Source organism: Symphalangus syndactylus, chromosome 6 (genome assembly GCF_028878055.3).
Source record: "Symphalangus syndactylus isolate Jambi chromosome 6, NHGRI_mSymSyn1-v2.1_pri, whole genome shotgun sequence".
Classification (NCBI taxonomy): domain Eukaryota; kingdom Metazoa; phylum Chordata; class Mammalia; order Primates; family Hylobatidae; genus Symphalangus; species Symphalangus syndactylus.
The window spans coordinates 135,323,252-135,395,340 of NC_072428.2; the positions used below are offsets into that span (position 1 = coordinate 135,323,252).

Consider the following 72,089-nt stretch of genomic DNA (forward strand, 5'->3'; position numbering starts at 1 on the left):
AAATGAAAGCAAATTTAATATAATAAATGAGTGATTAAATTTGGAAAGGAGCATATCAACGATGAATTCTGGAATATGATCTAGGTGAAATATCCACCACACCACAAGAAACTGACACTCACACATTTTCCAGAATCACTTTGGTAATAGAAGCTTATTTCAGGCATGCAGGGGAATATGAGATAGAAAATAGTACTCTTTCTAGCCATCCAAGTGGGTTTGTGTGCTTGTGGTGTTCTGAGAACTTCATGGAAAAACCAACATAATAATACCACATCTTCTACAATATAACTTAAAATTCTTTTAGTTTTAGACAGTTTTAACATGAAGTTAATGAAGCTTAATCTTCACTGTTTCTCAGTTAAACTGTCCCTTTAATGAGCCCTGCACATACTTTTGGGTTTACAAATTCACATATTCAAATATATTTTACAAATTCATTTACAAATCTACATATTCTCTTAAAGATCCCCACAGATTGTATCAGTTTTAGAACCACCAAAACCTGAGGTTTTACAGCACAAGTGATAGGAATTAATGCAGAAAATATTTTTCTATTTCATCAAAAGTATCAAGGGACATAGCAAGTGCTTGCAGAATTAAAGACTTCTGCATCCTGTCTAGTATAGATGATTAAGATAATGATTTAAATGTGGAAATTCAGTGACTGGGTTTGGTGGTGCATTAGTTTTGATTGATTTATTTTGACATGGAGAATGTAAGAAGATAGGCTCCATATGTCAAAGGGTAATAACCTACAGAAACACAAGAGAAAGGCCAGGACAGCTCATCTATGTACTGCTGTGCTTGGCTTGTGTTCAGAACTGTCTATATAAGTGATTGGTCATTTAAGCATCTTCTGATTTGAAAGAGACATCCTGATAAAGACAGGCACTAGGTTAGCATATGATCTTAAATAGAATCTTAAAAAAAACTTGACTTAATTTTGCTCATTAAAATTTTTCACTTGAATTTGGAACTTGAATTCTGGAACCTCTAGGGCTTTCGTTATCCCAGAAGAGTTTACTGAGAAGCCTGGTTAAAGGAGTATCTTTGATATTTCTGAGAGACAGTCTCCAAGGGGAGCAGTATTCCCTTTTATTAAAAAAAAGAATCCTTCCATCTGTGCTCTTCAGCTTACACCCTTCCATTCCCATGAGGATATTATTAACATTGGTGCTCTCACCAATGTATTTAACTTTTTTTCTTGCTGGTGACTTCTTAATAAAGCATTTAAGGATCTCAACATCTTTCCTACATATAAAAAATTACCTCTGTTGTCTAGTTGTTCCCATGACTACTTTCTCATCTATCACCTCTCCTACTTCATTAAATCCTTCCTCATTTTTATGTCAGAACCTCAAAGAAAGAGTCAGTAGTTGCCACCTGTTTCTGCACCTCTTACTGTTATATTCCCATGAACTGCCTTCACACATAAGCCTCTACCACTGCACTGGGATCACACTGACCAGTGCCATTGATGACCTCATTATTTAGTCCATCCAGTAGAGTCTTTCCAGGTCTCTATTTTTTATATCTGCATTGTTCGACAACATTGAAAATATTTTTTTTCTTAAATACTATTTATTCTGTTGGTTTTCATTGATTTCACGCAGCTGTTCTCTTCTGGTTCATTCTTTACAGTGTTTTTGTAAGTCATTCACTCTCTGTCTTCTCTTATAGGTTGTGGTCTTCAAAATTATTTTCATTTTAATATTTGTCTTGCTCTCCATACCTACTTGAAGTGGGCAATGATATTCAACACAATGCATTTTATTGTAAAACTCTAAATGGCTACCTTGCCACTTTTTATCCTGTGTATTGACCTCACATGAGCTTGATCTCTTCTTGTCCTTCATCTCAAATCCAAAAATATCCACTTGATCGTTAAGGTTTTTAAAATTTATTCCCAAAATATTTTACCAGTGGTTTTTGTCTCCTTTCCTACATCACCATTTCATTATCACCACTGTAAAATAAGTCCCTGTCAGATCTCCTAGCCTTTCCTGACTTAATCTTTTAATCTGCCCTCTATATTGTAGCCATGTTTATAAGCCTAAATATAATACCTTACCCCTGTGCTTAAAAGGCTTTTATATCTGTCCCCACCATTTACAGAACATATCTTTAGTGTGACCCAGTGGGTAATACTCTTCACAATTTAATCCTAATCTAAAATTTCAACGCATATTTGTGTGTGTGTGTGTGTGCATGTGTGAAAACATAAATATAATACCCTCAACACACGTGGCCATTAATGCAATTTTGTTGATGTTAAGAATCCTGAGAGGATGGATTCACAGAATCATAAAATCATAGAAAATTAGTCCTAATATAATCCAGACAAAAATTAATACTCAGAGAACTAATCAGAGTTGTTTAAGTGCATAAAATTTGTTATTGACAGAACAAGAACAAAAGCCATAGTCTAACACATTTGGAGCCATTAGTCTCCTTCTCTGCAATGCAAATACATTCTACAAATCTACAGAATTAGGGCATCAATACATTGGTAAACTGAAACTACCAACTGGTTATATTTATTCAATTGTTGCTTGGTAATTGTCAACCCCTTGTTTTGTACATCTGGCTACCATCCAAATTCCAACTGGGAATCTTCACAGGTAGCTTATCAATTTTTTTGTTATTTGACTTTCAATCAAAGATGAGTTGTTGTCTGATTGTTATTTTATACTGAGGTACTAGATATTTATCAATATTAACTTCTTAAGGACCAGTAATAGGGAAATTCATGCTAATTGTAAAACATTTTAATATTAAGAATTATAGTGAGAAAAAAAGAACTATTATTTCTTTCTTCTCACCATTCTCTTCTAGCAAATGACATTATCTCTTCAAGATAGAATCACCATAAATTTTCATATATTTTCAAAATATCTTTACTTTTGTTCCATTTATTAATAGTTAAGGATAATTTGGTTGTGTTGACATGGAAAACCAAAACTTGATTAAGTCTGTTAATTATAAGAAATATTAGAGATTTGTTTTCATCATTCATTTTTATAATAATAGGAAGAAGTATAACTAAAAGATTTGTTATAACTTTGTGAATGACTTCTTATGGTAATCAGGTTTAGAGAAGGTAATCTCCTTATTTCCTTGGCATGGGAAATGGCATATGGCTGATACAATTTCCTAGTCTTATTTGAAACAATAGAATACCATTTTTAAAGTTGCCCATGAAATAGGCTGGAGGGACACATCCTGTCGTCAGAGATTTAAATGAATTTTTAAAAATAGTGTTATTGAACCACATAGTTTCTTTTAAAACATTTCACAAAAAGTAATTGACTTTTTCTTTCCCTACTTGCTTATTAGGGAGTTGATAGATGTCAGAATGACTGTGCTTTGAATACTGGCATATATTATGAAATTTGGTTAACAAAGCTTTGATTGTTAAAGGGTCATTCTTCTGAAACAGTTAATAACTGATGGGCATAGTCCTCAAAGTTTTCCTTGCATGGATTATGCATTTTGGAACTCATTGCTTTTTAATTTAGAATTTGAAATTAACTCGTATCATAGCCATTATTGCAGGAAATGACCACCTGCCATCCCCATATGTGGGCTTTAATTATGAATATATCCTCCATTCTATAGAAGATCAAACAAGGAGGACCAACATTTTATGGAACATCTTTAAGCAAATAATATCTTATTATGAGGAGCTTCACAGCAAATAAATAAATAGATAAGATGACTTGTGAAAAAAGTAATGTTAGAGACATAGCAGATGGTTCATAGTAAGAGATTTGTTAAGTTAGTTACATGAAGCTATGAGAATGCAAAGGCATAAGAGTGATACATTGGATTCTGAGGACTCGGGAAATAGTGGGAGGGGGTGAGGATAAAGACTACACATTGGGTACAGTGTACACTGCTCAGGTGATAGGTCACCAAAATCTCAGAAATCACCACTAAAGAGCTTATTCATGTAACCAAAAAAACTCACTTAAAAAAATCTTTCACAACTCGTAATGCTTTATAATAATTTTTTAAGATCCTGCTCATAGCACAGTAGTTCTAGTATATATTTTCATCGGTAGTTGCTTGATTTGATGGTAATACTTTTTCTCCCCTCTGTCTGCCTCCCTTTCCATTTTTTCTCCTTTCTTCCTTCCTTCTTGCTTTGCAATTTACATCAAGCAACAATCAGCATTAAATAAAAGTTAACTTTAGACAACATTTCTAAGAAAATTTTATAATCCCCATCTGACCGTTTGGTTCCTTATTAGCAGCTCTCGTTTTCCTTTTGGCTTATTCTACAGCAAGCATTAGTATGTTCTTTTTTATGTTCCAGATACTTTATAGTTTCTGGAGGTACAAATAATGTTAGAACATGGTCCTTTCATTCAATGACCTCTCAATGAAAGGCTGGGAACAGCCCTGTCCATATAAGGTTAAGTGTCAAAATCGGGGCACAAACAAGCAATACAGCGACTCCTCTAGTGTGTAGAACTTACCTCCCTGGAAAGCTCAGGCAAGTAAATTTACTGGAAATAACAGTAAATAATTTTGATGTTGATAAAGTATGGGCAACAACGTGAAAGATGCTTGAGAATTTTCTAAGAAGAGTCATCCTCATGGAGATGGTGGGGGTGATTAAACAAATGTGAATTTCCCAAGGTTGACAGTTGTTCTCCTGGGTAACTAACCTCTGTCTCATTTGTAGGAAATCACTGTCATTATTCTCAATCTATATGTTAGCTGAGAATCCTTTCTTAATCTTCCATAGTGTATTTTTATTTACAATGTCTCTCTGAAAACTAAAAGTTTTCTTATACAAGAAAAAGTGTTTCCAGGGTTGTAGAAAACAACATTTTAAAAACTGACTGAAGGCTAAGTATTTTGTTTATGCAATTTTATCAAATCCTTTCTACCATATTATTAATATCAGGGAGATTTGTTACAAATGAGTGAACTGAGAGTTAGGTCAAGTAAGTCACATAGCGAGTAAGAGATTATTCAGAATTTGAAATTAAATTCTATACTCAGCTTCCCTAGAATGAGGAAGATAGTGGAGTACAATCTTTGACTCTTTGCTTTTTTTGTTCTTTCATTCTTATTAGAATTCAACTGAAACTCCTAGTTCCCATTTTTATTTATGGTATTCTCCCATCTCTGTCACTCAAATTCTAACCAATACTTCCAGACTCAGATCAAATGCATTTTCTCTAAGAAATCTTTTCTGATTACTTATGACAAAATATTTTTCCTCCTCTGAGTTTCTCAATGATTTGCCTCATTTGCCTAGTAACAATTATCAGGGCTCTGATTAAATGAATACCTCAGTGAATTATAATCTCAAAAATTAAAAAAAGAAAAAATACCCACTAAATTTCTATCTGCCTTTCATCAGTGTCTCTTGGGTACACCAAGCATAGCATTCCTTCCCTCATAGAGCTACAGAAGCCCAATAATATAAAGACGCAGCTTTTATCTCCAGGAAGTGAGACAGATCTGGCTCCTTTATGACAGACCCTGCTTCAAAATAGCACTTTGCTGCAAGTGTTTGTGAAAACACCCAGTCATAGCGATGATCTTTGTTGCTGTTTGTAACACTAATGTAGACATCTCCACTTTCTCATATTTCAGCTTGACAAACATATCTTTATTCCAGTCCCTGAAACTAAAATATTATCTTACTTGTACTAAGTATATCCTGCCACATCTGAGATTTTACTTGTCTGAATATGTTTCCATAGTATAACTTCACGTGGAGTTGAAAATTGCAGAATTTCCGTTGTTGGCTATCTAGTCTAAATAGCTTCAACCTATTAAGCAACATTAAATATTTATAGTGAAAAATAAATGTCATATAATGGAACCGTAGAGTACATAGCCTTTTGTGTTTAACTTCTTTAACACCATTTAATGTTTTTGAGATTTATCCATGTATTTGTTCTTTTTTATTGCTGAATAAAGCCTTTTGTGTTTAACTTCTTTAACATCATTTAATGTTTTTGAGATTTATCCATGTATTTGTTCTTTTTTATTGCTGAATATTATCTCATTTAATAACTATTACACAATTTTTTTATTTATTCAGTATTTGAAGGATATTTGCAGTCACCATTTCTAGTTTTTCCAATTACAAACAAAATTGGCGTAAACATTTGTACCCAGATCAGTGCATGGAAGCACACGGAGTCTTTTGAATAAATTTCTAGGAACAAATTAGCTGTGGTAGTACGTATAGTAGCATATGGTAGAATATATTTCTATAAGAAACTGCTGCTTTCTTTTTCAAAGTGACCATACCATTCTGAATTTCTATCAGTGATGTATGAAAGCTTCAATTACTCCACGTTCTTGCCAGCACATGATACTGTCAATCCTTTTACTTTTAGCTATTATAGTCTGTGTGAAGTACAATCTTACTATTGTTTCAATTTGCATTGCTGTGGTGATTAATGATGTTAAGCATTTTCCATGTATTTATTTGTCATTTATATGCTTTTTTTGGTAAAGTGTCTGTAAAATATTTTTATCCATTGATTACATTGGTCTGTTTCTTTTATTAAATTTAAAGGTTATTTATATTTTGGAAACAGGCACTTTATAAGAAATATCATTTGTAAATCTGTCCTCCCAGTTTCAATTTTTTATTTTTAATATTTAATTGTAAATATTGGTGAGTACATAGTAGGTGTATATATATTTACATGGGGTATGTGAGATATTTTGATACAGACATGCAATATGTAATAATCACATCATGGAAAATGGAGGGTCCATCCCCTTAAGCATTGATCCTTTGTATTGCAAACAGTCCAATTATACTTTCAGTTACTTTAAAATGTACAATTAAATTATTTTGACTATTGTCACCCTGTTGTGCAATCAAACGCTAGGTATTATTCATTCTTTCAAACTATTTTTTTACCTCATTAACCATCCTCACTTTCCCTGGCCATACACCCCACTACTCTTCTCAGCCTCTGATAACCATCCTTCTACTCTCTATCACCATGTGTTCAATTATTCGATTTTTCCATCCCACAGATAAGTGAGAACATGCAATGTTTGTTTTGCTGTTCCTGGCTTGTTTCACTTAACACAGTGACCTCCAGTTGAATATTGTCTTATTAACTTAAGCATGATTTTCATACAACAGAGCCTTAAAATTAGGATATAGTTCAGTTTTCATTGTTTCCTTTTATGTTTTATGCCTTTTTGTAACTTATAAAATGTCTTTGCTTAACTGATGATTATAAAGCTTTTTCCTGCAGTTCTTTCTAGCTTTATAATTTCAGTTCTTACATTTAGCTCTATGATCAATTTCATCTTATTTTTTATATATGGTACAAGGTAGGATCCTTGCTCACATATATGCTCATCTATGTTTACATCATACATTTCCTGCTTGGGATTTCAAAGATTCTTGCCTCTGTGGCATATTGTCATTTGTTAATTAAGAAAGAAAAAATATTGTTTATAAACTCTTCAAATATTCTTCTCCTATTCCCTTTTCCTTTACCCTCTGGGACTCTAATTGCATAGAATTAGATTTTAGATACTTTGAAATTCTTCCATAGCTCTAAAATGCTTTATTCGATACTCAGTCATGTTCAGTCTGCTGATAAAGTGCATCAAAGGAGTTTTTAACCTCAGATAAATTTTTTAAACTGCTAACATAGCTGACTTTTAAATAGTTTTAATCACTCCTATAAAATTTCCTATCTCTTTATTTATGGCCCCTACCTTTTACTCTATAGCCTATAAGTATTAATCATAGTTATTTATAATCCCAGTTTAATACTTGCAACATTTGGGTCATTTCTGGTTCTAGTTCTGTGAACTCCTTTATCTCTTGACTGTAGTCATCAGAACCAGAACTAAAGTTGTATTGCTTTTTTTTCTCACTTTTCTGTGTTTTGTAATTTTTTAATCAATGTTGGACATTGTATGCAAAATAATAGAGCTTGAGGCATAACCTTTTTGCCTGGGAATGGATGCTCCTCTTCTCTCAGGCTGTTAGCGTGGTTGTTTGCTACAATATAGACAATTCATTTGGCTGGTTTGGGGTTTTGTTGTTGCTATAGTTATTTTCAGTGCCCTATAGTTTTCAAATTTCTCTGGCATTAGACAGTTACTCCTGTGTGTTCAGCATGAGGGTTGCAGAACACTATTCTCAGTGTTTCTGCAACAGCCTCAGTGTTTGGAAGCCATTGCATATCTATAGCACAGAAGGATTCTCTTTTCCTCCTGCCTACCCCAGGAGTATATTTTGACCCTACATACCTTAGCACAAGGTTTGAACTTTTTTTACTCAGTGTTTCTGCTCCAGCCCCAGTCTAAGCCTCTATGTGCCTACGTGTCTAAATATGGCCAAGGGGTGGGGTTTTCTTAATAGGTTTGCTTCTCTCCCTCTGCTAAATAGTCTCTGCCACATAGTGGTGGACAATCTTGTTCTGGAGCAGATCCCTGCTTCTTTTCCAGCTCTAGAAGATATCTTGAGCTATTGTGAGATACTGGACTGAAGCGAGTTTTTGTTCCTCTCCCAGTGGCAGATGGCTTTTTCTTTACCCCTCTCTCAGATCCAGCAGAACTTTTCCTTGAATTATGGGGTGGATGAGCATGCTGCCCTTCCTGTTGCTTTTACTTTTTAATCCAGCAGCAATGGGCCTTTGATTGCTTCTGGGAAGATATAGGGTTTGTGCTTTTCTCCCAGTAATGAAGACTTTTGCTTCACAGGAGAGCAAAGTCGGGCAAGATTTTGTGTCACTGCACCACTGAGGAAGGCTTTTCCTTGTCTCCGGTGCTGTACTCAATCTCTTCTGTGAGCACCCTGAGAGGCCCAGGGAAAAGATCTTGGGTTTGACCCCTCCTTGTGTCTGGGGCTCCAACAGATTCCAAACAGTCACAATAGTTCACACTATTGGTGTGAACAAAATTGATACCTGTGTTTATATGCATAGAGTATCTCTGGAAGAGTACAGAGAAAATAAATAAGAATAATTGACTCTTGGCAGGGAAATCTAATGGGTACAGAGGGTGGAAGGATTACTTATTTTCATTTAAAATGAATTACATTCATTTTATTGTTTAAATATTTTACCATGTACAGTTTTCATCTAGAAAAAATAACTAAAGACAATAGTACAAGCAATTTAATTGAGTGTTTGAATTGATTAATGTATGTATGTTGTTTCCATAAAGAAATGCTTCACTAAAACAATAGAAAGTGCTGGACATGTACATTTTTAAAGTTTTTATTTATTTTTTAGTTTTACTTTTGAGACAGCATCCTGCTTTATCACCCAGGTTGGAGAGCAGTTGTGCAATCAAGGCTCACTTCAGCCTCGACCTCCTGGTACCAAGCAATCCTCTTGCCTCAGCCTCCTGAGTAGCTGGTACCATAAGTGCACATCATCACACCCAGCTCTGGGCATATGTCTTAAGTCATGTTCTGAACATCTCTGAGACAGATGTTCTTATGTTATAATCAGTAACTTCTGTCTCATACAGGTAGTTCTTGACTTTGACTGCAGAATAACATAACCTGGAGGCCTTTTAAAAAATGCTCAAGTAGAACCTGCACTGAGATATTTTTATTGTATTAGAATTGTATACAGACTATGTATTTTCTCTTTTATTCAATATTCTGTTTTATTTCCCCTTTCACAAGGCACAGTACAGGAAAAAATTAAAATATGAATGATTAATAAATATTTTAATAATACAAATTAATAATATAAGCAAGTATATGTATATATGTATAACCCAGATTAAAAAATGGAATATTGCCAGCCTTTCCTATCATGGTTTTTCCACTTCCTTCTCTGTGAGTTCCTCTAAATAATGACTGTCCTGAATTTTAGGTGGGTTATGCCTTTGTTTTACTTTGTAGCTATGCCTCCTAAAAATACAATTTTGCATTCCTAAAAACGTAGTTAGGTTTTATCTGGTATAGAACCCCAGAAAAAGAGAAATCTATTATATTACTTCATGTCTTCATAATGTCTATTAATACATAAATAAAAGTTTTATTTTGTATTTTATTTATCTTTTTTTTCTTTTTGAGACAGAGTCTCACTCTGTCGCCCAGGCTGGAGTGCAGTGGCACTTACTGCAAGCTCCGCCTCCTAGGTTCACGCCATTCTCCTGCCTCAACCTCCTGAGTAGCTGGAACTACAGGCACCCACCACCACGCCTGACTAATTTTTTGTATTTTTAGTAGAGACAGGGTTTCACCATGTTAGCCAAGATGGTCTCGATCTGCTGACCTCATGATCCACCAGCCTCAGCCTCCCAAAGTGCTGGGATTACAAGCGTGAGTCACCGCACCCGGCCATCTATTTTTAAAAGTACCTGCATCTACATTAACTTTTCATTGCTGTACTGTGTTCCAGTACGTGGGTATAGCATGCTATGCATATCTTTTCTACTCTTGATGGATATTTGTATCCTATCTTGTTTTGGGTTATTGCAGACAATGCTCTCATAAACTATCATACATATATATATATTTTAATTTTTAAATTATTTTTAAAATTGTGGTGGGTATATAGTAGGTGCATATATTTATGGGGTACATGAGATGTTTTGATACGGCCTGCAATGTGAAATAAACACATCATGGAAAATGGGGTATCTATCCCCTTAAGCGTTTATCTTTTGAGTTACAAACAATCCAATTACATTTTTATGTTATTGTAAAATAGCCAATTAAGTTATTATTGACTAAAATAACTCTATGGTGCTATAAAATAGTAGGTCTTATTCATTCTTTCTAATTTTTTTGTCCCCATTAACCATCCCCACCTCTCTACCAACCCCCACTACCCGTCCCAGCCTCTGATAACCATCCTTCTACTCTCTCTGTCCATGAGTTCAATTGATTTGATATTTATTTTGGTGTTCATTTGCAGAATTTTCTGTAGAGTATAGATTTAGGAGTTGATTTGTTGAGTCAAAGGTAGGCATATCTAGAATTTTACTATATTAGATCATACTGTTTTTCAAAGTGGCGGTTTTCAGTTACATTCCTACCAGCAACGTGTAGGAATAAACATTGATCCATAGATTTGCCAGTCCTTGACTTTGTCAGATTATTTTTGAGAAAAACTTGGCCACATGGTAGATGTGTAATGGTACATAAAAGTCTACTAATGTGCAAAGTTTGATATAAAGCAATTGCTGATTGCCTCCTAACCTCTAACCTGGTAATTTGAAGAGATTCATCCCAATGAGATCATTAATTACCCGATAACACCATGCAATATATTACATGGTGATTATTTTGGTTCCCACCCATAAAATTATGGAAATATATTACTTACATGTGCATTTCCATGACTACTAATAGACTTCATGCCATATGTTTGTAAGCCTCTTGGATTTTTTGGTATGCAATGTATATTCATGTTTGCTTTTTGTCCATTTTTCTTTTCAGATCTCTATGTTTTACATTTTCAGATGTAGGAGTCTTTATATATTCTCCATATTCACCTTGTTTTAGTTATATTATTGTGTATATATTATCCAAATTTGGGACTTGCATTTTCACTTATTAGATGATGTCTTCTGATGAATACCTGCTCTTAATTTTAATTAGATGTCTGAATGTTTTTTATTTTTATTGATGTTGTTCTGTGTCTTGATCAATAAATCTTTCCCTACCTCAAGATGATGAACATACTCTCCTGTGTTATCTGCCAGGTGTTTTATGGATTGCTTAAAAGTTTTACATGCAACTGTGATCAAACTCTGATAAATTTCACTGAACTCTCAAAATGTTTCCAATTGTCATCTCAGCTTTCAAACCTGTGTGAAGATTCTTCCATAACCAACTTTTCAAGGATGGTTTTTTCCTTTTTCCTTTTTCTACCTTACTCCATTAAGCATCAAGGTCCACTGTCCACAGAGTTGGAAAAGTTTTGTTTCTAATTAACCCTTACCCTGAGAGTAGATCCCTTTGGAGAGCAAGCTCAAAATGAACACCTTCTCCTAAAAGTTACCCCTAAAGAGGGAGGATTTAGCCTTACCTTCTGTTATACTCATCTATAAGGTTCCCCCAAAGCAAGCTCAAGTTTGCTTGGGCTGGCCTCTCGTCCTCAAGGCCAAATTGTTTCTGTTGCTTGGAGGTTTTTTATACAACTTTTGTATCCCATTTTCTCTTAGATGTTTGCCTGGTAGTTTTCTTATTATCCTGTCTACATTATGATGCATTTAAGAAAATGATAGCTATAATTCAACTAATATATTTTATTGTGTTTAGTAGAAAATCTATTCTAAGTGTGATGGTTAGTCTTCCACATCAACTTGGTGAGACTACAGTAGCCAGTTAAATTGTAAAATATTAATCTAGGTGTTGCTGTAAAGTTAATTTTTATATGTGGTTAACATCTATAAGCAGTTGACTTTAAGTAGAGGAGATTTCCTTCAATACTGTAGGTGAATCTTATTCAATCACTTCGAAGTCTTAAAAGCAAAACCTGATGTTTCCCAGAGAAAAAGATATTCTGCCTCATGACTGCAGTACCAATTTCTGCATGAGTTACCTACGCACTTGCCATCCCTACATATTTGGACATTCTAGCCCCCACAACTGCATGAGACATTTCCTTAAAATAAATTCAAGTGTTACTATGGAGAACCCTGACTGATACACTGAGCTGTCTTATCATTACTGAAATTGAAGTTCTCTCTCTCCCCACTCCCTCTTTCTCTCTCAGTATTCGTTTCTGTCTGTCTCTCTTCCCAAACATAACAGCCTAATTTTGTCTCAGGGAAATGCTATAGCTTCAAATATCTCTGATGAAATTTATCAGAGAACTTTTCTTTTCCTGAATTATATATTTTGTTTCTGATAAGCTCTTCAGCTTCTTTATCTTATTCTTACTCTTTTATATTTCAGGCTTTTCTCAATATCTGAGAATGCTTTTAAGGCCAGTTGAGAACCTTGTGCATGTGGGCAGGCTGATAAGCTTTACTTTAGATGAGAATCTTGGAACTGAGGCATTGTTACGGGGGATCTTCAATACTTGAGTTAAAAGGGCATTACTCTGGTATTCTACCATTTTTTTCTCTACTCTGTATCACATTAGATCATGTAGTCACTTTTCCTAGAAAAAAGTCTACTATTTATTCCACTGATATTATTTCCACTGTATTCAGACACTTCTCATTCTTGGTTTTCCGTCATCCTCTATCTTTGTGTTCAGAACCTCTCCAGGTTTATGAGAAAAAGTTGGCTTCCTCCTCTACTTCCACTCTAGGCAGCAACTTATTTTTCTTTATTTACTGACTTTATATTTCATAAACTTGTTGAAATTTTTTGTTTTATCCTCTTTTACATAATATATCTGCCTTAAATAACTTTCTTACTTTGAAACAAGGTATTAAAGGAAAAAGAGTTATTATTTTTAAAAAAAATTAAATTGACAAGTAAAAATTGTATATTTTCATCATGTACAACATATTTTGAAATATGTATCCATTGTAGAATGGCTCGATTGAACTAATTAACATATGTATTATCTCATATGCTTACTTTTTTGTGGTGAGAACGCAAAATCTACTCTCAGAGATTTTCAAATAAAACACATTGTTATTAAATACAGTCACCATGTTGTAAAGTAGATCTCTCGAACTTGTTCCTCCTATTGATCTGAAATTTGAATCCTTTGACCAAGATATTCTCCCCAACAGCCACTGTTCCCCACAGCTCCCACCAGTCCCTGGAAAACACCATTCTACTCTCTACTTCCGTCAGTTCAACTTTTTTCATATTCCATATATAATTGAATCATCCCATATTTGTCTTTCTGCGCCTGACTTATTTCACTGAGCATAACGTTCTCCAGGATCATCTATATTGTTACAAATGGCAAGATTTTTTTTTGTTTCTTTAAGGCTGAATAATATTCCATCGTGTATACAGGCTACTTTTGTTTTCTGGAGACCAGCTCCTTTGTGCAGGCCTGGTGCCTGGGACCGCGAAGCCCTGCCTTCAACCCTGACTCTGTGGGGTCTGGCTTGGTGCTGGGACAGGTCAGCAGCCAGAGGGTGCTGGGTCCAGCTCTGCAGTGGGGTCACTCCAGAGCCTGGGGACACTGAAGTTGGCCTGGAGTTGGGGTGGACACAGAGACTGAATATGCAGAGCAGGCCTGAATGCTGAGGCTGCAAGATCTAACCTGGCACTGGGACAGGCCTGAAGGCTTGGTCTCCAGGTACCTGCCCAAAGTCTGAGGCCGTGGGGGCCTGCCCAGCATTGAGTTTTACAGGGGTGGGTGTGATGTTGGGGTCTAAGGCAAAATCTGGTGTTCACTTCTCTCTCCTTTCCCCACACAGAGGGTATCTTTCTCTGTGCTGTGCACCTAGGGTTGAGAGCAGGGGTAAAACAGGTAATGTAATACTGTTCCTCCTACCCTCTTTGATGCATCTTTTTTTGTTTCTTTGCTATAGCCATATGCTGTAATCTCTTACCTGGTTTCCTTAGCTCTTGTGAAAGTATTTTATTGCTACTGAGAGAGATGAGTGCTGGCAAGTCCCATTCCACCATCTTGCAGACATGAGTCTCTTCGATCAAGTAATTTTATGTTTCTGTATAATTCAGTATCTTAATCCAAAAGCCAATTTTATATATTAAAAAAGATAAAATCCGTTGCTTATATTTTTAAATTCCTTCACATTAATGAATATTTTACTGGAAAACTGCCTTTCACTTCTGCTTTCAATTTCAATGTATTTCTCATTGTTTATCCTGTTGTTAAAAGCCATAAGCTGCTAAAAGACTGCATAAATTGCTCTTTTCCTGCTTTTCTAGTTTCTGCCCCTTCAGTTACATGGTAAACCTTAATTATCTCTGATGAAACTAATGTAGGCAGGGAAGAAAAAAATACTTGGTAAAGCTCCTCCTATATACTTGATTAATCATAAACCCAAGGCTCATTGTTAATTTTGATTGGAATGCTGAAATACAATATGTTGGAGAGCATAGATTCAGTTGCAATATGTGCACTCACAAGGGGAAGACAAGCTCAGGGTATGCTGCAAGGAATCACAGCTACAATAAATGGTTCCTTCTGTACATGTTTAAGCTGATTTGCAAAATTGGAATCTTTAAATTCAACACTTCATAATTGCAGAGTTTGTGCCATTGATTTCCAAGTTATTTAAGCATCCAGACTCAATTACATATCTCTTAAATTATTCTGTATATTACTATATGCTCTTTTGAAAACATGGAAACACTATTTTGAAATTAGATTTTCCAATGAACAATAGTGTATCTCTCTCATGTCTAGAAGCATTAATATCAAATAACTAAAAAACAACCTGTTGAAGATTCTAGAAAGATGGCAGCAATTGTATTGTTTGACTGTCTCAGGACTCTCTTAGTAAGTGGACATGGAAACTAGACAGCAAAAGCAAAATCTCATAGACATTACAGATATTTACAACAGAAGTAATTGGGAAGTTATCCCTATGATAGACATATGGCAAAAACCTTCAACATTTATAAGACCTCTGTGGAATCAGTTTTGAGCAGAAGGAAGGAGAGAAAAGAAATGAGAAATACAAAAATATTTTAAATCTGGAAAATCCAAAGTATTCCATAGTTATTCACCGACAATGGGAGGGGTTTTACCCAATCCAGTTATTGGTGAATCTGAGGCATCAGAGGCATTGTCTGAATGAGCCGAGGCAGTGCAATCCTTGTGATTCCACAAAGTTCATCAGTGAGGGCCGACTCCCAGGGCAGGACTTCACATTGAGGAGAAACTCCTGGCATGACCAAAAATTAAAAAGCAGGAGGATAACAGAAACAAAGGAAAAGACAATTGAGATAATATTAAAGGGGGTGGAACAGATGTAGTAAATCGAGCAAACAAGCTGCCGAATATGTATTTTTTTCAAATAACTACAGCAAAACTATAGAAACGGGGGTTATGCCAAGTTAGAAAAGTTACCTGAACCACAGGCCCTTCTAAAAGTTCAGGAAAATTAATTTTACACATGCAAAAATAATTATAAAATTTGTAGCAAGAATGAAAAGCACAATAATATTCTTACAGAATAGATACTAAAAGACAGGAATATGAAATAAAACTATGACTTATTATTCTTTTTTTTTTTTTTTGAGACAGAGCCTTGTTCTGTCACCCAGGCTGGAGTACAGTGGTGTGATCTCAGCTCACTGCAACCTCCGCCTCCTCGGTTCAAGTGATTCTCCTGCCTCAGCCTCCCGAGTAGCTGGGACTACAAGTACCCGCCACCACGCCTGGCTAATTTTCGTATTTTTAGTAGAGACGGCGTTTCACCATATTGGCCAGGCCAGTCTCGATCTCCTGACCTCATAATCTGCCCATCTCGGCCTCCCAAAGTGCTGGGATTACAGGCGTGAGCCACCCCGCCCGGCCAGTTAACTTACTATTCTAAATGACTTACGTGAATCAGAGATTCTCTAAAACTTTAATAACTTAGAGTGATTTATATTTTCTCATAAGTATGTCCCTCTTCCTCCTCATCTATTCTTACCATAGGTAGTAATTAGTCACATCAATTATCCTGAACTAGATACTGGAGAGCATGATTTTCTTCTTCTTCTTCAACAGCTCTGTATCTCTACTCAGTCACTGAGTTCTGGAAATACTTTCTCCTAAAGATTATTGAAACTATTTTTGTCCTCTCTTTCTCTGCGTTCAAGAACGTATTATCTCTCATGTATGTTAGGGTCACGCTCCTCATTTGTATTCTTATTTTATGGTAGTCATCTCCAGTCCACATGGCAAATTGAATTAATGGAAAATGATATAAAATATAAAAACTAATATTTTTAAAATAATGACTTTAATGACCTTTCATTTTCTCACTATAGTTTGCCTTTTCCATCTCATCTTCCACCATTCCTTTTTATGTATTTTATAGAATACTTAGTTTCTTTGCGTAAATTACTGTCTTCCACATTCCTATGCCTTTTTATATGTGGTGTCCTTTGTTTAGAGGGCTTCATCCCCTTATTCAGCTGGAAGATTCCAGCTTATACTTCAAGATTCAATTCAAATATCAACCTCTCTAAGATTATTTCCTTGACCTGATAGGTAAAAGTTTGACATCTCTTTTCTATCATATTTTATGGCTATTATTTGTTTGCATGCAAATGTTACCCTCTGTTAGCTCAGAGGTCAGCAAATGTTTCTGCAAAGGGCCAGAGAGTAAATATTTGAGGCTCTGTGAGCCATACAGTCTCTGTCACAACCACTCAACTCTGTCACTATCGTGAGAAAGGAGCCATAAACAGTATGTAAACGAATGGGCATGGTCGTGTTTAGGTAGAGAACTTTATTTACAACAACAGAGAATCACCTGGCTTTCGTCCCTGGGCCGTCGTTTGCCAACTTCTGAGTTAGCTGACTAAGGTTTACATTTGAAGCTTGCTATAAAACATATATGATAAAGCATTTGTATTTATTATATTTTAATACACATAGAAGCCTGATCTCCTAAAAAGACCTTGAGTTCCAAAAGGAAACCACTGTCTCAATTGGCTGTTTCTCATCACCAGCAGATTCTTGTGTATATTAAAATCGAAAAAGAAAAAAATGAATCCCATGAATTAATTACATAGACTATACCAAAAATTATACATAGTGCATTTTGTTATAATATTGTGCAGAAAATATCCCTGAAAAAAATTAGTTAAGAAATGTATATCTTCATTCTCTATGGGCCCTCCCTTATGAACATCATAAGGTACCTGTTTGGTGCTACATGGTGTTTTACTCAGAGCACGGCATCAGCCAATGTGCCTCACAGATGTTTTTAGAGGTTCTTCACTCTTAAGAGTGTTACAGTTTGTTAAAGAACAAGGTAAGGACAAAAATTCATAAAAATGGCATTTATTTTGATGTATATTACTTGAGTTTATAGTATAATAATTTTACTGTAGATATAGTTCCTTTTTTTCCTAATGATATCTGCACTGTATGATTTTATGATCACAGTGAGTTATTCTTGGGTCTTGTGTCAACAATAATCTTTCTAGCCTGCAGGTAGTTATAATTCTCTTTCTTTACACTAAAAACTAGGAAAGGAGAGATACAGAAAACATTAAAGCATGTTGTATAAAACCTACCATAACAGATTGCTTTATTTTAAAGATCAGAAACCTTAAAATCTAATGCTGGTCTAATTTAAGTACAATGGAGCAGAAGCTACGAATTCTATATCAATGCCGATTTCCCAAGCCCTTCAAAAATGACCTAATAAAGGTTAAGCTAAGGCATACCCTTGAAGTTTGCTATTAAGTTGAAATGAGGTAATATTAGTTTACTATTTTTCAATAAATATAAGGTCCCACTGGTATTTTCTCTTCCAAATTTAAATTACCTTTACTCCTCAGGTTTTCAAGTGAAGATGAAGTGGTCTTAATAATCATAAGTATTTCGAGTCTGTTTGAGGGTGTGTATGCATACACGTTTTTAGCATATTCATAACAACTTATTTGAAATACATAATTTTTCCACTTGAAATAAGGTTGATAAACTGGCATATTGATTCCAATTGCTGCTGTAAAAAATTACAAAAAGTTTAGCAGTTTAAACAATACAAATTTACTATCCCACATTTCTGGTGGTCAGAAATCAGGTATAGGTCTCACTAGACAAAAATGCAGGTGTCAGCAGGGCTCCTTTCTGGAGGTTTTAGGAAGAATCTGTTTCTGTGCTCATTCATGTTGTTAGCAGAATTTAGTTCCTTGCACCTACGGGACCAAAAACCCTGTTTTCTTGCTGGCTGTCACCTGAGGACCATTCCCAGCTTTTAAAATTAATTCATACATATATATATACGCGTATATATATATACATATATATACGCGTATATATATACATATATATACGCGTATATATATATACATATATATACGCGTATATATATACATATATATATCGTGTTTCTTGACTCATGGTTCCATTTCTTCATCTTCAAAGCCAGAGAATATGGGTGGAGTCCCTCTCAAGGTACATCATTAGTCCTTCTCTGCCTTCCTCTTCTGCCATTAAGAGTGCTTGTGATTACACTGGACTCACCTGGATAATCTCCCTATTGTAAGGTTGGCTGATTAGAGAACTTGATTCTACCTGCATCCTTAATTCCCTTTTGACATATAACATATTCACAAGTCCCAGGGTTAGGACATGATCATCTTTGGGAAACCCATATTCAACCTGCTGCATTTTGTAATTCCCAATATCCACAGTAGCAGTGGTCAACCAAATTACTACCTACAAAACTTAGGGCAAAATAATAATAACAATAATATAATGAAACGATCATATTTTATATTTTAGGTCCATAATTATCATAATAAAGAAGCAAGGAACCAAAACTAAAACAGATACTTATAAAGGATATTTGATATGGGTAGTGCCTGTGTGAGTTGTAGTCAAATTTTCTCACAATTGTATTGATTGAACAATAATTCGTTTTTAAATTTAATTTTAAGAGAAAGTAATATTTATAGTGCTAATTTCTAAAACTGCAAGCCCAGATGTGGTAGCTCATGCCTATAATAACCCTGGCACTTTGGGAGGCCAAAGTGGGAGGGTCACTTGAGCCCGGGAATTTGACACTTGCCTAGCAACATGGCAAGACCCTGTCTCTACAATAATATTAATAATAATAATAATAATAAAATAATTAAATTGTGACAACTGCTGAAGTCAAAGAGGGCTTAAGCTGCCTTTTGTGTACTGCAGAATAAAAGTTCTAGTTGTGGTAAAAATAGGGATCATAAAGATTACTTCTTAGGTAAACATGAAAAGATTTGGCATAACTACCAAAAAAAGTAATATCGAGAAATAAATTCCCAAATTTGCTTGTCTTCTGTACTATCTCAATTCATGTCAGACGATACAGGATTGATTTTAGTTCTATCGTTGCCTAGCTCAGTTTTTCATCCTTAACATTGATTTGTAAAATTTGTATTGAGTATATCTTTCCACCAACAGTAAGAAATTTCTGCCATCTCAGTGCTCCAAAATTTCTGTGAAAATATGGATCAATAATATGGTAAATAAATGAGCTTCCTTATCCAAAAAGCTAGTGACCAGAAGTGTTCAGACTTTCAGATTTTGAGTTTTCTTGGGATTTTGGAATATTTACATATACATAATGAGATATCTTTAGGATGGGATCCAAGTGTAAACATGAAATTCATTTATATTTCATATATACCTTATACACATAGTTTGAAGGTAATTTTATACAATATTTACATAACTTCTTTTAAAAAACAAAGTTTTGACTGGGTTTTGACTGTGACTTGTCACATGAGATCAGGTATAGAGTTTTCCACTTGCGGTGTTGTGTCAGCTTTCTAAAAGTTTCAGAATTTGAAGCAGTATGGATTTTGTATTTTTGCAATGGAATGCTCAACCTGTATTTTTATTTTGGGCATCAAATTGAAGAAAGATTAATACACTTGAATATGTCCAATGGGAATGAATGATAAATAGATCTGACAATTTTTAAAAATGTTTAATGAAATTATAGATGTTTGTCTGGAAAAAAATTATTAAGTGTCACCTAGTGTTTATTTGTTTATATTCCACTGACTTTTTAAGATAATGTTAGTGTAACTACGATTAAAGTACTTTACTGTATCTTAATAACATATTGATATTATTATATTATCAAAATGATGGAAGCTCATTCTCCAAAAAACTGAAGAAGTATGATTTTGGCATTTAGTGATATGCTTAGGAAGACCCTCCACATGCCACAAATATTCACCGAGTACCTACATTCTAGCAGGATGTTCAAGGGCCATGGAACACAGTGGTGAGCTAACAATGCAACCCAGACAAAAACAAAAACAGAATAACCAGAAGAAAAAATACTTCCTCTCAGAGCTTACCTTTTCATAGTACAAAAGAAAATGAACAAAATGAATAAGAAAATCATATAGTGCATCTATGTTAAAATCTGCTAATTGTTCCTCAATTTTTACTCCAACCTTCTTTCACATAGTCATGGAAACCTCCCTTCAAGTTTTGGAAACATATCTGTCAGTTACAGTTTAGATTTTCCAGCTTGTGTTACCTATGTGATTCATGTGACTAAATTCTTATCAAGGAGTTATAAATGAAATGCATATGTATAACTTTTGTGTCCATGACCTCAAGGGAGTCTCTTGAAAGTTTGTGCTTCTGGCACTGGCAGACCAGTGGGTTTAGGCCAGACCCTCTCACCATGAGTAATTGGAAGAGGTGGAGAAAGTATAAAATAAAAAGAATCTATTTGAAGACATCAGAGGAGTATCAAGGCCAAGATGCTGGATAAAAGAGAACTCCAGAGAGATGCACCTTACATTTGATATCAATATTTACCTCTAAATAATTTGCTATTTACAAACATTAGCTGAGTGGCTGAAGAGCAAACTAAAAGTAGTGGGGAGAGGCTGAGTTCTTAGCAGCTTTACAGGGAAAGAAAATAACAATAGATCACGCTTTGTATTCCAAGTTTGTTTGTGTCTATAGTTTCTTTTTGTCACTGTGTACTATATTCCAAGTTTTTTCCTCTGATCTACTTTCTAATTTCCATATTCTCTTTTAAACTGTGTCTACTTTTCTGTTAGAATACTGCAATGAATATTTGATTTTCATTAATGTGTTTTTCTATTTCTAGATATTCTATTTGGTTCTTTTCTGACCTGTAGGTTGCTTTTTACAGTTTTATGTTCCCTAAAGACATTTTCAAGTTTGACTTTCATTTCTTTAAAAATAACGGGCACTATTGATTTATAATTTCTATCAGATGTCTTTGTAGATGCTGTCTGTGACATGTTTCAGCTGGTACCTATTTGCTGTACCTTCTGTGCTTGGTAATTATTTTATCTTATTTTAATTTTACTTTAGGCTGCCCATTTGTCTTTGTTAATTTCTCAACAGGCCTCTTGAGGCATAAGATGGTGATGACATTCTCCAGAGAAGGAATTTAATTAATTAAGTTTGTTTCCTGTACTAGCTAAATCTTATTCCAACTTTTGTCTTTTTGTTCTGTAATTTTCTCAGTCAGTATGTGTATTAGTCAGTTCTCTCCCTGCTATATAGAAATACCTTTGACTGAGTAATTTATACAGAAAAGAGGTTTAATTTTGTGGTTCCATAGGTTGTACAGGAAGCATGATGCTGGCGTCTGCTTGGCTTCTGGGGAGGCCTCAGGAAACTTACAATCATGGCAGAAGGCAAAGATGGTACAAGTGTCTTACTTGGAATGAGCAGAACTAAGAGAGAAAATGGAGAGGTGCTACAGTTTTAAACAACCAGATATCACAACAGTTCAGTCACTTACTACCACAAGTACAGCACCTAGGAGATGGTGCTAACCCATTTATGAGGACTCCACCTCCATAATCCAATTACCTCCCACTAGGCCGAACCTCCAACACTGCAGATTACAATTGGACATGTAATTTGGTGGAGGAAGATCCAAACCATATCAATATGTTAACATTTTTGACTGTGATTGTGATTCTGTCAGCTCTTTGATATATATGTTGAGGTTGTTTGGGTCGCCCAGTTATTGGGAATTTAGGTTTCAAATCGTTGCAGGAGGTGCCTTATAAATACATTGTCTCAGGAAAGTTATTTTTCTAGCTTAGCAACAATTCAATTTTCTTTGTAATTATCTAAAGAGAGTTTCCTTTGGATTCAGCATTACAGTAAAGGATTTCTTTAGTTTTTATTTCTGCCCTGCTTGTCTCATAAATCCATCAAAACTAAATGTCATTTGTGCATAGTCCAACTTCAAAGGGGCTTCAATGCTCTTCTTATTCCTTTGGGTTCTGACTTTCTCATGGATTTTGACCTGGTATTTCCCTTCTATCCTTTAGGGATTTTGAGGAATTAAAATTTATTTTCATTATTTTATGCAGCATTTAAATTTTTTTATTTCTTTAAATAATCTATCAAATTTACCTCCCCAAAATATAAGTCCTCTGCTCCTAACTTTATTACTTATTTCCTGTAAAAGATTTTAGTTTTATGCTTTAAGTTCTTTATTCTATCTTTTTGAATTGCTCTTTTATAACCTGGTGATGTTGGTTGCTTTTGTTTTTTGAATGAATCCATTTTCTTCAAAGTACCACTTAAGTAGCGTTTCCTAATTTCAAAAACTTCAGAACATTTTCTACTTCATCCATGGATTGTATTTTTAGATTTCAAACACATTTTTCCTACCAGTCTAATTATTGGTTTCTAACCAATTTTACTGTGAAAAAAAAGAGTAAGTTCTATAGGCAACTAATATTTTTAATGAGTTGTGGCTTATGTCATGACCTATAAAAATGTCAATTTTTAGAAATAGAACAGTCCACTGTTGTGTGCAAAGTTCTCTCTCTGGCTCTGTCTACATGAGCTACATATGTTAGTATAGCTTGTTAATTGTGTTTTTCCAATCTGCTATGTACTATCTGCTTAGACTATCACTTTTGAGAAAGACATGTTAAAATCATCCATTATTATTTCTTAGTACGTTTTTCTATGTTTCTGTCAACACTTCTTTTAATGTTAGAAGACCATATTTTCGGGTGTATATACATTCACACTGATAATACCTTCTACTAGTTTATTTCTTTAATCATCATGTAGTGATTATCTTAGCACTTATTTATTCTTACACCTCATGCTGTTTGATGCCTACTTTTCTTAATATCTCCATATAGAGTCTTCCATCTCTTATTGTCTTTTAAATATACTTATTTTATGGAACATATAGCTAGATTTTTCATGCAATTTATATCTTAGGGTTTTAGTAGATTATTAGCAATTATTACGACTTATTACAAATATTTCAATTAACTTTTATTTTGGCTTTTTCCCTCTTTCTGCGGCAGTTTCTCAATGGGTCATTTTTTTATTATTAATGTCTCTCTTCCTTTATTCTTTCTTCTTACATTAGAAGTATAATTTAAATTTAAAGTTTCTCTCATTAAATTAACATATGTTTTTTTTAAATTTTAGCAAAGTTTGATGTTTTTAACTTTTTCCCTTTTATTCTTGAGTAGAACTTTCAATTAATGTGTTTTGTTGCCCCTTGTGTTCCATCACTTACATCACCTATATTATTTGTGCTAAGGTTTAATTCTTAATTTTTAATCATAAAAATATAAGTATTATTTTTAATGGCCTATAATTAATTAGATTCAACAATATGTTTTGCTAATTCTCCTGGGTTTAATTTTTTTCTCAGCAAAGTATGTTTTTTCCCAATAGTTCTTTCTCAGAAAGTTTTTAGGTGGTAAAATGTTTTAACACATTTAAATAATAATGTTATTTTATTCCAGTGTTATTCACTGACAAATATTATATTTGGTTATATCAGTCCAGATTGACAAATATTTTCCCTCAGCACTTTTGAGGCACAACATCATTTTCTTGCATGTGGTTTTGCTGCTGAATACATCATTAGCTTCATTATCACTCCCTTGTAAGATAGCTGTTCTTCTGCGTAGCTGTTAGGTATTTGTTTCCTTAATTTTTCCCAATATATTATTATAAACAATTACAAATTCGTGGGAAAGTTGACAAACTGTGAGGTAGTGAATACTTGTATTACTACCACATATTATGCTATATCTGCTTTATCTCTCTCTCATACACACACACACACACACACACACGTGTGCACACATACATGTATTCCAATTATCTATTTTCTTTGGATGAGTTGCAAACTTAATCTTAGATTTGATTTAATTAAAAAGTATCGCTATTCATGGCCAGGCACAGTGGCTCATGCTTGTAATCACAGCACTTCTGGTGGCTGAGGTGGGCAGATCACACGGTCAAGAGACAGAGACAATCCTGACCAACATGGTGAAAACCCATCTCTACTAAAAATACAAAAAAATTAGCTGGGCGTGGTGGTGCATGTCTGTAGTTCCAGCTACCTGGGAGGCTGAGGCAGGAGAATCGCTTGAACCCAGGAGGCAGAGGTTGCAGTGAGCCAAGATCGCGCCACTGCACTCCAGCCTGGCGACAGAGTGAGACTCCATCTCAAAAAAAAAGAAAAAAAGATCGCTATTCATAATTGTATTCATAATTAACAGTCTTTTTAAGGTATGACAGTAATGTAATGAACTGTGTATCTTAAGTGTAGAATTTAATAATTTTGGCTAAATTCATCATCACAATCAAGATAATGAATGTAATGATCAAAAAAAGGCATCCCTTGTCTCTGCACAACACATCCCTCAACCCTTCTTCACCAAGCAAACAATTATCTGTTTTCTTACACTACCATTTCCAAAGTGTTAGTTTACATTTCCAAAAATTTTATTTTATGATTTATACAATATGTCTTCTTTCCATCTGGCTTTTCTCACTGAGTGTAATTTTTTTAGATTAGCTTATATTGCAGTGTATATCAATAGTTCATTATGTTTTTATTGCTGAGTTATATTTCATTATATGGATACACTACAATTCACTTATCCATTCATATGTTCATAGCTTTCCAATTGTTGGCTATTGCAAATAAAGGTGCTCTGAGTAGTTTTTCTGCTAGCCTTTGCATGGACATATGCTTTCTTTCTTTTGGGTGAATATGTAGTAATGCAATGATTATATTACCTGGTGGTGTGTATTTAAATTTTCAAGGAACTGTCGAATTGTTTCCAAACTATTTGTAGAAATTGCAGTGCAAGATAAATCCATGTATACATATTGTTCCCAATGCTTGTATTTTTTTTGTCTTTTTTTTTTTTATTATACTTTAGGTTTTAGGGTACATGTGCACAATGTGCAGGTTTGTTACATATGTATCCATGTGCCATGTTGATTTCCTGCACCCATTAAATCCTACAAGAAAACCTAGGCAATACCATTCAGGACATAGGTGTGGGCAAGGACTTCATGTCTAAAACACCAAAAGCAATGGCAACAAAAGCCAAAATTGACAAATGGGATCTAATTATACTAAAGAGCTTCTGCACAGCAAAATAAACTACCGTCAGAGTGAACAGGCAACCTACAGAATGGGAGAACATTTTTGCAACCTACTCATCTGACAAAGGGCTAATATTCAGAATCTACAATGAACTCAAACAAATTTATAAGAAAAAAACAAACAACCCCATCAAAAAGTGGGCAAAGGACATGAACAGACACTTCTCAAAAGAAGACATTTATGCAGCCAAAAAACACATGAAGAAATGCTCATCATCACTGGCCATCAGAGAAATGCAAATCAAAACCACAGTGAGATACCATCTCACACCAGTTAGAATGGCCATCATTAAAAAATCAGGAGACAACAGGTGCTGGAGAGGATGTGGAGAAATAGGAACACTTTTACACTGTTGGTGGGACAATGCTTGTATTTTTAACGTTGGTCATTCTAATAGGTGCGTCCTGGCACCACTGATTTCTATTAATGACTAATGATGTTGAGTGTTCTTTCATGTGCTTAGTTGTCTGTAAAACTTCCATGGTTAATTGCCAAATAAAATTTTTGCTCATTTTTCGTTGGATTGTTCTCTTACTATTGAGTTTTGAGAATGTGTATTCTGGATTCAATTTCTCTATTAGATATATGATCTGCTAACATTTTCTTCCCGTCTGGGATAAAAGGTATATCCACACAGCACACCCCAAAGAGGTGCTCAAATGTTCTTTTTTCCAATGATAAAAGTAAAGTAGTTACTTAAGTTTGTTCACTCATTTTCTGGGGAAACAAAAGACTGAGGCTTGTGCTCTGTTAAGATTCACTTTTGAAATTTTATAATTCTATGGAACTCAATATTATACTAAAATTTAATAAATCTTATATGTTTTTTTAGTGTAATGCTTTTTTACAAGTCATATAAGAAAAATAAGAGATCCTCATCTTTCCAGTGTTACACGCAAAAATAGGGCAGAAAATACTTTCAATATCTGCAATTAAACACATCAATATGAATGGGATAATCTAGCAGAGGCCATTATTTAGATACATTAATATTTGATTGAGACAATTTAGTTATTAAAATTATTTTTAGTTACTGGTAATGGTATAAAAGCACATTATAGCTATGTTTTTTTTTTGAGATGGAGTCTCGCTCTGTCGCCCAGGCTGGAGTGCAGTGGCGTGATCTCGGCTCACTGCAAGCTCCGCCTCCTGGGTTCACACCATTCTCCTGCCTCAGCCTCCGGAGTAGCTGGGACTACAGGCGCCCGCCACCACGCCCAGCTAATTTTTTTGTATTTTTAGTAGAGACGGGGTTTCACCGTGGTCTCGATCTCCTGACCTTGTGATCCACCCGCCTCGGCCTCCCATAGTGCTGGGATTACAGGCGTGAGCCACTGTGCCCGGCCCATTATAGCTATATTAAGATTGTAATATCAGGCGTATAAAGACAAGGAAATTGAAAAATCTACATTTCTTTCAGTAATGTTACCATAGCCATTTAAGTTTTAAAATATGTATTTATTATCAAATAATCTTTTTGAAAGTAAATTAATCACTAATTAAAATAGGCGAGCATTATGGCTTATATAGAAGTTGATCAAGCTTTTATTGTAACAGTTCTCTCTGTTTGGTTGAAATATTCCATCTTAATATTTAATTGAGGGTACAAACCTTTACAATTGTCCTTTCTGCATCATACAAGGTATTCAATATGATTGAGGACAGGTTGAGCCGATGGGTAGGAACATTGCCTCTGCCCTTGAGTAACTGCTTAAATCCAAATAGTAAATTTGTTGTGGTTGCTAATAATAAAATCTGCCTTAGTCTCCCTCTATACTCTGTCATTTTTATAGTCTCAGTGGACAATAGTTTTTCAAGTACTTTACTAATCCACAGAATTCCTGAATTCTGCTCACTGTTTAGACCTAAAGATATTTTCTCTATTCTTCCCTCTTGACTGATGTCCTTCCATTTTACATTCATTAAGATTGTTCTCCGTAAAATATGCTTGCATTTTAAGAGGAAACTCATTACCTGCTTAACAGTTGTTTTTAAAAATGGAGGGTTAATATAAGTATTGAATTCCAATTTGTTCTTTTTTGGTAGGAATCATGCTATTGAGGAAATCGAAGACTCTCCCTTGTCAGATAATAACATAAGTCTAAAATTAAAAGACATTTAATGCCTCATTGTATTTCTCTTACTGCATCTCCAACAATTGTTTTCATATTGATATCAATATTAATTTATTCACTGATACTTAAAATATTGTGCTTTTCTGTTCTTCCCCATCCCACTCCTTTTACTTTGGCATTATTTAATACTTACATCCACTCTCACTAGTCTTTCATCTCCATTTTCTTTTCTCTTAAATTTGATGTTTATATTTGTTTACACATTTAAAGTACCTATTTAAAACTCTCAATTATATAATAAAATTTTGATTTCTTGCTCCCTTCTGAATATATTGAATCTTTATTATCTAAATGAATCAATAAGAATCCAGATCTTACCCTTGACCCCTTCTTTTTAACCTATTTGTTACTTAATATTCTAAATATTGTTAAGATATTAAAAAATAAAATTCATTTACTATTTACTTATATCTGAAAACCACAATCTGCTGTGTTCTCTTCCAGTTGATTCTAATAGCTGAAAACCACTGTCTGCCTTATTGTAATGATGTAGATATTTTTCTTTGAAAAGTCAAGCAGTGGGCTGGCATTACAGCTTTTCCTATGTGGGGTCACAACCCCTGTGACACTCAGGGAAGAACACATTGGCAATGTCAAACAGATCATCTTTCATTGAACATCATCAATAGTTTCATAATATGGCACATTTCTATTTTTCTTATATTCATACATTAGTTTCTTGAAGATATTTGTTGGTTTTGTTTTTCTTAGTGTTTCTAATTCTATTATTTTCATTGTTGAAAGAAGAAACATATGCCCTCTTCAACAGATTCCTTCAATATTCCAGCACATGAAAGACTTCATCTCTTGAATAGAATCTACTCCTTTTTTCTATTTACATTTTCCTTACTGCTCAGGAATTTCTTGTTCATATTTGTCCTGATTATTACTAGGCTATCTAGAAAGTTATTATTTTAAAATTTATTTGCTTTGGACTCCTTACTTAAATCTGAAACAGAATAGTTCCTTTACCCCTTCGTGAGTCCTGTGAAGGGGTTGGCTTGTTTACTCAGCCCGCAGCTCTCAACCCCTCATGGGAGTGGGAGCAAGCAAGTGAGTATCTAGGAGTTGCCAGCAACCCCCAGAGCCCCAGAAGGTGTGTGTTACATGCTGCTTTTTTAGTTTTGCCATCCACGGATGGCTGAAATGTTAGCCCGGTGGAAGGTCAGTGTGACAGCCTCCTTCACCTGCATCTGGAACCACTTTGTCTGGCTTCCAGGAGGAATCAGGTCGCAGGAACAAATTGAAGGTGGTAAATGTGTAGGATTTTATTACCAGTGAAAGTGGCTCTCAAGGGGATGGGGAGCTGGAAAGGGGATGGAGTGGGAAGGTGGTCTTCCCCTGGAGTCTCGCCGTTTTCAGCTGAACTCTTCTCCAAGGTTCCGTAGTCAAGCCATCCCTTTGAAATCAAGCTGCTTCTTCTCTTCTCTCCTTCTCTGCCACTCTGCTGCTAGTGGAGCCTAGGGTTTTTATGGGTACAGGATGCAGGGCAGGGCAGGTCAGGGTGGTTTTGGAAAAGGCAACATGCGAGCAAGAAAACAGGAATGCATGTTCTTACTTTGGAGCCCTTGCCAGGGACCCTGCCCTTTTCTACCCAGTATTTCCCTGCCTTCTGTCTGTATCAAATCCATCATTTTTAAAAATTCCACGCCTACATCTTGCGATTGTTAATTTTGTTTTATGTAAACAGATAGTCATGTAACCTTCTCCAAAATGGTATGTGAGAGGTACATTTTCTGATTTCTTGAGTTTCTCAAAACTCCTTTATTTTGCTATTTCTATTGATGGATTTCTTGGCTGGACATATAATTCTAAGTTGAAAATATTACTGCCTCAGAATTTTGAAGTAATTGTTACCTTTTTTTAGTACCAAAGTTGAAGATTTAAAAAAATCCGCTGCATTTATGACATCTATTGATTAGTATTTTTTCTTAGTATTCTCTGGATGCTTTTGAAATTTCTTTTTATACATGGTGTACTTGAAATTCCCCAATGATGTCAGTGATGTGCCTTTGAATTATTATTTGTATATTGAGCTCAGCAATCAGTGGGCCCTGTTATATCTACAGCTGGGCACCAATCTTCATCCCTGGAAGGTTGTTTCAGATTCTTTATTTGATAGTATCTCTTTTTTTTTTCTTAATGTTTCCCTTTTGAAAGTCCTTTTGATTAGATATTGAGCAATCTGGACCTACTCTTCACCAATTCATTTTCTTTTATAGGTTTTCTCTTTTTTATGTTTTCAGGTGTATGTTCCAGAAGAAGACCTCAAATTTTCTTTTAATCTTCCTATAGATTTCCATTTTTAATTTGTTAACATAGTTTTAATTTCTAAAGTTTTATTTTTTCTGAGAGCTTTTTTTTTTATTCAGTCCCATTCATGACTCTTATTTTATAAGAGGCATCATCTAGAAGCCTTCTGAAGACATTATGTGTTTTAAGCTTGTCTACTGTCTATGAATGATCTCTCTTTCTTCTTGGGGCCACATTTTTGTGTAATTGACATTTTTTTCTCCTTTCATACTGCTAATTTGCTTCATATGTCTAGTAATCTGTAGTTTTCCATTCAAATGAAGAAATAAAGTATTAGATTACTTGAGTTGTTTGTCACATATCTCTTAAGTTGTTGGGTATGAAGGCTAGAATTTTCTATTAATATTTTTTTCTTGAATAAGGACGTTCAATAGGGTAGTACAGAAGCAGAGCTTGTTAATTGGCAAACTCTCTTTCATACTCAAATGGTGTAGAACTGTCTTTAAAATGGAAGGCCCCACAGTTTCAGAATTAGAAGCACTTTACTTTGGAATAATAGCACACATTCAAGCAAGGTTAATTCTTATCTAAAATGTTCTTTATAATTGTTTTGAGATGGTCTTACAATTCAATCAAGTTCCTGTCCCCCTTCCTGATAACTCTCTCTTTATGGTCATGGAAAATGATGTGTTTTTGTATTTTGCCACATTTTCAGTCCTATTATTATATCTGCTCATTCCAAAGAGAAAAATTCTCTGAGTTTAAGCTATCCAGTTCAGGCTATCTTATTTTTGCATCTGTCATCTGCTGTATTAGAATTTGAGAAATATATTCTCTTTTAATTTTATCAATATGATTTTATCTTTTACTTTTATAAAATTTATAGAATTCCCCTAATATGTGTGCTCTCTACCCACTTATTTTACAGTTATGGGTTTATCCCCATTTTAATCATTTATTATTTCGATAGTGCCTTGAAGATAAAATCTAGACTAACACATTTGCTTAGTCTGCCATATTTCTGTGTAAGTATAAAGTATATATTATTCCTAATTATGAATTGTTATGAATAAGAATTTGAAAGATGTTTATCAAAATAATTAAAACTGTAAATGTGGCACTTGCAATTTTATTTTAGCAATTTATACTAGATGTTAAAATTTTATTCATATATATAGTTACATAGATGTTCAGTGGAGGGTTATTATAAAAGTTACATCAGTAAAAAAGATTTAACAAAGGGAGATTATGTCATTAAAATATGGCACATATAATTTTAAGCTACAGAGCTTATTTTTATAGTTGTACTCAATATTCATGCAGTAATTTTCAGTTCTTTCTACTTTATCATAAATATTATTTTTATAACTTTATTTGATTACATTTACATTTCTTATTCATTTGGTTTAGATTTAAATTGTAGTTATTAACATAAGAATTTAAGAGAGTGTAACAGAACAAATAAAATACAAGTATGGCTGGCTATAATAAATTTAAATATGCAAAGTTCATCTTATAGAGGCAGAGAGGATAGATACTAGCAGGAGTGTGAGATACACTGATTTATAAAATGATGATCAAAGTTTGGTTCAACAACAAATAGAAGGTTAGACAAAAAGGGATAACCTTTTGCACGAAATGAAACTTAAGCAGGAATCTATCATGTGATTAATATTCAAAAATATACTATTGTATATATAATTTAACCTGATATGACATAAGTCTTAGAATAATTGCTTTAAAAGTAATGCACTAAAATACAAACAAAAAAGAAAGAAAGAAAACAAACAAAAAACACTATGCTTCTAAAGAGCTCTTACATTGGCCCTGTTTTGGGCAACAGTTTACAGTTCATCAAAGGAATGTCTTCAATACACTACAATGATGCCCTATTTTGTTTTTGAAGAAACTTGTATCTCTTTGAGTGGGGTCTCACACATTCTGCTGTTTTTCTCAAAATCGAGCACTGTGTCGAGGGTTTCCATGTTTGGAAAATTTTCTGGCTCAGCACAATGCTCTGCCAGACGCTGACTTCTCTCATGGTTTTGTAAACCCAGTTTCTAAATCCAGAGCCACAAGCCTAGATTTCTCCATTCTCTGTGGATGAGTTTTCATGTGATATAGTTAGGTTTCTTTTTTTGCTGATGGGCCTTAAATTGAAAGCACTCTAGTCTCCTCTACTTTCTTGAGAAGTGTAAGACTACGCCTCTTGGATTCCTTAAGTCTCCAGTTTCCTTGTAAAACTTGATTCAGTACTTCTCCAGAACTCAGTAACAGGAAAACTTTTGATGTGTTGCCATTTCAGAATTTTGAGGTGAATTCCATGTAGACTTTAATTGAGCCAGCATATGAAAAAAATGAAGAAAAAAAATTAAGTTTTCAGATATTCACTGCTTATGGAAATTTTATTTATTATATAATATATGATTTCTGTGTTTGTCAGTTTGGGCTATTATAACAATGTATTACACACTAGGTGGCTTGCAAACAGCAGAAATTTCTAACAGTTTTAGAGGCTGGAAGTCTGAGATCAGGGTTCCAGTATGGTCAGATTTTGGTGAGATCCCACTTCCAGTTTGCAAACTGTCAACTTTTCCTTGTATCCTCATATGGCAGAATGAGAGCAAGCTAGTTCTCTGGCCTCTTTGTTTAAGGGCACCAACCCTATTTGTGACCTAATCTGCCCCCAAAAGCCCCACCTTCAAATACCATCCCATTGAGGATGATAGTTCAACGTTTAAATTTGTAGGGGACACATACATTCAGTCCCTAACAAGGTATTATTTATTATATGGGATATATCTCATGTATTATGTATGATATATATATATATATATATATATATATATATATAATGTTATATTTCCCATCCAATTTTTTATTGGAATGATTACATATACAATCAAGATGAAATATTAGCCAAGAAAGAAAGAAATGGGCCCCAGATAAAGTAAATCCAATAGAAACAACTTGTAAAGCTGTGTATAAAAATATTAAAATAATATCTAATAAAATAAAAATCATTATTAATTTTCACAAAGTTCCTACACAAAGACAATGTAAAACAACCAGTTGAATTTCTACATACCATCAAGTTAATAAATAAAAGCTGTAAAAGTTTATAATGATCACAGTAATAGTTATAGCAAATATCTGGAAGTGGTCCTAAATTTATATATGTCTTCATAAAAAATTATGAAACAAATTGAGATAATTTAAAGGACTAAGTAAATGGACAAAATATGTTACAATCATAGATTTGAAGACAGTAATTTAGAGATGGAAATTCTCCTTAAACTTCTTCTTAAATTAAATACAAATTCAATCAAAATTGTCCCAACAATGTATTTCTATGTATTTTGGTATTTTTAAAAATTTGTAAGTGTATTCCATATTTTAAGTGGAAATGCAAGTGGCTAACAGTAGCCAAGCAGTCTTTTAGGTGGGAAGCCTTGCTCTATTCATAATGAAGCTACACTAAGACAATGTGGGAATAGTACAAGTACATAATAAAGAGCCTCCAGACAGAGCCTAATATATATAAACACTTGATTTATACATAAACATAGCCCAGAGTAACTGTAGATGAAGGTTTGGGGGAAAAATAGAACTTGTACCATATGTCAAACCTACACAAAATTTCATGTCAATTTCATGTCAATATATCTAACTGTGGAAATTGAAATAATAATCTAGAAGATTATGTAGAAGTTAACCTCATTATCCTGGATTAGGCAAAATTTCTTAAGGTGTTTTTAACCTAATGTTTCTCAAAGTTATTTAACTAGAAACTGTGCGTGTGTGTGTACGTGTGTTTAAGACATTAATATATTGGGAAAATAACTTTTCTCTGAAACCTTTTGGGAAAAGCTACCTTGAGTTCTCTGTTTTATTACCAAATTAGCACAGGACAATCACCAGAATTAAGGGCCGTGATTATCAGCTGAAAAACTTTACAAGAACAGTTCAGGGTATAAAGCCTGACCCCGGTCTGGTAAAAAAAACATCAAAGCAGGAAACTACCATTTTCCACAAAAAGATCATAAGATAATGTATTTTGGCTGTCTGTCAAGATCGAGTTCCAGTGTAACAAGGTTAGCTGCACTCAAGTAAGTATATACGGAGCAACTTATGTCATCAAGAAACATTAACCAGGGAATTGCACAAAATTTCGTTTAGCTTTTGTGTAAGATTTTTATTACTAGAAAAACAATGATTAAAAGATATACTTGTGGCGGCTGCCGGGAGCGGGCCCGGACAGGCTGACGGGTTCGGAGATTCAGAGCGAGGGAGACTCCTGCCTAGCGGGAGCCAGAGGGGGTGTCCTGGGCTCCGTGGAGACCAGGGCGGAGGAAGAGTTGCGCCAGAGAAAAAAGCCAAAGTCTTCAGAAAATAAGGAATCTGCTAAAGAAGAGAAAAATCAATGACATTCCAATTCCTGAAAGAGCTCCAAAACGAGCTTGAACGGGGAATCACGTTTCAGGGTGACAGTGCCATTTATTAGACCTATCGTAAAGATATGTTAAAGGCACCCTCATTTGAAAGAGGTGTTTATGAACTGGCACACAATAACAAAACTTCTATCTCTGAAGACTCTAAATGCAGTGCAGCAAATGTCTTTATATCCAGAACTTACTGCCAGTGTTTTTTGTCAAGCCACTGGTAGCAACGAGATTATTGAGCCAGTGTATTTCTATATTGGCGCTGTTTTTGGATTCCAAAGAATATATATTACTGCATTATTTGTTACAAGTTGGCTTATGAGTGGAACATGGCTAACAGGAATGCTTACTGTTGCATGCCTCATTATTAACAGGGTAAATACAACAAGAATGAAATACTCTATTCCTTTAAGAGAAAACTGGGCACTACCATATTTTGCGTGCCAAGTTGCTGCCCCTACAGGCTATTTAAAAAGCAACTGAAAATACTTATGGACAGGACTTTTGCTACTTGTTGACAAGTGCTTCAACTTACATATTTATGATGACGTGGGGTATGGCCGCTATCTCCTGTTTCTTCGAGCATCGTCTCTATTCCTGCTCGATATCTTGCCGCTGGAGCAAAGTGACAAGGTTCATCAAGTTTATAAAATCTACATATTTTCTCTCTTTCTGGGATATTTACTGCAGCGTGGGAATCCAGCTGTACTGGTATTTCCTTTGTTAAGTTTACTAGCAGCCTAAATGATTGCTAAGTGCCTTCAGCTGAATGTGAAGAAAGAAACTTTTGTAGCTAAAACAATGAAAGTGATTATTAACTTTTACTTGGTGTGTACTCTGACAGTGACATTGAATATTCTAATGAGGATGTTTGTCCAGCACAAAGAAAATGGGCACATGCTCAAATTCCTTGAAGTAAAATTTGGACTAAATATGACTACGAATTTTACAGTGATTTAGCTCCTCTGTCAAGATTCCCTGCAGGCACCTTCTCAAGACGTTTTTTGCTTTTTTTTATTTTTTATTTTTTATTTTTGCAATTGACAATCTTCTTTATTACATTTCTATATTCCAGTGTTAATTATTTGTTTTCTTTCTATACTGCAAGTTATTTTTAGGAGGATTAATACTAAATTCCTGACAGAAACTGTTATTCTTGATAATGGATGAATTGGAGAAAGGCCAGAAATAATTTATCATGTAATTCACACTATTTTATTGGGTTCTCTTGTGATGGTTATAGAAGGCTTGAAGTACATCTGGATTCCTTATGTGTGCATGTTAGCAGCATTTGGTGTATGTTTTCCTTAACTTTGTACAACACTTTTCAAGTGGATTCGATTAAGAACCATACACCCAATATTGTTGGTGGTTTGCAAAGAAGATGACAGGCTAACCTACTCAAAATACAGGTGATTTTGTCATGAGGTCAAAATTAACTTTCTCCATATGTGAATTATTTCACTAGAGCTTACTGGATCAGATCCTACTTTGTATATAAAATCAACCCTGTGATATCCTTCCAACTTTGAAAAATAACAGAGCCTTCATTTCAAAGACTACCCGAAGTAAAATGCAGTTTTCTTCCACCTACTCCATGTCTTTTGCAGATTAGACTATGGGCATTTGAAATATTGCTGCTTCTTTCCCCCTCGTGCTCTTAACTGGATCCAGAGTTCTGTGGGAAATAGAAGATCAAGCATTACTGTCCTTTGATAAAATGTGATATCTACCATTCTGCAATATTCCAAACAGGTGTCTTCCTTCCTACTGAGAGGTGAAGCCAGCTGGACTTCCTGGGTCGAGTGGGGACTAGCAGAACTTTTCTGTCTAGCTAAAGGATTGTAAACACACCAATCAGCACTCTGTATCTAGCTAAAGGATTGTAAATGCACCAATCAGCACTCTGTAAAAATGCACCAATCAGTGCTCTATGTCTAGCTAAAGGATTGTAAATGCACCAATTAGCACTCTGTAAAATGGACCAATCAGCAGGATGTGGGTGGGGACAAATAAGGGAATAAAAGCTGGCCACCCCAGCCAGCAGCGGCAACCCACTCAAGTCCCTGTCCATGCTGTAGAAGCTTTGTTCTTTTGCTCTTCACAATAAATCTTGCTGCTGCTCACTCTTTGGTTCTGTGCCACCTTTAAGAGCTGTAACAGTCACTGCAAAGGTCCGCAGCTTCATTCTTGAAGTCAGCGAGACCAAGAACCCACCAGAAGGAAACAACTACTTCTTTTTTCTGCTTTTACTGATTGCAATATTTTCCCTGTAAAATCTTCATTCCCTTATAATATTGATTTGAATATGTTCAAGGACAGAATGTATTTCTCAAACGTAACATTTAACAAATATGTAATGTGACATAATTGTTTACTAGAAAGAATTATTCCTACCTTTAAACAAGTTTCTGAAAGTGTTTCATGATTTATAACAGCTGAAGTTTTACAATAAAAAACTAATTTAAATGTTAGCTGAAAATATGTGGGATTTAATTAAAATGGAAATTATATAAAGGTAAGTGATTTTTAAGGATATACATAAAGATATATCCAGAATTTTCATGATAATGTTCTCATCATCTGCTGCTTATATAAGTGAACACTTTCTTAGTAATACAAAGTGCACAATATTATTGCATTTTATTTTTTATGACTGTCTAGTGATTAGTTTTTTCACTTATGCCTATTAATTTGATACCAATTTGATAATGATAAAATAATAACTGTTATCTATATTTTTAAATGGACATTTAAAATAATGTTGTTCAGGTTTTTAGAAAAATATTGATATTGGGTATACAATTTATTCATGTTTTCTACTGAAGTATTAAGTAAAACATTAAGTCTTTATCGGAATAAAAATATGTGCTCTAAAATGAGCAACAATTTCTGGAGATACATGCAGATGCTGTTAAACATACCTCTGCATATAGATGTGTTTATTATAAAATGAGTGATGTTATTTATGAAACTGATGCAGTCTTCAACATTAAGAAAAAATGACGATTATAATAAAATTTACAACATGGTTTCACAGTCTAAATTCTATGTTCCTTTAAGTTAAATATTTTTATATTTTTAATCGTCTATTAAGAGAAACTTTAAAATACTTAATCTGGCCTTATAAAGAGATTCAGGATAGATGTAGCCTGTGGATGTGTCATTTTAATGAATTGGGATAAATGTTTAGTTTTTCCTTGTGCTCCTGCTCAGTGAACAGATTTTCAAAATTTTCACTTGTTAGAGTGCTGCAAAAATTACATTTTCAGTACTTTATTACCTTAGAAGGGAGCATTTCTTTATTGTCTTTTTCTGTTACAGATATATTATAAAAGTACATGCATTCTTAGACAAACTCTAGGATGCTTTGCTCTTTTGGAACTTAATTGTTTGGGCTCACACCTGTAATCTCAGCACTTTGGGAGGCCAAGGTGGGCAGATCACGAGGTCAAGAGTTCGAGACCAGCCTGGCCAACATGGTGAGACCCCCGTCTCTACTAAAAATAAAAAAAATTAGCCAGGTATGGTGGTGGGCGCCTGTAGTCCCAGCTACTCGGGAGGCTGAAGCAGGAGAATCGCTTGTACATGCGAGGTGAAGGTTGCAGTGAGCTAAGATCACGCCATTGCACTCCACCCTGGGCGACAGGGCGAGACTCTGTCAAAAAAAAAATAGAAAGAAAGAAGAAGGAAGGAAGGAAGGAAAGAAGGAAAGAATTGTTTGATGGTGATGTCATATATCTGACAGATTAGTTTCAGTCATTCTCTTTTCACTCTTAGACATAATTTTTTTAGCTATATTAAGATAGTTGCAGACAATGTGCTTCAGGTTGACTCTGTACATCTGAGCAGTGGGTCACTATTATTTCACTTCAAGCCTTCTGAAAATATTACCATAGTTATCTAAGCACACGATGAATAATCACATGGTAGTACTTGTGATTAGAGGATGTAAAATAATGTAATTTAAAAAGTCATCTTCCATATATTGAAGGGGAAATAGAACACCCTACTTTTTATTTAGTGTGAAATATTTAATTGAATTTTTATTGACATATAATGAAAACATGCTGAATTAGGTTTGGTGGTTGCGTTTTTTTTTGACATATTCACAAGCTGCTTTTACTTCTTTCTGTCGACTTTTTTCTTAAATAAAATCGTTCTGAAAAAAATGTTAAAAATAAGATATATTTGCATAATTTATGCATATGTTATTAAAAATATTCTAGGATTAAAGTAGTCCATGTTCGCCCTTCTAACAGGAACAACACAGCAAAGGTTGCAGGCTAAGCATCAGACATAGAGCACCACACCCAAATTGCTCAGGCCAGAGGCTAGAGATAACTATGAGGCATCTTTCCTGCCTAGCTGAATGGGCTCCCTGAAGGAACCATTCAGACTTGCCCACAAACTTAAAGTGACCCATTCACTGTTCTGATACATACTGCAAGTTTTCTCTCTCTGCCTGTCCCTGTCCCCCTCCCTCTCCCTCTCTCTACCTAACTCCTCTTTCCTGCCTCATGTGATCCAAGGTTGGAGGACTGCCCACCCAACTCACTGCATCCTCCGTGCCAAGGACCTGTAAATAATCTTTGAACCTGATTCCTGACATGGTGGTGTGTTGAATTTGTGCCTTCCATCTGCAGAACCAGGGACTACCCTAGCTTCTGTTTTCCCTGCTGTGCTAGGGGTGACACAAGATTGGGCTTCCAGCACCAGAACTGTGGTCAGATATGAGCCACAAGGGGTCTTCTGGTACAAGCAAGTTTCTCATGTGAAGGACCGCCTGGCCACTGGTTGGACAGCTAGGCATTAGGCCATCCACCAGGTAAATGAAGCATCCTGTGAAAGACACTCTGTAAACACCCACACCCAGCAATTATTCATAGCAGAATTGCTAGCCATGTTGTACTAAAAGCTCAGTTTAGCTGGGGTCTCTCAAAGCAATCCTATTTAAAATAGATTACATGAAAGGCATTTTCGTACCAGCCTCTATGTCTAGATCCATCCCTTATTTTTTCTAAAATATTCTTAACCATTCTAAGCCTCACATATCTACTTTATAAACTGAGGATAATGTTAACTGCCTTTAATTAAATGATAGAGGTGCGGATTATCTTATTGAAGCTATGTCCTTTAAATAAACATTACATGGTAACAAAGGAACACAACAGCCAGAGTCATGACTTAAATTTGTAAGCACAATGGGCGTCCCCTCTGTAGAGAGGCTGGCACATGAAACAATCTACCAGGGATCCCATTCAAGGAGAAGTGGCCAATCTTACATGGCACAAATTGTTCATTTGATGCAGGTACTGAAACATTCAGCTGACTAGAGGATTCTAGAAGTTATGTGACACAGACAGACTTCTCATGGGGAAGGAGTGATTCATCTCCACTGGGGCTAATGAGAGGATTAGCCTGTGTGTCTCTCGGTCATCACCCAGTCATGGGGTTCCAGGGGTGCATGCTTCCCATCTATGCAATACCCAATTTCCTACACTGGGCCTCTTCCATCCCCAGATTACATGTGATTCATCTGTGTTCCCTTCAATTTCTCCTGCTGTTCATGTGATTAAATTTTAATATAACACACTTGAAGGGTAGATATAGTTACCATAATATGCTTGAAAGATAAAATATTCTGATGGATTTTATTATTTGCTTTGATGTTAATAATTGTTAGAACTTTTATAAGTATGTGAATATTCCTAAAATAATGCATACTAAAAATATAATAGCCAAATTCTTTAGCATTTATTATGTGCCAAATATTGCGCTAAGTGCTTTACATGTGTAATCTCACTGCATCCAGTTCTGGGTAGCGTTACAATCATCCTTATTCAAATAATGAAAATATGAAGCCAATAGAAATTGAATATGCTACCCAGAGTCGCACAAGTATTAAGTAAAGCCAGGCTTTAAACTAAGATTTGTCAAAATCTAAATTTCAAAATTATTGTGCTTGACCATTAGATCATGCAGTAACCTGTATACCACACAGTGAGAAATGGGCTTTCCAAAACTATGAGGTAAAATCAGTATGTGCAAGACATTCACGTTAGAAAACAACAAACTGTTACTCATATGATGCCATCACATCATTAATTTTCTGGAAAAAAAATTAACTTCAAATTTGTATTCAAAGTCTATTTCAAAACAATTGTCGAGTCTACCAATAAAACAATATAACCAATAAATAAAAAATAAAAAGGTTTGGGTCATAATCTCAGTTGTTTGTCACTGTATGAATTTGGACAGCTTGATGAATCTGAGTCTATTATATTTTTAAAATGTTGCAAGGTTTTTGAAATGTTATGCATAGAATTTGAAGTTTGTATACACAAGTATCTCTTACTTTAATATTAAAGGCATGTTGGTTAATAATAATATTGCCTGAGATTGTAAATATTGCTTTAAATACAGGGCATGAAAGTTGTTAACAATATTTAATAAAGGATTAAATGTACATGCTATACTTTAGAAAGCTGCTACTATATTTATAACTTCTGTGAAGGTCACTCCATGTTCAGCAGCACTGTTTCACCTGACAAGGAAGGTTCTGCCTTAGGCTCACTGAGAGCTGCCTATTACTGTTGTCAATTTAACAAAATCTCACTTATTATGCTTTCAAGAAAGCTTATATTTTGTATAGTAAAGAGATTAAACTATAGATAGATAATAGATCATAATTTTAATAGAATCTATTTTAAGAACATGATATAAGAATGTATGCTTAAAATCTCATATTCATATCTATGTAATTCAAGTAAATTAACAAAACATGCGTATGTCAATATTCTTACTAAGTTACAATCTTCTTGCTATTAAAAGTCGGGTTTGTATTAATGCTTGCAAAGCAAATTTCTATTAACCAAGACCACAACTATCATTTTCTAAGTAAGACATTTTTTAGAGAAGAAGCATAATCACTATCATTGGTGTATATATGTATATAAATGTCATAAAAATCCTGTGTATATTTTTGGTGACTATCAAAGTTTGAACATGTTGAGATTCAGTTTTTTTATGTTAGTGATTTAAGGGATTGTATATGTTGCTGAAGTCATAAAAATTAGTGGACTAGAGCCTGCTAACAAAAGAATACTACCAGGATATAAATTAGATCCTTTGTAAAGGTCATTATTGCTACAATTATCCAAAATGGATTTAAAATTACAGGAATAATAGTGCATCACTTGATTCTCAGAAACATAAGACATTTCTAAAGACATCTAAAAATATCCTTCCTCAGTTCTCTAACTTGTTAAAAAATCTGTTTCTTTTTGGAATCTGTCTAATAGAACTATATCTGAAAACTTTATGATTTCCAATATTTAATCCATTATTTGGAAAACCCAAACAAGCATAATTGAGGTGTCATTTTGTTTGAATATCATATATACCCATACTATGAAATTATAGAAATATTAAAGGACATAATATAGTTAAGATTCTGACATATATTGGAGATATATTAGAAAATATTTTATTTAACCATTTTCTATCAAGGAACCAAAAGAAACATTTTAAAACAGACATTTTTATTAGTAAAACAGGTTTGACAGGTTTTTAGTCGAATTGAAATTCACAAAAGATTTTAAGTGCTTACTATGTTTCAGTAACATGGAAAAATACAGGTAAGACATATGCTCTTGTATCAAGGAATTTATAGTCTGTCAAGATAAAGAGTAAAGTGGAGTAAGTTACAAGGAAGGTACCTAAAGCAGAATGTTATCACAGACTAAAAGATAACAACTAACCCAGACTAAGCAGAAGGAGGCTAGGATGGATTTTAGGAATATCAGTACATTATCATAAACTTATTCAGCTGGACACACCAATCATCTGCTGTCCTGATGTGGTCTTTTTTTTTTTTATAGAAAATATAAACACAGCACCTTGTACCTTGTAGTTAACTAATCATCCAGTGAATGCTTTTAACTCTGCACCTGTTAATACCGACCAAACCAGACCCATTTGATTTCACTTAGACAGAAAAACAAAAAAGGTGTCATTCACTTTCCTGAAAGATATATCAACCCTCCAGCTCTCTCTCAAAATGTAAGAATAGGGACCTGTATAATTGTATTCTTCCAGAAGACATCATGCTAGTTCCCTCTATTAATGGTAGCAGTCTTATTGGACTCTGTAATCAGGATGTATTGAATATCTCAGAAGCCTTGGTAAGATACTTGTATGCCTGACAATGAGAAATAGAGCCCCATAAAAATTCAATGCCTGACCTTTTGTTTAAGTTTCAAGGTTTTCTTCAGTCTGAGCCATGAAAACATATCTGCTCCAAGGTAAATGGAAAGAGGCTATATCTGAAATCTACAACCAAGAAAATAGCGTGGTGCCTTTTGGGACTCTTTGAAGTCTCGAGGCAACATATAACAGTTTTAGGTATGCTTCTGCAACATATGTACCAAGAAACTCTGAAGCTCCCTGTTTTGACCTGGCCTGGAACAATACAAGGCTCTAGAATTCTGGAGCAAGTTGCACTGCCACTGGGCCATACGAACCCAGAGATTTAGTGGTACTTGAAGGGTCTGTGGCAGTTGGTGTTATATGGAAAAGGTCCCCTTTAGGAAAACTCCATCATACACTCTTGTGATGTGGAAGTAAGCCACTCCATATTTCCATATTCTTTTTTTTTTTTTTTTTTTTTTGAGACGGAGTCTCGCTCTGTCACCCAGGCTGGAGTGCAGTGGCGCAATCTCGGCTCACTGCAAGCTCCGCCTCCCGGATTCACGCCATTCTCCTGCCTCAGCCTCTCCGAGTAGTTGGGACTACAGGCGCCCGCCACCACGCCCGGCTAATTTTTTGTATTTTTGGTAGAGACGGGGTTTCACCGTGGTCTCGATCTCCTGACCTCGTGATCCGCCCGCCTCGGCCTCCTAAAGTGCTGGGATTACAAGCGTGAGCCACCGCGCCCAGCCGCCACTCCATATTCTTAAGATAACTTAATTTTTTGACATACAAACAACAGCAGAAAAATGATTTCTGGCTTGATACTAGGTCCTACTAGCAGTAGAAAATTTGATTGGGGTTGCCAACATACTATGCACATCTGAGCTGCCTGTCATGATCTGGCTGTTATCTGACCACAGAAGCCATACATTTTGGCATTTGCAATACTATTCATCGTGAAGTACAGGAAGTATATAGTATTGGGCTTGAACAGGTCCTGAAAACACAATTAAGTTACATGAGAAAGAGGCTCAGACCCCAATAAATCTACTTTTATTTTATTTTTAAATTTAACTTTAGTTTTCATTAACAAATAATAATTGTATATATTTATGGGGTACAATGTGATATTATGATATATGTATACATTGTGGAATGATTAAATCAAGCTAATTAACATATCTGTTACCTCACATCCTTATGTCTTTGTGGTGAGAACATGTACAATCTACTCTTTTCACAATTTCAAAATATACAGTAAATTAACTATAGTCACTATGTTATACAATAGATCATTATAACTTATTCTTCTATTTAACTGAAACTTTGTACCCTTTGAGTAACATCAACGAGTTTTGATGTTACTCAAAACATCAAAAGGGAAAACATGTTTTCCCTATCCATTCTGCCACCAATGTTTGGTAACAATCATTCTGCTCTCTATTTTTATGAGTCTGACAGTTTTAGATTGCACATATAGATGAGACCATTCAGTGTTTGTATTTCTGTGCCTGGCTTATTTCACTTCACATAATGTCTTGTAAATTCATCTATGTTGTCGTAAGTGACAAATTTATTTCTTTATAAAGGCCTTCTATTGTGTATCTCTACCCCATTTTCTTTATCCATTCATCCACTGATTGACATAAGTTGTTTCCATATCTCGGCAATTGTAAACAATGTTGCAATGAACGTGGGAGTCAGATATTTCTTCAAGATACTGATTTCCTTTCCTTTAGATGTATATTCAGAATATATATCTGGAGCATATAGTAATTCTATTTTTAGTTTTTTGAGGAAACTACAAAGTTTTCCAAAATTGATGTACTAATTTATATTCCCACCAACTTTATACAAGGTTCCTTTTTCTCCACATCCTTGCTAACACTTGTTACCTTTTATCTTTTTGATGACAGCCGTTCTAACAGGGGTGAGGTGATAACTTATTGTTGTTTTAATATTTCCCTGATTATTAGTGATGAAGAGCATTTTTTCATATACTTGAGAGCCATTTGTATGTCTTCTTTTGATAAATCTCTCTAGGTGATTTGCCTGTTTCTTAGTAGGATTGTTTGTTTTCTTGCTATTGAGTTGTTTGAGTTAATTATACAGTGTGGATATTAGCCTCTTATCAGATACAGGATTTGAAATATTTTTCCCCAATCTGTAGCTGATTTCTTCTAATAGTTAATTGTCATTTGCCGTGCAGAACCTTTTTAGTTTGATGCAATCTGATTTTTCTATTTTTGCCTGTGCATGCTTTAGTTGCCCCCAAAAGCATGGTCATATCCAAGGAATTATACACACGTCCACATTTAAAGCATTGATTCCTCTCCACAAACCCACACTTAAGGCTTTTGAAATTTCCCATGACAAGTTGTCTTGGGAAAAATAAATGTATATCTGGTTTATAAATTGTTTTACATCTTATGCTGGTGTATTAGGGTTATCCAGAGAACCAATAGGGTATATAAATCTAGAGTGAGATTTATTATGAAGAATTGGCTTACACATGTATGGAGGCTGAAAAGTCCCACCATCTGCCTTATGCAAGCTGGAGAACCAGGAAAACTGGGGATGTAAATTCAAATTTCAGTTTAAAGACTTGAGGAACAGAAGCGTCAGTGGTGTAAGTTCCAGTTCAATGGCAGAAGAAGACCTTTGTCTCCGCTCAAGCAGCCAGGTGAAGGCAGAAAATTCAACCTTCCTCCACCTTTTTGTTCTATTCAAATCCTCAATGCATTGGATGATACTTACCCAGCGCAATCCAATATACTCATTCACAAGTTCAAGTGCTGCTCTCTTCCGGGAACACAGACACATCCAGAAATAATGTAGCATAACCATGTCTCTGGGAATTCCATGGCCCAGTAAAGATGACAAATGAAGTTCACCATCATAGCTAGGAACACCTAGAAGTAGATGACTGTAGTATGATGTTCTTCCTCAGGCATGATGCAGAACAATGGTGAAAGAAAATCTTCCAATGGGAAGAACTGACAGGAGTACATCTGGTTGTTTAGTTTGCTTGGAAAAGAGGTGGATAAATGTCAGATTCATGCCGATTTATGAGCAATGACTATTATTTGGCTGGATGGTGAAGGATTTAGAAGGAAAAATATTGGAAAATTGTTTACCAAGAGGCCTGGGAGGATGTCATAGACCTCACAAAATTGGCACAAAAGCAAAAGGGTATTTTTGTCTTTTGTAGATGTCCACCAAATGGCAACTACTGAAGATCAGGCTCTTGGTAATCACATGGAAATGATGGCCCATTATACAGAAGGTCAGTGGACCTTCCTGCCCAGCCATGCTAATCCCTGCTGAAAGGGCTGATGAACCAAGTGACTGTGGAAGTAGCTATGGAAGCAGGCTTGAATTCAACAGTGTGGATTATGTGCTATAGCTATTGGTGAGTTCCCAATATGTCAACAACATAAAGTGACACTGAGCCACCAATATGATAATGTTTCCCAAGTGAACAAGCCAACACCTGGTGACAATTTGATTGTATTGGGCCACCCATCACAGAAGAGGAAGCAATTTACTCTTCTTGGAATAAAGGATTATTCTGGAAATGGATTTGTCTTCATTGCCAACAATGATCCTGCCAAAACACCATTCATGATTTTGGAGATTGCATTATTCACTCTCAGAAAATTTTCCACTGCATTTCTTCTGAACAAGGGAATTATTTTAAAGCAAATGAAGTGTAACAAATAGGTCTTTGCCAATGGAATTCTAGTTCCTACCATATACCCCGGCTCCTGACTAACTGAATAGTGGAATGCACTACTGGCCTTATAGCATGGAGGAAGGGGTTCAGAAGACACTTAGATCACCTTTCAGGTATCAGGTTATATCCTATATGCAGAAGTTAAGTTCCAGACCTTATATACCAAAGATGCTTCTATTTCTCCCATACCTATACTTCATGGGTCCAGGATGTAAGGAATGGAAATAGAAGCTTTTCTTTTATTGCTATACCTAATGAACTACAACTGTGGCCTCTAAATGGTTTAGAAGTCTTACCTGACTAAGGAGAAATGTTCTTACTAGGGATACAACAGGGACAATGTCAGAGGGAAGATAAGAACTATATTTCTCACAATATCTTATCCTTAATGTTAGAGTTTGCCAACAAGAAGAAATGCATGAGATTCTAAAGGCAAGGAAAAAGCCGAATCCACAGTTTCCTGGAGGTAGTTGTACCCAGATAAGGATATTTATTGGTTACAAGTTCTTTCATTACCCATTTTACTCATTTTTGTCTAAATCCAGTATTCAATATACTGTGACATTTTATTTGATTGTATCTTGATATTTCAGCTTATTTACAGTTTATTGACTTGTTCCATTGAACTATTATAATAAAGAATTATGAGATCTCATATTATTATTCCTTATTTTCAATAACTTTACTGGGTATTTAAAAATCTTACCAATCCCCCACAATAATAACAGGTCAAAATCTCAAATTATAATCTTCCATTCAAAACTATTTTCCCTGTCTTCAATAGCATCAATAGTCTATTAACATCTTAAATGTTGTAAGAAGTCCAGTTCAAATCCTCCCTCTTTCATGAAAACTTTTCTTACCATTATTTTTCTCTTGATCTGTAATTCCCCAGCCCATAGCCTATGTCACACAATACACCGGCTACATTTTTCCTAAAACATACTGAGCATATATTGTGCTATTGAAATGCTAGCTGTATTAAATATTGCTCGTGAGACTTGACAGAGAGAAAATGGGGTCCAGTATGCCCCTCTGAAAACTTCTTACAATCTATCCTATTTCCCCATTAATAAATTTATTGGAAAAAGAAACAAAGGTTGATTTTCAGACTACTTGGTCATCTTCAGAGATATTGAACAAGAAGTGAGTCACTCAGCTCAGGAAAGTCGGGCTACTCCCTAGAAAGTTAGGTCACTAAACATAAAAGTAAGAGGTACAGAGTCCTGGTAGTACTCTGACAATTCCCATTCCATTGCACTTTGAAGCATCTGATCGAATCAAGAGAGAGATATTACCTAAATTAAAAGCAATATATTCCCTGGAGGTCCAGGATACCTCCCCTATGTGGCAGCAGCTACAGTCCTGCCTTACCCACCAGCAACATCCGCTGAGAGTGAAATGGAGTGATGTCAAAGCCCCATAACATCGCCTTTCTTAATTTTGCCTGAGGCTGCATGTCAACATTTATCTGTTTGTAAGTGGTAATGATTGAAGGATTTATGGTAAGAATTTCAACATCACTTTATAGTCTTCTGTGGAGGTAGAAATCTAAGAAAAGAATTTTTGATAAACTAGTCCATCCTTGAGGAGTGATATTTCATTTCCATTTATTGCAAATATGTGGTCTTCAAAATGAAATAAAATTCAGCCCAGGAGCAGCCAGAGAGCAATGAAAAGAAACAGCAGGCTGTGGTGAGAAAAGAAACTTAAAAACAGTGTGGACAATTCCTTTTTCTGGTTTTCGCAGCTCGCATTTGCTCATTTTTCCAAACACATTTCAGACCTGGCAGATAAGTGTGAGACTGAAGATTGCACAGCAACAGAAATTACTGTCACGGTTACCTAATATCACTGAGAATAAAAGTGCTGTTCTGATCGTTAACGGAGCCAAAAATGCCCCCAGACGAGGCTTTGAGGAGAGTTGATCTGAAAAGGAAACAGATACCCAGTCCTTATCCCATCTTGACTCTTCAATAAATTCTCTACTTCTCCTGGAAAAAACTTTTTATTTTTGTGACATGACAAATAAAATCTTATGATGAAAAGCCAGGACCAAAAGAGTGCCTATACTAATGATCTTTAGGACAAAAAATTTAAAATAAAAAATGAAAAGAAAACCTAACCTGGCAGTTAGTTGTAAAGGCTAAACTGGATTTTGTTACTAGTTTCAGCTCCACTACAGAGAGGATCTTACTGAGAGTCATTTGATAAAGTCGCTTTAAAAATGCCATCAACTCTGACATAAATGTGAGCCCTAGCTAGAGACGTTTCGCTATTTATTCCAAGAACAACTAGATGCACATAATTAATTAGCTAAAAATACTTATTTTTCCATATTTATAACCACTACATTAGGTGAAAAAGATAAAAACCTTGCCTTGGAATCTTACAGAATGTAGTATAGAGTTACAACTTCGGGATTTAAACCAAAGTCTCAAAACTGGCTGTAATAAAATCTAACCTGTATTTTTTAAAGTATGTATTAGTTTTTAGCTCCTCATGGTCCCCTCCTTATTCTTTTTTTCTTTTTTTTGTCTTTATTTCTTCATTTTTCTCTTCCTCCCCTCTGTCCTTCATTCTTTTATCCGATTTTTCCCTTTTTTTTTTCTTAACCTTTGGTAGCTAATATGGTGTATTTAACCCCCTTCCTCCTTTTTTGGCATTGCCTTGGTACAGTCATACTCAAATAAGTTAAATTTTCAGGCTCAAAATAATTCACTGGGTTGCAACAGTGAGATTCCATAATAAATAGAAGATGCTAGATAGATAAATAGGTGATAGATAGATGGATAGATAGATAGAAAAACACAGACGTGTGGAAGACAGAGAGGTATTTAAATATATCCACATGATTATATTTCACAAGTGTACAGTAATCAGATGTCCCATGTTTTAAAATCGCATTGAAAATACAAGTAGCTTCTTTCATGTTGGCTCACATATCATTAACTGAGCAGAGAAGAGCAAAAGTGATTTTAAAGATAGCGCAGGTTAAAGACTACAGAATTAGAAACCAGGTTATGTAATTCACACAGTTCTTTCTCATATCTAGCACCCATCTGTCACTGTTTATCCTAAATCACAAGCATTCATTAAATTCTTAAATCCATTTAATTTTTTCTGTTGCTCTTTAACTTATTTTTCCCCAGTGTTCTCCAAGTTCTCAAGTTCTATTGTTAGTTTATGTTAGATATGTTTTTAGGTAGCTTCTTACTTTCCTTTCTCATGCTTTTTCATACTCCCCGTCAAGTGTCAGAATGATCACTGTGCAAGGTAGAAGTTCCACACTTACCATTTAAAGACACTTTTTTCCATGGCATTTATGTAAATCCAGGGCTCTCCAGACCTCTAACAACTTTGCCACATAAAGTTTATAACAATCTATCATAATTGAAGCGCTTGGGAACGGAGGAAGATAGAGGACTGATTTGACACAGTGGGATGAGAGCCTGAGGCAGGAAGGAAGACCAGGGCACATTACAAAAGCGCCGTCACTGTGTTTCTTAAATAAATGACTTTCTATATAAATATATACTTGTTGTGGGGCTTATACTTCATAAAATGTGAAAAGCATTGATGAAACTCACTTCTCTTTCTAATCTTCCACTTTATGACATTTACCTTTTATCAACTAAAAAGTCTTAGAGCCATTGGTTTATCCAATATAACATATAATAGCCAAATTGCCAGACATTGAGCAATCACTGTGTTCACACAATGGGATATTTATTTGTATGCTCAGAGCCTGCTGGGTAGTTTTCAATCAGAAGCCCCTCTGGAAATTTTTCTTTGATGTTTGTAAGTGGGCAAAACAAAACAAAAAAAAAAGGAAAAAAAGAAAAATCTAGATGTCCGCTTTCTTATTTTCCATTGATTCAAGTGTAAGTGATTCAAGAACCTCTTCTGCAAGGCTCTAGAAGCTCATGTAGTGTGAACTATCAGATGAGTGCTGAAGAGAAGCATTTTCTAGTCTTTGGCAGAGTATTGATCTGATCAAGAATGGGCTAAAATTCCAAATGACAGAAAATACTACTGGATGAAACAATTCTCAGAAAAATCCTTAGTCCGAGAAGAGACCCCAGATATTATACATGGGAGTAAGAAAATTTAATTCTAGAGTAAAAGCTGTCCTAGAACTGTCTGAACAACGCTTAAAAGCAAGCCTCAAAGGGAATAAGATGATTTGCAAGTATGTTCACTACATGCTGAAACAAAGCCCAACAGTCCTTAGAGTAATAAAAAAAAATGCCTTTTGCAACATAAAATTCATAATGTCTGGTATCCCAAAACAGTTTACCAAATATAGTAAACAAAAGACAACATGCCTAGTGCCCATCTTCCTATGTTTCCTCCCAAAACAGTAGAGACAAAAAAATGCGAGGGTTTGGGAAGTGGAGATTCTATTTTGAATGCTTGTGACCCTCCTCCCTCACTCAAATTCATATATTGAACTTAATCCCCACTATGAAGGTATTAAGAGGTGAGATCTTTGGGAGGTGACTAAGTCATAAGGGTGGGGCCCTCAGGAGTGGGATCAGTATTCTTATAAAGAGGCCTGAGGGAGCCTGCTGGCCCTTCCACCAGCAAGAAGTCATGGTCTCTGAGGAAGTGAACTCTCACCAGGCATGGCCACTTCCTTGATCTTGGACTTCCCAGCCTCCAGAACTGTGATAAATTTACGTTGTTTAGAACTTACCCAGTCTAAGATATTTTGTAATAGCATCCTGAAGAGACTAAGACAGACGTAAAAGTACAAAACAAAATAAAACCCCCAAACATCCTCAACATAATTTTAGCCCTGAAAATTTGTAAAATTCAAAACATCTGTAAAGAAAAGAGAAAAACAGCAAATCTCAGTATGCAACCACTTATGCTGTCTTCCCAGCTCTATTGCATTGAAATACTTGAGTTAAGCAGGGGCAGGCTGAGAAAAACTTCTGGGAAGGGAGAAGCATGGGCCTAGTAAGATGCTCTAGGGTTCATTTAAAACCATCACCAGAAAGTTCACCCTCTGTCTGAATATAACTTTAATTTTTTTTAAAGAGAAAAAAGTCTGAGTAGGTATGGTCAGCTGAATAATGCTCCCCTACAAAGGTAACCTCATGCCAGAACTTGGGAATATGTATAATTGTTCTTGGCAAATGACTTTGCAGATGTAAATAAATTGAGGAGATTATATGGGTGGGCCTTGTCTTATCACATGGGTTCTTAAAAGCAGGGAACCTTTCTCAGTTGTAGTGAGGGAGAGAGCTGTACTTAAGAAGAGACAACCTGAAAGGTGGCGGCAGCAGTGTGAGAAAGACCCTCTCAGCTGTTGATGGCTTTGAAGATGGAGGAAGGAGGCCAAAAGCCTACATATGTAGTCATTCTCTAGAGCTGGAAAAGGCGAGGAAGTGAAAGAACCTTGCTGACACCTTGATTTTAGTTGGGACACCCATGTAAGACTTCTGACCTACAGAACTGGAAGATAAATTTATGTTGTGTTAAGCCACTCAATTTGTGGTCATTTGCTATGGCCTCAGTGGAAAACATACTAGATCAGAACGTAAATTGCAGGGAAGGGGCTTTGAAAGTTCACATAATCTACACGTATCTATTGCGATTGAGCTGGTTTTTATATGCGCCTCCTGACTTTGTGTTTTCCCTATTCATGCCTGATTTCATGAAGCCGCATGTTCAATAATTCAGCAAGGAGGTCAGTTACTGCCTCCTGAATTTACCCTTGGCTCTCAAAGAAGCAAGTTATATAAAGCACCTAAGTTAGTGAAGTCCTCCGATGACAGGATCTACCATAGTCATGTCAGAGGTGTTAAATTAACATGTGTCCTGACCTCCATAAAGCCAGTGTAGGTCACTTGCATTCATTACATTCCTGCTACCTTGAAAGGGATATTCTATTTTTGAGTCCGAGAGGGGGAAAGGTGATTACACCTCACAGAAAACTGTGTTAAACCCACAGTTTCACCCACGGAAGCAGGTTAGTTGTATTATCCTACAGAAGAGTCAGTTTATGAAAGTGTGAAGCCACTGGGGGATCAGTTTTGACCTAAATTACACCTTACATGCAGCAGTATTAAAATTAATAATGTATCCCTCTCCCCTTTGATCATTAATTATAAAAATCTATGCCAATATTTTTTGTCAGGCTTCTACTGGTACTTCTTGGTAGTGATATAACTTCCTAAGGGAATATTTTCAGGATTTTGTAGTAACCTGACTTTGGTCTCCAAGTACCCATATAATTTTCCAGTAATCAATAGTCTCAGCTGAGTTACTTTGCGTGGAACTATTGAGATTTTCCAGGAACATAAAATATACAAGACAATATTAAAGTCCTTTTTGTGCAGAAGTAATTTGATTTTTATTTACTAATTTTAAAATATGTTAAGATTTTCCAGTTAGCAATTTATTACTGATTTCTTGCACAATATAGTTTGGTAAGAGATACAGTGCCCATAGTTAAAACTTGTTGACACTTGGCTTATGGATAAGCATATGACCATTTTTTGTTATTTTTCTATTTTGCTTAAACAACTGCCTACTTGCTCTTGTTGGATTCAGCTTTCTATGTGTGTCCATGAAGTCAAATTTCTTTATCATGTAGTTCAGATATTTTAAAGTCTTACTATTTTCTCTTATTGTTCTATCAATTATTCTGACCACGTCTATTTTTCTGTTTGTTAATATTTGTTTTCTATATATGCGTGTATATGTTTCTGTATGTGTATGTACATATATATGTTATTTGTGCATGCAAATTTAGAATTATTACATCTTCTTGTGTTTTGAATGTTTTATTAAATAAAGTTGTACTCTATTTTCTTCAGATTTTCCTGTTTCAGAAAGAGGGTTGATCTGAATCACGTACTCAGCTATTGTCAGAAGTAGAATAAATCTCTATTCAATCATCAACCAATTTCTTAATTAGTTGCTTTTAAAATTCTAAAATTTCCAATTATTTTTAATTATTTTCATTTATCTCCCGAAATTCTCCATCTTTTCTCTTATAAATTTGAACAAGAAAATATAGTTACTTGGGTATTTCTTCCTGATATCTTACATGTCTGGTTTCTCTGCATATCAGATTCTATTGTCTGTTGTTTCTACTGGTTTTTATTCACATTCCCTTTTTTCATATTCTTGTTAATTTTTATTATGTTAAACACCTCCCTTTGTAAAACTGTAGAATAACCTTGTGGAAAATAATTTACTTCTTCTTTGTGTATATTTACTTATGGAAGATAGTTACTGGCACAAACAATTCCAGATAACTGTAATTCTTTTTCAGAAGTTAAGATTTTTTAGGCTGAGCCATATTGCTCACCAAAAGCTATAATTTACTTTTGTCCTTACTACTGTGATGTAACCCTTTGTAATGTAAACCCAAAAATGAAGGGTTTATGCTTATACTATCTTCCTTGTTTAACTGGCTCTGGTTCTCCAGTTTCCCACTGGGATTACTTATCACGCCAATGATGGCAAAACTTGCTCTCAGATATTTACCTGTTACCTACAAAATTGATGAATGCTCCCATAAAATATGTTCCACCTGACTGAGTCATTTTCCTGTCCTAATGGTATTCTCTAAGTCTTCATTATCCAGTTTATCCTTTTGATGCTCTTTAAATAAATCCACTTTATATTTTGTTCAGCTTTTCTTTTTTTTTTAATTTTTTTTATTTTATTATTATACTTTAGGTTTTAGGGTACATGTGCACAATGTGCAGGTTTGTTACATATGTATACATGTGCCATGTTGATTTCCTGCACCCATTAACTCGTCATTTAGCATTAGGTATATCTCCTAATGCTGTCCCTCCCCCCTCCCCCAACCCCACAACAGTCCCCGGAGTGTGATGTTCCCCTTCCTGTGTCCATGAGTTCTCATTGTTCAATTCCCACCTATGAGTGAGAACATGCGGTGTTTCGTTTTTTGTCCTTGCGATAGTTTACTGAGAATGATGTTTTCCAGTTTCATCCATGTCCCTACAAAGGATATGAACTCATCATTTTTTATGGCTGCATAGTATTCCATGGTGTATATGTGTCACATTTTCTTAATCCAGTCTATCGTTGTTGGACATTTGGGTTGGTTCCAACTCTTTGCTATTGTGAATAGTGCCACAATAAACATACGTGTGCATGTGCCTTTATAGCAGCATGATTTATAGTCCTCTGGGTATATACCCAGTAATGGGATGGCTGGGTCAAATGGTATTTCTAGTTCTAGATCCCTGAGGAATCGCCACACTGACTTCCACAATGGTTGAACCAGTTTACAGTCCCACCAACAGTGTAAAAGTGTTCCTATTTCTCCACATCCTCTCCAGCACCTGTTGTTTCCTGCTTTTTTAATGATGGCCATTCTAACTGGTGTGAGATGATATCTCACTGTGGTTTTGATTTGCATTTCTCTGATGGCCACTGATGATGAGCATTTCTTCATGTGTTTTTTGGCTGCATAAATGTCTTCTTTTGAGAAGTGTCTGTTCATGTCCTTTGCCCACTTTTTGATGGAGTTGTTTGTTTTTTTCTTGTAAATTTGTTTGAGTTCATTGTAGATTCTGGATATTAGCCCTTTGTCAGATGAGTAGGTTGCAAAAATTTTCTCCCATTGTGTAGGTTGCCTGTTCACTCTGATGGTGGTTTCTTTTGCTGTGCAGAAGCTCTTTAGTTTAATGAGATCCCATTTGTCAATTTTGGCTTTTGTTGCCATTGCTTTTGGTGTTTTAGACATGAAGTCCTTGCCCACGCCTATGTCCTGAATGGTATTGCCTAGGTTTTCTTGTAGGATTTTAATGGTTTTAGGTCTAACATTTAAGTCTTTAATCCATCTTCAATTAATTTTTGTATAAGGTGTAAGGAAGGGATCCAGTTTCAGCTTTCTACATATGGCTAGCCAGTTTTCCCAGCACCATTTATTAAATAGGGAATCCTTACCCCATTTCTTGTTTTTGTCAGGTTTGTCAAAGATCAGATAGTTGTAGATACGCGGCATCATTTCTGAGGGCTCTGTTCTGTTCCATTGATCTATGTCTCTGTTGTGGTGCCAGTACCATGCTGTTCTGGTTACTGTAGCCTTGTAGTATAGTTTGAAGTCACGTAGCGTGATGCCTCCAGCTTTGTTCTTTTGGCTTAGGATTGACTTGGCGATGTGGGCTCTTTTTTGGTTCCATATGAACTTTAAAGTAGTTTTTTCCAATTCTGTGATGAAAGTCATTGGTAGCTTGATAGGGATGGCATTGAATCTATAAATTACCTTGGGCAGTATGGCCATTTTGACGATATTGATTCTTCCAACCCATGAGCATGGAATGTTCTTCCATTTGTTTGTATCCTCTTTTATTTCATTGAGCAGTGGTTTGTAGTTCTCCTTGAAGAGGTCCTTCACATCCCTTGTAAGTTGGATTCCTAGGTATTTTATTCTCTTTGAAGCAGTTGTGAATGGGAGTTCACTCATGATTTGGCTCTCTGTTTGTCTGTGATTGGTGTACAAGAATGCTTGTGATTTTTGTACATTGATTTTGTATCCTGAGACTTTGCTGAAGTTGCTAATCAGCTTAAGGAGATTTTGGGCTGAGACAATGGGGTTTTCTAGATATACAATCATGTCATCTGCAAACAGGGACAATTTGACTTCCTCTTTTCCTAATTGAATACCCTTTATTTCCTTCTCCTGCCTGATTGCTCTGGCCAGAACTTCCAGCACTATGTTGAATAGGAGCGATGAGAGAGGGCATCCCTGTCTTGTGCCAGTTTTCAGAGGGAATGCTTCCAGTTTTTGCCCATTCAGTATGATATTGGCTGTGGGTTTGTCATAGATAGCTCTTATTATTTTGAGATACGTCCCATCAATACCTAATTTATTGAGAGTTTTTAGCATGAAGGGTTGTTGAATTTTGTCAAAGGCCTTTTCTGCATCTGTTGAGATAATCATGTGGTTTTTGTCTTTGGTTCTGTTTATATGCTGGATTACATTTATTGATTTGCATATGTTGAACCAGCCTTGCATCCCAGGGATGAAGCCCACTTGATTATGGTGGATAAGCTTTTTGATGTGCTGCTGGATTCGGTTTACCAGTATTTTATTGAGGATTTTTGCATCAATATTCATCAAGGATATTGGTCTGAAATTCTCTTTTTTGGTTATGTCTCTGCCAGGCTTTGGTATCAGGACAATGTTGGCTTCATAAAATGTGTTAGGGAGGATTCCCTCTTTTTCTATTGATTGGAATATTTTCAGAAAGAATGGTACCAGTTCCTCCTTGTACCTCTGGTAGAATTCAGCTGTGAATCCATCAGGTCCTGGACTCTTTTTGGTTGGTAAGCTATTGATTATTGCCACAATTTCAGAACCTGTTATTGGTCTATTCAGAGATTCAACTTCTTCCTGGTTTAGTCTTGGGAGGGTGTATTTGACGAGGAATTTATCCATTTCTTCTAGATTTTCTAGTTTATTTGCATAGAGGTGTTTGTAGTATTCTCTGATGGTAGATTGTATTTCTGTGGGATCGGTGGTGATATCCCTTTTTTCATTTTTTATTGCATCTATTTGATTCTTCTCTCTTTTCTTCTTTATTAGTCTTGCTAGCTGTCTATCAATTTTGTTGATCTTTTCAAAAAACCAGCTCCTGGATTCATTAATTTTTTGAAGGGTTTTTTGTGTCTCTATTTCCTTCAGTTCTGCTCTGATTTTAGTTATTTCTAGCCTTCTGCTAGCTTTTGAATGTGTTTGCTCTTGCTTTTCTAGTTCTTTTAATTGTGATGTTAGGGTGTCAATTTTGGATCTTTCCTGATTTCTCTTGTGGGCATTTAGTGCTATAAATTTCCCTCTACACACTGCTTTGAATGTTTCCCAGAGATTCTGGTACGTTGTGTCTTTGTTCTCGTTGGTTTCAAAGAACATCTTTATTTCTGCCTTCATTTCATTATGTACCCAATAGTCATTCAAGAGCAGGTTGTTCGGTTTCCATGTAGTTGAGTGGTTTTGAGTGAGTTTCTTAATCCTGAGTTCTAGTTTGATTGCACTGTGGTCTGAGAGACAGTTTGTTATAATTTCTGTTCTTTTACATTTGCTGAGGAGAGCTTTACTTCCAACTATGTGGTCAATTTTGGAATAGGTGTGGTGTGGTGCTGAAAAAAATGTATATTCTGTTGATTTGGGGTGGAGAGTTCTGTAGATGTCTATTAGGTCCGCTTTGTGCAGAGCTGAGTTCAATTCCTGGATATCCTTGTTAACTTTCTGTCTCGTTGATCTGTCTAATGTTGACAGTGGGGTGTTAAAATCTCCCATTATTATTGTATGGGAGTTTAAGTCTCTTTGTAGGTCACTCAGGACTTGCTTTATGAATCTGGATGCCCCTGTGTTGGGTACATATATATTTAGGATAGTTAGCTCTTCTTGTTGAATTGATCCCTTTACCATTATGTAGTGGCCTTCTTTGTCTCTTTTGATCTTTGTTGGTTTAAAGTCTATTTTATCAGAGACTAGGATTGCAACCCCTGCCTTTTTTGTTTTCCATTTGCTTGATAGATCTTCCTCCATCCCTTTATTTTGAGTCTATGTGTGTCTCTGCACGTGAGATGGGTTTCCTGAATACAGCACACTGATGGGTCCTGACTCCTTATCCAGTTTGCCAGTCTGTGTCTTTTAATTGGAGCATTTAGCCCATTTACATTTAACATTAATATTATTATGTGTGAATCTGATCCTGTCATTATGGTGTTAGTTGGTTATTTTGCTCGTTAGTTGATGCAGTTTCTTCCTAGCCTCGATGGTCTTTACAATTTGGCATGTTTTTGCAGTGGCTGGTACCGGTTGTTCCTTTCCATGTTTAGTGCTTCCTTCAGGAGCTCTTTTAGGGCAGGCTTGGTGGTGACAAAATCACTCACCGTTTGCTTGTCTGTAAAGTATTTTATTTCTCCTTCACTTATGAAGCTTAGTTTGGCTGGATATGAAATTCTGGGTTGAAAATTCTTTTCTTTAAGAATGTTGAATATCGGCCTCCACTCTCTTCTGGCTTGTAGAGTTTCTGCTGAGAGATGAGCTGTTAGTCTGATGGGCTTCCCTTTGTGGGTAACCCGACCTTTTTCTCTGGCTGCCCTTAACATTTTTTTGTTCAGCTTTTCTATTTGCCCTGTATTTTTGAGGAGTAGGATTAGGGATTTTGGTCTGATTTACTATAATCTGCCATCATCAAAATTGTATACTTACTTTTAGTTTTAGCTACTTCTTGATTGCTGTAGTTGTCAGTAAAATATTGTTCTCTCATACATTTGCTTTTAGAATCACCTTTTACCCTTATTACCTATATTAATTCCATCATAAACATAAAATAAGATGTACTGGTAAACCACAGACCTCATAATATAAACAGCTTTCTTTGTACAAATACTATTTCCAAGTGGAAATATTTACTTAATTAACTTCACAAGAGCAGCCACCAGCTTTTCCATTGTGACCAATTATTTCCTTGCTTCACTTCTCCTGTGAGCTAGCATTTGAAGAACTTTCTATCCAGAGAGATATGGAGCAAAGTATCAAAGATCCATAAGTCAATTAACATCTTTCTTGATACATATTGACTTTTTAAAATTCTATTTATCAATTTTGGGACATCTCATAATTAAATATTAAGAGCAACTACATCCTCAGAAATAATCAAACTTCAAAATAAGATCACATTAGGATGAAAATTAACTAGTTCTCAGATGTAAGGCATTTATACTTGCCACACCACCTAGACTTCCCTTCATTTTCTATTTCCCTAGAGGACATAGGGAACAATGCTAGCTGGAAAATAAAGTTCAATCACACTTGCAAACGTGTAGACAAATGCCACTTTCTCTGATTACTAAAGTAGCAATTCTGTGATGCCTCTGAAAAATAAGCAAAATGAAGAAACCAATCAACTACATCAAGATATAAGCTCTTAAAATCCAAGTACAGAATTCCCAAAATACAGAAAAATGTAAATAATAAAAACAGGAATACATTACAATGACAGTCTCCTTCTGTTGTCACAGTGGGTCGCTTTGCAGTTACACACAGCCAAATAACCCTATAGCTTTTGCAGATGAAGAGAATTTTAGCTCCAACCATAATGGAGCTGTAGAAATAGATAGAACCATAATGTCCTTATAACAGATCATAGGAGACTAGTATGCCTTGTCATCTGTTGCTATATTACAAGTCACTCCAAAATGTAGTAGCTTAGAACAACAATTATTAGCAGTTTGTACTGGAATCAGTTGGATAATTGTTTTGCTGCCTTTGCTTAGAGTCATTCATGGAGCTACAGTATCTGTCACCTCAGCTGTGGCTAGATGGTATAAGATGATCATCTATGTCTGTTGATTGGTGCTGGCTGCTGACTACGAGATTAGTTAAGAATCTAGTAGGCTATCCCAGTCTTCCTCATATGACAGTAAAAAAAAAATGATTAGGCTTAAAATTTGTACACTATCTCTACTGCCATATTCTGTTGGTTAAGGCAACTAACAAAGCCCGTCTAGATTAAGGTATGAGCAAAGAGACTCCACCTTTTGATGAGAGTTACTGCAAATTATTTGTGGTTATTTTTAATCTACCAATTACTATTGAGACCTCCGTCTCAAAAAGTAATAAAAATAAATTTTAAAAATTAGAGGCTCCTCAGACGCTTTCCTCAGGGAAAATCAAATACATTCTTCCTAAATACTGTGCACATGTACCCTAAAACTTAAAGTATAATAATAATAATAATAAATACTCATCATATCCTAAGATATTCAAAAGTCTTAGTCAATCAAGGCATCAGGTTCAAAGTCAAATATCTTTTAGCTGCTTCTGGTTCAGATATGGATGTTGCCTCCTTGGGTGCATCTTCTCAAGGGTAGCTTCACTTGACCTATAGACATGTGAATTAAAAAAATTAATTTGTTCCCTATGGATCCAACAGAAAGTTGTACGGGTATTGCATGACATTCATAAGAGGCAGGATAATTTCATGCATTCACTCATCTGCATAATTCTAAAATCCAGCTGGTTATGTGTTGTCAGAATCCTCTACCTCAGGTGCAGAAAATATTTCTTCTTAGAACCCAATTTTTCTTCTTTGGAATGATTCCATAATCCACTGGCCTCCAGAACTCAGGATCTACCCTGCAGATTCCTGACTACACCCACTGAGACATCTTTCATCTTCTATTAAAAATGGTCCATGTTTGCAGTTGGATAGATTTTTCAGCCAGCTTCCTGCCCACAGATAATTGGGTGCTCCAAAAATATTTTGTATTGTAAATTGTCCCTATCCATTTTAATCCATACTGATATAACTCTTTTAATAATGAGCAGAGGCTGGGCACAGTGGCTTATGTCTATAATCCCAGCACTTCGAGAGGCTGAGGGGGAAGGATCGCTTCAGCCCTGGACTTCAAGACCAGCCTTGGCAATATGGCATACCCTGTCTCTACAAATTTGTTTTTTTAATTAGCCAGACATCATGGCACATGCCTGTAGTGCTAGCTACTAGGGAGGCAGAGGTGGGAGGATGACTTGAGGCCAGGAGTTCGAGGTTACAGTGAGCTATAGCTATTACTGTGCCACTGCACTCCAGGCTGGGTCACAGAGCGAGACCTTGCCTCCAAAACATAAAAATAACAAATAAAATAATGAGTGGGCTTTGTAATCATCAGTTTATAATCTACTAAGTTAACAAATGTCACACACACATTTTAAGACTACTTTCCTCCATACTTGTCAGTGCTATTTGAGAATGAGACCGAACTTAGATACTTACACACATTGTCAGGTAGCTGAAGATGTTCACTAGACTCCAACTTAAATATATATATATATTTTTTTCTTTTTTTAACAGAGGTTTTAAGTTTTAACAGAGTCTTATTGTCAAGAGTCTTATAGTCACATCCTTAATAAAATATTTATGCTAAGGCCATTTCTTTTTTCTTTTTCTTTTTTTTTTTTTTTTGAGACGGAGTCTCGCTCTGTCACCCAGGCTGGAGTGCAGTGGCGCAATCTCGGCTCACTGCAAGCTCCGCCTCCCGGGTTCACACCATTCTCCTGCCTCAGCCTCTCCGAGTAGCTGGGACTACAGGCGCCCGCCACCACGCCCGGCTAATTTTTTTGTATTTTTAGTAGAGACGGGGTTTCACCGTGGTCTCGATCTCCTAACCTTGTGATCCGCCCGCCTCGGCCTCCCAAAGTGCTGGGATTACAAGCGTGAGCCACCGCGCCCGGCCTGCTAAGGCCATTTCTTATTTGGGAATCTTTTGCCATCTTGAAAATAAAAGCGGCTGGGCACGGTGGCTCATGCCTGTAATCCCAGCACTTTGGGGGGCCAAGGCGGGTGGAGCACGAGGTCAAGAGATCCAGAGCATCCTGAACAACATGGCAAAACCCCGTCTCTACTAAAAATACAAAAATTAGCTGGGCGTGGTGGTGCGTGCCTGTAATCCCAGCTACTTGGGAGGCTGAGGTAGGAGAATCACTTGAACCCGGGTTGCTGTGAGCTGAGATTGCGCCATTGCACTCTAGCCTGGGTGACAGAGCCAGACTCTGTCTCAAAACAAACAAACAACAACAACAACAACAAAAAACAATATGAGAATCTTTATTTTCCAACTCGGCAAGTACTGGTTTCTTTATATTTTCTTTACATTCTTCTTACAAATGGAACAATTCTCTTTTTGGTTTACTTCTCTCTTCCCATACTTTATCATCCACAGCCAAAAGGAGCCAATTGACATTTCCTGCTTCCTGTTTGGAAATCTCTTTAGCTATATCCAAAGTTAATTAAATATATGTTTTATCTTTCAATTAACCTCCGATTGTTAATAGCCTTGCCAGTCGTTTTCACATTTTCTCAAGGCTCAGCATTTAATTTCCTCCGTGTGTTTCTGCCTCCACCAGAAGTTTGATAGCCAATTTCACAACCTCTGACTACTTGCACCCAAATGTCATGCCATATGTTTGGGGCTTTTAAAACATTTTGGGGCTATATAACCCATTTTCTATTGCTATGTAATAACCACATCAAAAACTTAGTGTCTTAGAGCAAAGTTATTTTATATTTTACTCATGGTGGACCGTCCTCCTGCTCATCTCACCTTCCTTCAGTCAGAGGGTTGCATCATCCAAATTCTCACTGGAGCTGGGGAGACTGTGGTGGCATCATTCACATGTATGACAGTGGGTGTTGGCTGTTAGCTGGGGTATATGGTGGCAATATCCATTCATGATGATGGCGCAAGTTTTGAGCCTCTTAATGCCTGGACTTTGGAATTGCGTAATTTTATAGTTTTTAATTTGTCAAAAAACAGTCACAAGGGCAGTCCAGATTCAAGTGATGGAGAAACCAGTGCCCCTTCTTGAAAGGAGGAGCAGTAGAGAATGTGTGACCATTTTTAATCTACCTATGTCCCATGTACATTAGCTGATTTTATTCTCCAGTCTCAGCTTCCTCTATCCAAATGGTGTGGTTCAAAATCAGGATATGTTTACTATTAATTTTCTCTCAAGAGCTCTCAGTCTGTTTTATAACGACTTATTTTTATCTTTACCACTGCATTTCTGCTCGAAGTTTCCTATGAAAGCCAGGTGCAGTGCTGCATGCCTGTCCCGGCTACTTGAGAGGCTCAAGTAGAGGACCACTTGAGCCCAAAAGCTTGAGTTCTGCCTGGGCAACTTAGAAAGACCCCCTATTTCTAAAAATAAAAATAGATTTTAAAAATTATTTTTAAATAATTATTTTATACAGATTTTCTTTACTCTCCCAGAATAAACAGTCTTAAAATATTTAATTCGTGTTTTCATTTCATTTTCTTTTTTTTTTGTTTTACTTTAAGTTTTGGGTTGCATATGCAGAACATGTAGGTTTGGTACATAGATATACATGTGCCATGGTGGTTTGCTGCACCTATCAACCTGTCATCTAGGTTTTAAGCCCTGCATGTGCTAGGTATTTGCCCTAATGCCCTCCCCACCTTGCCCCCCACCCTCTGACAGGCCCCAGTGTGTGATGGTCCCCTCCCTGTGTCCATGTGTTCTCTTTGTACAACTCCCATTTATGAGTGAGAACATGCAGGGTTTGGTTTTCCGTTACTGTGTTAGTTTGCTGAGAATGATGGGTTCCTTCTTCATCCATGTCCCTGCAAAGGACATGAACTCATTCTTTTTTTGGATGCATAGTATTCCACGGTGTATATGTGCCACATTTTCTTTATCCAGTCAATCACTGATGGGCATTTGTGTTGGTTCCAAGTCTTTGCTATTGTAAATAACGCTGCAATAAACATACCTGTGCATGTGTCTTTCTAGTAGAGTGATTTATAATCCTTTGTCTATGTACCCAGTAATGGGATTGCTGGGTCAAATGGTATTTCTGGTTCTAGATCCTTTTTCTGTATTTAACATGGCAAAATCAATTTGAAATGACTTTTGATTCTCTCTGGTACTTTAACCCCCTTTCCTGAACATCCTAGCCATACATAAATTACAACAAAATCCTGTTTCCAGGCTTTTCTCTATCTTCTCTTCATTTGACCCACATTATTGTACTAGACGTCCTAATCCACCACGACTTTAGTTATCCCTCTCTTAATCAAAATCCTATAGCAGTTCTTGTTCATACAGCTAGCCATTCTAAGTATGTCCAGAATTCTGAAGGCTTTTAATGATACAATGCTAATATGGTTTGGCTGTGTCCCGACTCAAATCTCATCTTGAATTATAGCTCCCATAATTCCTACATGTTGTGGGAGGGACCCAGAGGGAGATAGTTGAATCATGGGGGCAGTTTCCCCCATACTGTTCTCATGGTAGTGAATAAGCCTCATGAGATCTGATGGTTTTATAAGAGGTTTCCCCTTTCACTGGCTTCTCATTCTTTCTTGCCTGCTGCCATGTAAGATGTGGCTTTGCTCTTCCTCGCCTTCCACCAGGATTGTGAGGCCTCCCCAGCTATGTGGACCTGGGAGTCAATTAAGCCTCTTTCCTTTATAAATTACCCAGTCTTGGGTATGTCTTTATTAGCAGCATGAGAACAGACTAATACACCTTACTTATCCAATTTTACTATTGTTGTATATTTATTTCCCCATTTTGTTATCTCATATGTTTATACATGGCATGTTCATTTTTGACTCTTTATATTTGTTATATTTGTTTTTCTTTAATACTAAACATGAAATTATTTTTTCACTCCTTTGCATATATGAATAATAGTGTCAATGCCCAGTTTAATTGGAGTCTGCTCCTCTCAGATTTCCATAACTACTTGAACTAAAAGTTTTCTTAAATTTTCTTAAAGTCCCAGTTTATTTATATTTACAATCATACAGGTTAATATCTACGCCTTTACACTTTCATGGTCTTTTTTTTAGTTCCCCAAATATGTAATGAGTTACTTTCATATAACAGGCACTAAGATATGTATCTGGGATACAAGGTGGGCACAAAGCCCCCAAAATTGACAAGGCCCTCTTGTATCTAATAGTTTCATGGAGTGGGAATATATTAATAACATAATAACATCAATAAATAGGTAAACACAGCTGGATAGCTGCTGCTAAAAAGAGTGCGCAGTGCTATAATAACACAGATAAATGTGGAGCTGACCTCACCTTTGAGTTAGAGATGGTTCTTGGAGGAAGTGTTGGTAAAGTTGATATATGAAGGTTTAGTTGCAGTTAAAAAGTAACTAAGTGAAGAGGGAAGAGGAAGAGATACTCAGTAGTAGAGAGAACGGTGTGAAATTCTGTGTGGTGAAAAGAAAAGAATGAAGAAAGTTGAGATGATCAATGTGACTTGAAAACACTAAAAGCAGCATAATCTGAGGGGAGGCTGGAGTGGGAGACATGATGCCACCCAACAGGGTCATTTAGACCGTGTTGAGGACTTTGTTCTTCTTTCTAATAGCAATGGGAAGATATTGGATGATTTAAGTAGATAAATCATTTGGTTTGATTTATATTCTGAAAGATTACTAAAGCTGTGGTTTGGGAGACTGACTGATTAGAGGCTGTCAAGATGAACAGAAGGATCCTTAAAGAAAGCACAATGATAATGCTGAAATATAGGATAAAAGTTATCTTTACATTTTGTGAAAAGCTCATGAGTAAGTTTATTAAGTTGCCTAAGTAATGGTGGATGGGAATGATAACCAAGGTGAGGCTGGCATGCTAAGTGTTCAATAGCAGGAAGCACAGTGTCTGTGTTTCATCAGGAAATAAGCAGGAAAAGGTGGGTATCAAAAGAAGAAATCTTGCTGTAACTCAGTAAAGAAAGTTCCCATTTAATGGCTTAGCTTTTTGTTTCTTTTATTTTTTAATCAACCACTTTATTTAAATAAGAATGACATGTAAAATATGTGTATCTTTTATTTCTTGAATAGAAAATTTATTGTATGCCTCTGTTGCCCCCAGCTCTCATCATGTAGTAATGACCTCCAGTTGAGACATAGCTTCAGCTGAATTATGTGTGGTCTTGGGCTTAATTCACATTGACAATGTCTCAAATGTGCACTCTTCACTTTCTACTTGGACTTTTCTGACAGCTACAGGTATCTCCTGGAGCCTGCTGGACAAGAACATTGAGTACTCTTGAAATGTAAGATAGTTAACAATTCCCAGGGAAACCCTTAGTCGATAGAGATTGAGAAACAGAGTAGATATTCAATCCTACGATGGCCAATTCTGAGAAGGTTGTAGGTAGGGTCAAGTCCCAGTTTTCCACAGTGGTGAACTCCATAATGTACTCCTATATTGTTTGTTTCTCATATTTCTGTTCATTTTTTGCTCCTTTGCAAATGAACTACACCCGTACGTATCCTTTTCTTGAACTTTGCTTCAGGGAGACCCAAGCAAAGATAGGAAGCAGGTTCTTTTTGGGAAAATGAGAAGAGGCATTGTGGTCAGAGGTTTGAGATAATTGATTTGGAGAGAGAACACTGAGTTATACGGGAAAACATAATAGAGATGACTGGCAAGATTTTTTTTTCTGAAATACATGCATGCCCATATTTTTACCTCAATTAGGTAATCTCTCTGATAGTAGACATGTGCTTAATAACTTCTGTGTTTTTCTTACAGTAGGTTTCTGAGTGCATTAAAATACTAATAGATAATTGCTGATTTTATAATAAAACTGATTCATTATGAATTGCTGTTTCTTTATACTGGCTATACAATTGCTTAGGTATCAGTATCATATTTTCATTAAGGAAATGCCATATACAAAGATATCAGTGGCTAACACAAAAAGATTTTTTTTGTATATAGGATAATAGATTTAAAATTATTGCAATTTGTGGCTATGATAATTACCCTTCAAAACCTGAAAAAATGTAATTGTTATAAATAAAAAATACTAAATAGTTTTTATTTTTTCTTTCATAAAGGAATTGATTAGTAATATTGTAAGTCAATGTGGACAGAACAATAAGGTATTAATCCAATACAGCACCCATTAAAAACACTTAATAGAATTATTTTAGCATGCCCACATAGTGGTCAGTTTTGGATTACATCAAAAATATTGTGAACAACACTTTTTTAGTGGTTTCAAATATAAACATAAGAACAATTTTCTCAATGGTGGTATGAGGAAATTCTTAAATCCTCTCTCCAGGGAACAAACTTAACTGGCAGAAGTTGTTTTAAAAAATCAACCATTTTAAATGAGTTAGGGAGGATTCCCTCTTTTTCTATTGATTGGAATAGTTTCGGAAGGAATGGTACCAGCTCCTCCTTGTAGCTCTGGTAGAATTCAGCTGTGAATCTGTCTGGCCCTGGACTTTTTTTGGTTGGTAGGCTATTAATTATTGCCTCAGTTTCAGAGCCTGTTATTGGTCTATTCAGGGATTCAACTTCTTCCCAGTTTAGTCTTGGGAGGATGTATGTGTCCAGGAATTTATCCATTTCTTCTAGATTTTCTAGTTTATTTGCATAGAGGTGTTTATAGTATTTTCTTATGGTAGTTTGTATTTCTGTGGGATTGGTGTTGATATCCCCTTTACCATTTTTTATTGCGTCTATTTGATTCTTCTCTCTTTTCTTCTTTATTAGTCTTACTAGCGGTCTTTCAATTTTGTTGATCTCCTCAAAAAACCAGCTCCTGGATTTATCGATTTTTTGAAGGGGTTTTTGTGTCTCTATCTTCTTCAGTTCTGCTCTGATCTGTGTTATTTCTTGCCTTCTGCTCTCTTTTGAATGTGTTTGCTGTTGCTTCTCTAGTTCTTTTCATTGTGATGTTAGGGTGTCAATTTCAGATCTTTCCTGCTTTCTCTTGTGGGCCTTTACTGCTACAAATTTCCCTCTACACACTGCTTTACATGTGTCCCAGAGATTCTGGTATGTTGTGTGTTTGTTCTTATTGGTTTCAAAGAAAATCTTTATTTCTGCCTTCATTTCATTATGTACACAGTAGTCATTCAGGAGCAGGTTGTTCTCTTTCCATGTAGTTGAGCAGTTTTGAGTGAGTTTCTTAATCCTGAGTTCTAGTTTGATTGCAGTGTGGTCTGAGAGAGTTTGTTAAAATTTCTGTTCTTTTACATTTGCTGAGGAGTGCCTTACTTCCAACTATGTGGTCAGTTTTGGAGGAAGTGTGATGTGGTGCTGAGAAGAATGTATCTTCTGTTGATTTGGGATGGAGAGTTCTGTAGATGTCTATTAGATCTGCTTGGTACAGAGCTGAGTTCAATTCCTGGATATCCTTGTTAACTTTCTGTCTTGTTGATGTGTCTAATGTTGACAGTGGGGTGTTAAAATCTCCCATTATTATTGTGTGGGAGTCTAAGTCTCTTTGTAGGTCTCTAAGGACTTGCTTTATGTATCTGGGTGCTCCTGTATTTGGTGCATATATATTTAGGATAGTTAGGTCTTCTTGTTAAATTGATCCCTTTACCATTATGTAATGGCCTTCCTTGTCTCTTTCAATCTTTGTTGGTTTAAAGTCTGTTTTATCAGAGACTAGGATTGCTACCAAGGACTTTCTTCACCAAATTGGAAAAAACTACTTTAAAGTTTGTATGGAACCAAAAAAGAGCCCACATTGCCAAGACAATCCTAAGCCAAAAGAACAAAGCTGGAGGCATCATGCTACCTGATTTCAAACCATACTACAAGGCTGCAGTAACCAAAACATCATGGTACTGGTACCAAAACAGAGATATAGACCAATGGAACAGAACAGAGCCATCAGAAATAATACCACACATCTACAACCATCTGATCTTTGACAAACCTGACAAAAACAAGAAATGGGGAAACGATTCTCTATTTAATAAATGGTGCTGAGAAAACTAGCTAGTCATATATAGAAAGCTGAAACTGGATCCCTTCCTTACACCTTATACAAAAATTAATTCAAGATGGATTAAAGATTTAAATGTTAGACCTAAAACCATAAAAACCCTAGAAGAAAATCTAGGCAATATCATTCAGGACATAGGCATGGACAAGGACTTCACGACTAAAACACCAAAAGCAATGGTAACAAAAGCCAAAATTGACAAATGGGATCTAATTAAACTAAAGAGCCTCTCCACAGCAAAAGAAAGTACCATCAGAGTGAACAGGCAACCTACAGAATGGGAGAAAATTTTCACAACCTACTCATCTGACAAAGGGCTAATATCCAGAATCTACAAAGAACTCAAACAAATTTACAAGAAAAAAACAAAGAATCCCATCAAAAAGTGGGCAAAGGATATGAACAGACACTTCTCAAAAGAAGACATTTATGCAGCCAAAAGACACATGAAAAAATGCTCATCATCACTGGCCATCAGAGAGATGCAAATCAAAACCACAATGAGATACCATCTCACACCAGTTAGAATGGCGATCATTGAAAAGTCAGGAAACAACAGGTGCTGGAGAGGATGTGGAGAAATAGAAACACTTTTACACTGTTGGTGGGACTGTAAACTAGTTCAACTATTGTGGAAGACAGTGTGGCAATTCCTCAAGGATCTAGAACTAGAAATACCATTTGACCCAGCCATCCCATTACTGGGCGTATACCCAAAGGATTATAAATCATGTTGCTATAAAGACACATGCACACATATGTTTACTGCAGCACTATTCACAATAGCAGAGACTTGGAACCAACCCAAATGTCCATCAATGATAGACTGGATTAAGAAAATGTGGCACATATACACCATGGAATACTATGCAGCCATAAAGAATGATGAGTTCATGTCCTTTGTAGGGACATGGATGAAGCTGGAAACCATCATTCTCAGCAAACTATCGCAAGGACAAAAAACCAAACACTACATGTTCTCACTCATAGGTGGGAATTGAACAATGAGAACACTTGGACACAGGGAGGGGAACGTCATACACCAGGGCCTGTCATGGGGTGGGGGGGACGGGGGAGGGATAGCATTAGGAGATATACCTAATGTTAAATGATGAGTTAATGGGTGCAGCACACCAATATGGCACATGGATACATATGTAACAAACCTGCACGTTGTGCACATGTACTCTAGAAGTTAAAGTATAATAATAATAAAAAAAATCCAAGCATTTAAAATGTGTGGAAATTATCCTAAGGGCCTACAGCAAGTGCAGAAACATTTACTCAGGTAAATCTACTACGTCTAAGTAAGAATCACTGAAGGTCTATGGTGTTCCCTTCCTCCCCATCCAGCACAGGTTGACAAAACTCTACTCTGAGTGGGTGTGGCCAAGAAGATGGAGCTCCATCTTTTCAAAGGTCTCCATTGAGAGCTATGGTATCTTTCTGGAAGGTTCAGGTGGCTAACATTTCTCTTCCATCTCCACCCCCAGCTCCATGTTGTAGAGGTTAAATTCTGGGTGAGGAAAAACCAGAAGACCAGGGACACAACTTTCTTTACCCGATCGATATTTGTACGACTAGCCCCAGCTCTCTCATAAGGTGCCTGTTTCAATGCAGGAGAGATAAACGGAAGAGTCTAGAGGCTATTCCCTGAGAGAAGCAGGCCACCCTTCCCATTTCAACTCTGGAACAGTGGAACACTACTGATGCCTGGCGCAACACCGGTGAACCTGGAAATACTATCCTAAGTGAAAGAAGCCAGTCACAAGGGATCACATATTATAAACATAAGAACAATTTTCTCAATGGTGGTATGAGGAAATTCTTAAATCCTCTCTCCAGGGAACAAACTTAACTGGCAGAAGTTGTTTTAAAAAATCAACCATTTTAAATGAGTTAGGGAGGATTCCCTCTTTTTCTATTGATTGGAATAGTTTCGGAAGGAATGGTACCAGCTCCTCCTTGTACCTCTGGTAGAAAATAGATGAATGGTTTCTTTTGGAGTTATAAAATTCTTCTAAAATTAATTGTGGTGATGGTTATGACTCCATAAACATTAAAAAAGCATAAAATTATATATCTTAAATGGGTAAAGGCTACAGTATGGTAGGTGAATTACACCACAGATTTGCTGTAAAAATGTAAATAATGTAGCACATGTTTATTTGAAACATTTAATGTAATAGTTAAGCATGTAATTATCCACCAGTAATTTTCTATTTCTTGCAACATATGGACAAAAATAGAAAGGAAATTAAACTAAAAAAAATTATACATAAGAGATTAACATAGATTTGAATTTTAGTCATGATGTAGCCTTTTATTTTTTTGAGATGGAGTTTCACTCTGTCGCCCAAGCTACAGTGCAGTGGCATGATCTCGGCTCACTGCAAGCTCCGCCTCCTAGGTTCACGCCAATCTCCTGCCTCAGCCTCCCGAGTAGCTGGGACTACAGGCACCTGCCACCACGCCCGGCTAATTTTTTGTATTTTTTTTTAGTAGAGACGGGGTTTCACTGTGTTGGCCAGGATGGTCTCGATCTTCTGACCTCATGATCCGCCCGCCTCAGCCTCCCAAAGTGCTGGAATAACAGGCGTGAGCCACCGCGCCTGGCTTTAGCCTATTTTTTTAAGATAAGCTGTGAGTCTACGAATATATTGACAGTACATTTGGGTGTACCTGAGCATTCCCCAATGTAGAAATCAGCTAATTAGCTTGGCCTTCTATTGTATTTCTTAGCACTATAGTATGTTCATACTTAAGACTATCTCAGTGCCTTTCCTGAGTACTCAAGACTGATTATTTGTAGAATGCCATTCTCTTTTTATCAGAAAAAACATACCCTAACACAATTATGTGTACAATGTTAGAGCTTAGAATTTGTAAATGTGGAGTTGCTTCTATGTTGTATATCTTTTAATTGCAATTTAATTGAAATTTCAAAACACCAGTAGAAAAAATTCATTTTTTTGAAAGTTTAATTGTCCTTGCTAAGCAGTATTCGTATATTACCTGGAATTCTTCCAGTACTC

The 72,089-nt window shown here is 35.8% G+C and overlaps 1 pseudogene; it reads left to right on the top strand.

The window, feature by feature from the left end:
* Positions 1-22,209: 22,209 nt before the first annotated feature.
* Positions 22,210-43,350, top strand: LOC129485487 (probable C-mannosyltransferase DPY19L4; annotated as a pseudogene).
* Positions 43,351-72,089: the final 28,739 nt, after the last annotated feature.